Source organism: Nuphar pumila, chromosome 3 (genome assembly GCF_984573655.1).
Source record: "Nuphar pumila chromosome 3, dmNupPumi1.hap1.1, whole genome shotgun sequence".
Taxonomy (NCBI): Eukaryota; Viridiplantae; Streptophyta; class Magnoliopsida; order Nymphaeales; family Nymphaeaceae; genus Nuphar; species Nuphar pumila.
Genome location: NC_143251.1, coordinates 109,737,999 through 109,810,087, shown reverse-complemented (window position 1 = coordinate 109,810,087; position 72,089 = coordinate 109,737,999). Strand labels below are relative to the sequence as shown.

At 38.6% G+C, this 72,089-nt stretch overlaps 3 protein-coding genes across 3 annotated transcripts; all 3 read right to left on the bottom strand.

Annotated features, from left to right (window-relative positions):
• Positions 1-30,557: 30,557 nt before the first annotated feature.
• LOC149843267 (molybdopterin synthase catalytic subunit-like) lies at positions 30,558-31,498 on the bottom strand. The gene has a single exon (XM_090001760.1). The coding sequence runs from the start codon at positions 31,249-31,251 to the stop codon at positions 30,679-30,681; it is 573 nt and encodes a 190-aa protein (XP_089857886.1). The 5' UTR covers positions 31,252-31,498; the 3' UTR covers positions 30,558-30,678.
• Positions 31,499-34,797: 3,299 nt separating this feature from the next.
• Positions 34,798-45,943, bottom strand: LOC149843266 (GDT1-like protein 4). Its single transcript, XM_089999688.1, has 9 exons — positions 45,647-45,943; positions 45,456-45,524; positions 43,470-43,595; positions 43,279-43,377; positions 43,005-43,077; positions 40,044-40,129; positions 36,048-36,131; positions 35,811-35,870; positions 34,798-35,205 (listed from the first exon to the last, which is right to left on the bottom strand). Exons 1-9 carry the CDS (start codon positions 45,752-45,754, stop codon positions 35,017-35,019), a joined length of 894 nt encoding a protein of 297 aa, XP_089855814.1. The 5' UTR covers positions 45,755-45,943; the 3' UTR covers positions 34,798-35,016.
• A 3,991-nt stretch (positions 45,944-49,934) lies between these two features.
• LOC149843265 (zinc finger CCCH domain-containing protein ZFN-like) lies at positions 49,935-57,055 on the bottom strand. The gene is made up of 7 exons (XM_089999687.1): positions 56,503-57,055; positions 56,269-56,426; positions 55,574-55,636; positions 54,380-54,499; positions 53,954-54,250; positions 52,584-52,871; positions 49,935-51,335 (listed from the first exon to the last, which is right to left on the bottom strand). Exons 1-7 carry the CDS (start codon positions 56,600-56,602, stop codon positions 51,039-51,041), a joined length of 1,323 nt encoding a protein of 440 aa, XP_089855813.1. The 5' UTR covers positions 56,603-57,055; the 3' UTR covers positions 49,935-51,038.
• Between the last annotated feature and the right edge of the window lie 15,034 nt (positions 57,056-72,089).

The window sequence follows — 72,089 nt, the reverse complement described above, 5'->3', positions numbered from 1 at the left end:
ATCATCCCGACAAAAGAATAGAAAAGGAAAGACAAATGAATTCTTCTAATGCATTCCCTTAATGAAAACAGTGCCCTTCCGAGATCTTCGGCCATTAAAGCCCAATCCGGCCCTTTTAGGGCAGTGCTGAGGAATCACTGGTTCAAGACGACCATCTTCATTTTTGCCTAGGCCTTGAAAAGGCTGGTAGCCGTGCTTTACTAGTAAATCAAATCCCTTTTTAGCCTTCATAAATTGGGAGAATAGAGGATGACCCTTAAGTGCGCTATAATCAATTCGTCCTCCAATCTTGAAGAACTGTGGGCCTCCCCATCGGGTCGCAGCCACTGTATGCTCGGGTTGCTCTGCCGTCTGTATTATTTCTGAATCCTCTTCGAAGCTGACCTCTTCAATACCCCTAATGCTAGGGATATCAGTAGTGAAAGAGGGCCTGGGAACCATGGGCTGTGCTAGCCTCTGCTCCGGATCTTCGCCTAAGACTGTCGTGATTATACCACATTTTGACCACTTGATGCACTGATGCAGAGTAGACGGTACTGCGTTTGTGTTGTGGATCCATGATCTCCCGAGAAGCAGATTATAAGTGGGCGGTACATTGACCACGTGAAAGAGAATTGAATGGACCGAGTAGTCAATAAAGATCTCCAGGAAGATTTTTCCTTTCGCTGTTTGGCCATGATTGTCGAACCCATAAATGGTGATTGGATCTGGAATGTATTCTTCTTCTTTAATGCCCAAAGCTTTGGCGGTCATTTCCGGACATATATTGAGGCTGCTGCCTCCATCGATCAGCACATGAGGAACTGTCATCCCTCTGGTTCGAACCACAACATACAAGGCATTGTTGTGAAATACATGAGGTTTAGGGAGATCCTCATCGGAGAAAGTAACTGGAGCATTAGTCATGGCCTGATTGACTATGTGGGCCATGTCTTCCGGAGTTATGCTTGGTTTCACCTTGATTTTCTGCAACAAATTATTTAATACTTGCTGATGTTTAGCGGAAGCTTGGGTTAAGTCCAAAATTGAGACATTGGATAATGCTGTAATAGGCTTTAGAGTGGATGTCTCACTTTTCTTTGGGACGGATTTAATGAGATGCTTAGGGAGCCATGTCATACTTCTGGCTTCCTCGGGAGATACCCTAGCGGGCTTGTCAGATACTTTCATTTTGCCGAAAGTTGAAATAAGGTCCATCTTATGGGCCTTGGACTGAGCCTGTTGCAATACCAGGACCCGATGCTGAGCTTGCATATCATTTTCAGAGCATGGCCTGATATGCTCCTGTGGTTGAAGCGACTGTTCGGTGATGACTACTGTAGAATGACGAGGAAATGACTCTTTTAGAATATCTATATTTTCATCTTCCGCACCTTCTACCAGAAGATTTTTATCAATAAGGTCCTGAACAATGTTCTTCAGAACAAAGCAATTCTCAGTGTTGTGCCCCACTGTTCGATGGAATTTGCAGAATTGGTCTTTGAATTTTCCCATAGGAGCGGAAGGATCGACCAGCCTGGGCAATTTGACCATCTCCTTGGTCAACAGGTACTCGAGCACAGTCTCGAGTGATTGATCTAATGGAGTGAACTTCCTCTCATAGCTCCATCCTTTGTGCTTCACTTTCTCTCGGGGTTTTGGTCCCTGCTCTAGCTGAAGCGGCTTGCTGAATTGCGGGATCGACTTTCCTTTCTGGTTATTCTTGTTTGAACCTCCTGCCCCATAACAGAAGTCTCTATTCTGCCCCTTGCGATGATTCTGTTTATTACTGACATAATTAGTGAAATGAGTCTTCTTTTTCGACTCATTCTGACTGCTGTTCTTGGTGAAAGTGAAACCTTAGTAGAAACCATTCTCCATACTCAATTCGAGCCATTCGGCTCGCTCTGTTAACTCTATAAATGATCTGGATGGCGTAGTAGAGATGAGGCCTTTTAGAGGCTGCGAGAAATTGCTTAGAATCAAGGACAAAGCATGCCCTTCTGATATGGGGTCTCTCATCTTGTTGCAAGCTGACCTCCAGCGATGGATAAAATCTCGGGCCTTTTCATTTTCTCTCTGTTTCAGGCCACAGAGGTGGCTGAGGGTCGGGAGCGCCTCAACATTGAACAGAAAGCACTCAATGAACATATTCACCACCTTATCAAATTCTTTCAGCTCTATGGGGTTGATGTGCTCCGAGTACCATTTAGCTGCCGTTCCCTCCAGACTGCGAGGGAAGCAAAGGAAGAGTGCCCGATTGTCATGCTTGAATCGTGAATATTCAGCGAAAAACATGGCGAGGTGAGCCTTAGGGTCGCCAGAACCATCAAACTTGATGAATTTTCTGGGGAGATTATCCAGATTTTTTGGGGAATTTTCTGGGGAGATTAAAAGAATTTTATTGAAGAAAAGGACATGATTTTATTAATAATAGACTCGACAAAGGGGAGGGGGACAAACAATTTTCCACCACTCCTGATAATCAGAGGACACTCGAGGACCAGGAAAAATAGTGAGAGTGACAAAAGAATCCCAGCCATGTCTGGCAGAATGATATGCTCCGGACCACTAATCTGATGCGAGGTCGAACTCTGGCAAGACCCCCGATAATGGACAAATCTCTACGCGTTTCTGCCTCTGAGAGAACTGCCTGACACACCGCTCTGGATAGTAGTATGCGCAGAAGAATGGACCAAGTAGCCTGAACCGCTTGCCATAAGCGTAAGTGTATCTGGGAGGTGATTCCTGACGATCGAAGTAGTCCCATACGACTTCTTCCTCTTGAAGGTTGTCGATCAAGAACCGGTATCGCGCAACTGGAAGAAGCTTCTCACCATTGTATCTGAATGAACTGGCTCGGACTGGCACATGCCGGAGGAACCAAGATTGCAACGCGTAGGTGCACCCTTCGACTAGAATCGATTCTTCGAGTGCGAAACGAGTCAACCCTCAGTATAGAAAAGCGAGTGCGGCCATGGCTATGGAGAGGCGGCTGGTCTGTCGACTTCCCCATTTCCTTAGAAGCTGAACTATTCTGATATCCATGTAATTTCGTCCATCGGGAAAGAAAGCTAATCCCACCGTGCACAGAACCATCGCGTGCTGAATTCTCTCTCGAGCTGTCCTGGACAACGAGCTGACTTCCACAAATATCCCATACTGTCTGTAGATTTCGAGCAGGTCCACATATTCGTTTCCATCCTCCTCTATCAATGGCCAAGACTTGTGTCCTGTCATGCGAGCTAAGGCATCCTTAGGGTCCAGACCCTTAACATTAATCAGAAACTGTTTCTCCAATGGATCTTCAGGCTGACCGGCTGACTCGGGCAATCCCATAATCTCTGAAAATTCATCCATCAGTATTGTCATCTCGCCCCACGGGAACCAGAAGGTAGAAGTGCTCGGATTTCACCGTTCTGTTAGTGCATGGATCAAATTGCCGTTGACTGTCTGCTTTCCCACTGTGGACGCCAGTTCTAACCCACAATCGTCCAAGTGGTCCGGAAACATACGAGAGAAATTCTTGAACCATAAATAGTACCACCGGGGAAAGAAGGATCCGGTGCTGAGGACTCGATGTTCTGGAAGACTTTGTCGCACCTCGTAGGAGATGTGACCCTCGGGGAAGACTGAATCAAGCTGACTGGATGCCATCAGAATCGACTGGAAAACATGGAAAATTGGAATAAGACTTGGGAAAATACAGGAAATTTGAGAAAAATGCAGGCAGGATAAAAATAAAGTAGGAAATTCGAGATCCAGAAGAAAGGAAAGATGAGAAATCACCTGGAGTTTTGAAGGAAATTAAGGGAAATTTGGAAAATCGTCCAGGGTTTGATGAAATATGAAGAAATAAATGGAAAATAAAGTATTTGGAAAATCGTCCAAGGTTTAAAACATGGACAGTACATGGACATAGATTGGGGAATTTTGAGAAAATCGTCCAGTATTTTAGAAAATTGGGAAAATATGGAAAATAAAAACGAAATAACACATTCAATCACATTCTGCATAAACAAGTATGCACATACAACATTCCCTAAAAGCCGACTCTAGATGCACAAATTTTGAAATAGTTGTAGGACCTTAATCCTAACTCTAAGGTTCAAATCAACTGTATCCAATCCAGTTATACCTATATACTCAAGCCAAGGCTCGATGTACGTGGCATAAAATCAATTTCTCCGGTTCTAGGTTCAAGTTTTCTAACATCCTTGAGCACCTGCCGATATACGTTGGACTATGGCCCTTGGTACGTGACAGGGGGGTTTTCACCCAAATAAGTGGCCCAGTTGTGAGGCTCTATCCCGAACTATGGTTCTGGAAGAGAGCCCAGCAACTTGAAGACTGGGACAATATAGGTGGGGTGATTTTTGAAATATATGAGCACATGCAATCAAACAGAAGGCTCTAAGTCCTAAAGAGATAGAATTTTGAAATATTTGAAGAAGCAAACATTATTTTAATACAATTTCTAAATTGAGGAGTGTTGTATTAGACCTAAGTCTATGTGAGCACGAATAATTCTCCTCAATATGGTCCTACCAAACCATACCTAGTCTATATGCATTCCATGTCAGCTGGGTTCAAGTCTAGGCTCCTAGGTTCACATGATATCATAAAGCAAAGCTGACATTCCATGGAAATCGATTTTGACAACTTGAACTAAGTAGAACATTAAATTGATCAGGCGAAGACAGGTCCCATCACGGTCGCCAAACCTGTTATCATCGCAAAATTTTTAACAATTGCGAGTCAAACTGACCTTTGAAATAGTTTTTGAAAATAACTCGCCTCAGTTTTAAAATGCGGGATTATTCCGAAGAATGGGACTCGCCTGTCGGTACGAGGTTCAACCGTTCCTGGCGCCTTTACCAGGGGTAATCGAACCAAGGATCAATCTACTGCTCTACTCTATTCAACTTGTCTAAATCATATTCTAATTTCTAAATGCACAAAGAATCAGGCATGTGCTATGAATTTTCTGAAAATGCACATTTTGAAAACATGATGTTTGCTTTGAATAACTGAAACACTTAGAATAGATATCACATGGAAAATCGTGAATTGGGATTTGAAATGTACTTCTGAGAAAAGTAAAAATCGGTTTTTGAAGAAATCTTGAGATTTTGTGAAAATTGATTTTGAGAAATATGAAATAACTTTGAAAAACTTGATTTCTTTGAATTAAAACTTTGAAATTGAAAATATAACTTAGAAAAATATTTTGTTGACATTAAATTAACCCGAAAATTGCATCAAACCCTAAAAATATGCTATTTTGACCTAGTTCACCAACCAGTTTCAGAGTTAGACCCGAATCAGGGGTCAATCTTTTATGAAAATCTATAAAATTTTATAGAGACAAACTAGGAAGAAAAACAGAGATTTACCAATTTACAGATCGGAAAAAGCATCTTCGGTTAGGGAGAAACCCTTCCGGCAATATGAACTAAAATCTAACAAATCTAATAGGGGCTAAAACAGATACTTTCAATTGATAATTTAGGGATAAATAGAAATACTGATCTAAAATATCTGATATTTTAGAAGTAAACAGGAGACAGAAAAATAACAATACTCACTTTTTACAGATCATGAATTGGATCTGTGTTTTGGGATTTATGAATAACACAAGTCTGATTAGGGTTTTGGTAAACCCTAACGAGTTTTAAATTGAAAATCAAAGTCTCTTACATAGGAAAAATACTAAACAGTAATAAAAAATTCTGAAAATTTTACAGTAGACAGATCTAATCAATGTGAATCCATGTCACTTTACAGATCTAAAATCGGATATAAGATAAGAAAAATATCACCACAGCAAGTTACACTCTTGATTTTAACAACGATTTTAAAGTTTTAAAAACTCGATTTGATGTCTAATTTTTCTGACAAGGTTTACGAAGTCCAAAATCTCTGATTTTTTTACAGTAGATCAATCACATATGCATGCATTACATATAAAAAAATCAGAAATAAATAACACATATTTCAATTCAAAACAGCATGCTCTTTTCTGTTCTAAACTAAAAACACACAGAAATCTAAGAAACTTGAGAAAATATGCATTAACTAATGAAAAACAATAAAATAAACCATAAATCAGTAAAATAAAAATTATTTCTATGCTGGAAAATGTGTAATAAACATTAATAAGCAAATAAAAAAATAAAATACAGGGAATCAATGGCTGGAATTTGATATCACCTTTAAAACATAGATTTAACCCATTAAAAGGGTAAATCATATATTTTATTGGTTAATAATGTAAAGAATCATATTAAAATTAATTCTAATGGATTAAAATCCCTGTAAATCACCCAAAACAGGGTTAGATCACCTTCTTGGATCGTTCTTGCTGATTCTTGATGGTTCTTGAGGTGAAACCATGGTTGAATCCATGAAATAGGAGGTATTAATGACTAAATTCATGTTTAAATTAACAAAAGTATTAAATAAACTAAAGAATTTAAAAGAAATAAATACCTTGGAGTTGCAGCAATGGAGGAAGGGCTGGACAGAAGAGAGAAGCTTTAAGAATCCCAAGTAGAGCAAGTTGGAAAAATCGACCCCCTATGGCCTTCTATTTATAAAAAAAATTTAGGTTAAAAATCAAATGTTTTAAAAAAAATTGGACTCTTCTAAGGGGGGGCGATTTTTGGGTGGAAAGACCTAACTACCCCTAGCCTAAATTGTCTAAACTAGTGCCTAATTAACCCCTAGACTTTCCTAAAAAATCCCCAAATGTAATGCCACTTGGCATTTTCTACATTTGACTTTTTAAAACACCTTTAAAAACCTTTAAAAACACTAGTTTTAAAAACTAACTTTCAAAATGGTTTTGACTCTCCTAAACCTCTAACACTAACCAAGACATCAACTAACCCTAGTCTAGCCCTGACAGACTTGAATATGGCACCACCCCGAGTGGGCCCTACTTGAGTTTTTTTTCAAAAAGCGATTTTAAAACTTGAAATTGAAGGAGTTTTCAAAAGGATTTTTCAAAAGCAATCTTAAAATTAGAATTTTTGAAATGGCATAAGGTTCTAACTGAGCTAGAATTCCTCTGGATATGGTGCCAACTGAGTGGGCCCACATCGAGTTTTGGAAATTTTGAAATAAACACTGAAAATGGCTTTGAAAAGGGGTTAAAATCGATATTTGAACTTCAAGATTTCTGAAAATAGGGTCTCAAGCGAACTGGAACTCCAAGTTATAGTCCTGAACTCTTAAGGCTCTGAAATTTTACATTTTAGAATTCAAATGAAAGAATTTTCGAAAGATTTTATCAAGAAATGATGAAATAAGTCAGAAAACACAGTCAGGGTTAGACTCCTAACTCGATCGAACTCTAAAATAGAGTCCTGAACTAACTGGACTCTGTAAAATGACCTAAATTTCGAAAACAAACGGAAAAGATTGAAAATGAAAGTAAACAGACTTCAAAACAGACTCCTGACCGGACTGAAACTTTCAAAAACTTGAGAAATTTGATGAATAAAGGAATTCAGAAGCGACACCATCTCAATGGGCCTCATCTGTGAATTGAAATCGATTGAAATTTGAAGTTAAAATGAATCCAGATTGTTTTCTGAGAAAATATTTCGAAATATAAAGTCCTGGGGTTGGAAAATGACAGAATGTTGAATAAAAACCCAGATTTTAAATTTGTTTTTGAAAGAAAAGTTTTAAAACTCAAATCTGGATTGAATGTTTTGAAAACTGGAGTGCTGGATCCCAAGAATGAGATGCAATGACATGCAATGCTATGCAATGCAATGAGATGGTATGCCGAATGCATGCAATGATATGCAATGACACATGAAATGTAAGCACTGGATAAGAGTGAAAATTTGGGGTGTTTACAGCTTGGAACCTTATCCTGAATGGTTTTGGGGAGACGAAATCTTCGAAAATGATATGATTGAGTAGAGAATGAGGAAATCGTGATGGGACTTTGAGTGAATATCCCGAAATGGTGGGAAATGAGAATTTTGACCAGGTCTCTTGGATGAGACGAGATACGCTTTTTTGGAATGATTCAGGTTTAGCCCTTAACCTGGATGGGACGAAGATATATCATAAATGAACTGAATGAGGAAAGGATTATGCGAAGACCGTTGATGGGACATTTTTTTTTGGAAAATGAAGCTCAAGTGGGATCCTGCCCTGGATGGATAAGCAAAGCATGGATTCCTCAATGGGAAGAGTCATGATGGGACTGGGAAGGAAATATCTCGTTAGAACGAGGAATCTCGTTGGAACGAGTCTCAGGTTTAACCCAAACTTGCAAGGAAGATACCTCGCGAAGCGAGGTTCCGGGTTAACTCTTAACCTGGATAGGAAATCTACCATACGGGTTTCTCAAATGGAGAAACCATAATGGGACCTTTGGAATTTGGACGAACAAATCCGAAAGGGGTTTTTCGAGAGGAGGAAAATATAGGGTTCCCTAAAGTTTTGAAAAGGGAAAGAAATTGGGCGTCTCATTGCTGAGACTGAAATAGCTTTTGAAGTAAATGACCTCTCGCAGATGGTTCAGGTTTGACCCTTATCCTGAGTGGGGGAAATCTACCATACTGGTTTCTCAAAAATGGAGAAAGCATGATGGGACCTTCGGAATTTGGACGAACAAATCCGAAAGGGGTTTTTTGCGAAAGGAGGAAATATAGGGTTCCCTAAAGCTTTGAAAAGGGGAAGAAATTGGGTATCTCATTTGCTGAGACTGAAATAACTTTTTGAAGTAAATGACCTCTCGCAGATGGTTCAGGTTTGACCCTTATCCTGAGTGGGGGAAATCTACCATACAAGTTTCTCAAAAATGGAGAAAGCACGATGGGACCTTCGGAATTTGGACGAACAAATCCGAGAGGGGTTTTTGCGAAAGGAGGAAATATAGGGTTCCCTAAAGCTTTGAAAAGGGGAAGAAATTGGGCATCTCATTTGCTGAGACTGAAATAGCTTTTTGAAGTAAATGACCTCTCGCAGATGGTTCAGGTTTGACCCTTATCCTGAGTGGGGGAAATCTACCATACAAGTTTTTCAAAAATGGAGAAAGCACGATGGGACCTTCGGAATTTGGACGAACAAATCCGAGAGGGGTTTTGCGAAAGGAGGAAATATAGGGTCCCTAAAGCTTTGAAAAGGGGAAGAAATTGGGCGTCTCATTGCTGAAACTAAAATAGCTTTTTGAAGTAAATGACCTCTCGCAGATGGTTCAGGTTTGACCCTTATCCTGAGTGGGGGAAATCTACCATACAAGTTTCTCAAAAATGGAGAAAGCATGATGGGACCTTCGGAATTTGGACGAACAAATCCGAGAGGGGGTTTTGCAAAAGGAGGAAATATAGGGTTCCTAAAGCTTTGAAAAGGGGAAGAAATTGGGCGTCTCATTGCTGAAACTGAAATAACTTTTTGAAGTAAATGGCATCTCGCAGATGGTTCAGGTTTGACCCTTATTCTGAGTGGGGGAAATCTACCATACAAGTTTCTCAAAAATGGAGAAAGCATGATGGGACCTTCGGAATTTGGACGAACAGATCCGAGAGGGGGTTTTGCGAAAGGAGGAAATATAGGGTCCCTAAAGCTTTAAAAAGGAGAAGAAATTGGGCGTCTCATTGCTGAAACTAAAATAGCTTTTGAAATTAAATAATCTTTCGCAAATGGTTCAGGTTTGACCCTTATCGTGAGTGGGTCCGTCCATACGGAATTTTAAAATGAAAAAAAAACCGTGATGGGACAGGAAGAGATACTTCTTTCAGAGGCAACTCTTCTGGGAAATATAAACAACGCTAGGTTGCATCAAAATGGATATTGAATGTTTATCTTATTCTTGGAATAGCTAGAAAATTTTGCCAATAAGATAAAATCGTAGTAGATTCAAATGCTTAGAAATGTGCATGTATGTGCAAAGATATTCCCTCTTTTACTTAGAGTATTTCCTCCAATGAGGTTAACTCCTCAGTTCTAAGAGTCAAATTCAAAATTTTAGCACTGATGATTTTCTTCAATGAAGCTATCAATTTCCCTGATATGAGAAGTAGAAGAAATATTCTTAATTTCATAAAATCAAGTAATGAAAGGATATTGATAAAAGAATTTCGCATGAGAAAAGATGACTTCTGGCAACTTTGGCAGTTTGATATCTGGGTGTTTTCCCACGATGATCTTTTTGCACTCTTTTTGAGTCATTGAACTTTCTCAGGTTTTTTACATCATCCTTCATTTGGATGTGTTTTGACTTTTCCTTCTTTTTCAGGGAAGGGTACGTCACAAACTCCTTCATCTCGGAGATGTTCCGATCCTCCTTTTATCTCAGAGGTTCTATTGATGATATTGGCTCAAAAAAGTCTTTAAATGATAGCAGAAATCAAATATCTTTTAGGGTTTGTCGGTAGGTTCACCACACTCGCCTTCATCTCGACGGTGATCTGAACTTTCCCTGGAAGGATCCGTCACAAACTCCGTCATCTTGGAGATGTTTCCAATCTTCTTTGGCCCCGGGGGTGTACTCGCTTAATTCGCCTTCATCTTGACGACAATTGAGAGATCCCTTTTGCGGATATTTGATTGCAACTTTTAAGCGAATGAGAGGATATAGGTTGAGTGGATTCTTTTTTATAGCTCAAGATATTTCCACTGCCTGATTGCCAGAAAATCATTTTAAAATACGCGCCATAGCCAAGATCAATATCAATTCACTTCTGGCTTTTCAACATCATTGAAGATTTCTTTCATTGATCATATCGAGGACATTTCTTACATCCTTTTGGTTGATCAACAGTAAAAGATTTGAATTTTACCTCTTTTCGCAAAAAGTTTCACCCTTTTGGAAAGAAATATTAGAGGTAATCTGAGAAAATCCTTTTGTGTAGCAAGAGTATTTGGAATCAACAAAATGCTTTTAGCAAATTGGCAAAGTTTTCACGAATTCTTTGTGAAATAATCACTCGATATAGATTTTGATGAGATCTTGAGTTGCAATCTTCGATTTTGGAAATACATGACCAACAAAAAGCTGGAACCTTTGAAATACATGACCAGCAGAAGCTGGAACGTTTGAAATGCATGACCAATAAATGTTGGAATCTTTTGAAATACCTGACCAGTAGAAAAAGCTGGAATGTTCGAAATACTTGACCAGCAAGAAGCTGGAACGTTTGAAATACATGCCCAACGAGTGTTGGATCTTTTGAAATACCTGACCATCAGAAGCTGGGACGTTTGAAATACCTGACCAGCGAGAAGCTGGAACGTTTGAAATACATGACCAACGAGTGTTGGATCCTTTGGAAATACCTGACCAACAAAAGCTGGAACGTTTGAAATATCCGACCAGCGAGAGGCTGGAACGTTTTGAATACATGCCCAACGAGTGTTGGATCTTTTGAAATACCTGACGAGCAAAAGCTGGGACGTTTGAAATACCTGACCAGCGAGAAGCTGGAACGTTTGAAATATATGACCAACAAGTTGTTGGATCTTTTGGAGATACCTGACCAGCAAAAAGCTGGAACGTTTGAAGTACCTGACCAGCAAGAAGCTAGAACGTTTGAAATACCTGACCAGTAAAACTGGGACGTTTGAAATACATCAGCTTTTGGGAGATTTTAAATCAGAACTTGAATTTTGTAGAAGAAAGGATTTTGATCAAAAGATTAAATGTAGAAAGTTATTGGCGCAAGGATCGGATCCTCCAAATGAGCTCAATATATGATTGAAGATTTTGGGAAATACCCTAGTGCGAGGACTGGGTTGTAAAGATGAGCTAAATTTGGAAAGTAAAATATGAGGAATTCTGAATTCAATGGACCATCACATCCTAACTGTGTGGCGGTCTGTTTTCAGGATTTATCTCCTTATCCTGAACTAGGAAGGAAGAAAAGAAATATCTTGTTAGCAGGAGGCATCAGGTTTATCCCTTAACCTGAAGGGGAAGAAGAAATGATGAATTTCTAATGCGAGGATTGGATTTAAAAGGAAGTCCTGGTCGAAACTCAAAACTTCGACTGAAAACAATAGAAGAAAAACCCGAGCTGGAACTCGAATTTTCAAAGGAATGAAGGATTTCCAATGCAAGGATTAGATTCAAAAGGAAGTCCTGGTCGGAACTCAGAACTTTGACTGAAAATAATAGAAGAAAAACCCGAGCTGGAACTCGGATTTCCATAGAGATGGTGGATTTCAAATGCGAGGATTGGATTCAAAAGGAAGTCCTGGTCGGAACTCAGAACTTCGACTGAAAATAATATAAGAAAAACCCGAGCTGGAACTCGGATTTTCAAAGAAATGAAGGATTTCCAATGCGAGGATTGGATTCAAAAGGAAGTCCTGGTCGGAACTCAGAACTTCGACTGAAAATAATATAAGAAAAACCTGAGCTGGAACTCGGATTTTCAAAGGAATGAAGGATTTCCAATGCGAGGATTGGATTCAAAAGGAAGTCCTGGTCGGAACTCAGAACTTCGACTGAAAATAATAGAAGAAAAACCCGAGCTGGAACTCGGATTTCCAAGGAGATGATGGATTTCCAATGCGAGGATTGGATTCAAAAGGAAGTCCTGGTTGGAACTCAGAACTTCGACTGAAAATAATAGAAGAAAAACCCGAGCTGGAACTCGGATTTTCAAAGGAATGAAGGATTTCCAATGCGATGATTGGATTCAAAAGGAAGTCCTGGTCGGAACTCAGAACTTCGACTGAAAATAATAGAAGAAAAACCCGACCTGAAACTCGGATTTTCAAAGGAATGAAGGATTTCCAATACGAGGATTGGATTCAAAAGGAAGTCATGGTCGGAACTTAGAACTTCAACTGAAAATAATAGAAAAACCCGAGCTGAAACTCGGATTTTTAAAGGAATAAAGGATTTCCAATGCGAGGATTGGATTCAAAAGGAAGTCCTGGTCGGAACTCAGAACTTCGAATGAAAGAATAAAGGGAGAAGCCCGAGTGAAAACTCGGGTTTTTGACAAGAGATTGAGTTTTGGAAATTTGCCAGTGCGAGGACCGAACCTGGGATTGAGAATGACCATTTAGAGGACTGGTTTTATTTGCATGTGATCTGATTGTCCCCTTATCTCGACTGGGGAGAAAATAAAATTTAAAAAGAATTAATGAGAAGAGATAGAAATTGATGAAAGATTTGACAAAAGAGAAGAATCAAGGAAATTTTATGGAAAAGAATCTTTGTAAAAGAATTCTCACAGGTATCATTGTTGCTCTTATGAGGGGTTTCAGGATTATCCCTTATCCTGAATGGGAAAGGAATAAATTTTGGCCAAAAATTAATAAAAGGCTCGATAAAGAAAAGACAAAATTTGATAAAGAAATAAAATTGGTAAAAATTAGATAAAGAAAAAGATTTAGCAGAGATTAATGAAGCTTTAAAAGAGAAATACATTCGGGACTATCCCTTATCCCGAAGAAAGAAGGACCTCGTAAGATGAGGTTTCAGGTTTATCCCTTAACCTGAAGGGGGGAGAAAGAAATAAAAGAAGGAAAAAGAAATACCTCATGGGAAAGAGGCATCAGGTTTATCCCTTAACCTGAAGGGGTATAGATTTGAAAATAAGAATCAAGAAGAATTAATAAAATGGATGAATAGTAATAAAAATGAATAAAAATTGATAAAACTGATAAAGATGGATAAACAAAAGGTTGATAAAAGTTGAGAAAAAGAGTTTGATCCTGCCTGCATGTGGGATCTTTAAAATGAGAAAAGAAGACGAGAAAATCATTTTTGGGAGAGAAAGACTAACCGCGAGAGCTAATCTTTAAAAGGGATCATTCATGAGGGTTAATTTTTTTGAAGCAATGATTTGAAAAACTAATTTTTAGAAAATATGATCAACACGAGGGTTGATATTTGAATGTAATGATTTGAAATCAATTTTTAGAAAATATGATCAACACAAGGGTTGATTTTTGAATGTATTATTCGAAATCAATCTTTTTAGAAAATATGATCAACACAAGGGTTGATCTTTGAATGTAATGAAATCAATTTTTGAAAAATGAGATCAACACAAGGGATTGATCTTTGAATGAAATGAAATCAAATTTTTGGAAAATGGGATCAACACAAGGGATTGATCTTTGAATGAAATCAAATTTTTGGAAAATGAGATCAACACAAGGGATTGATCTTTGAATGTAATGATTTGAAAACCAAATTTTTAGAAAATATAATCAACGCAAGGGTTGATCTATGAAATGTAATGGCTTGAAAGACCAATTTTGGAAGATATGATCAAACACAAGGGTTGATTTTTAAAATGCAATAATTCGAAATCAATATGATCAACACAGGGGTCAATCTTTGAAATGCAATGATTCAAAATCAATATGATCAACACAAGGGTTGATCTTTGAAATGCAATGATTTGAAATCAATTTTTAGGAAAATATGATCAATACAAGAGTTGATGTTTGAATGTAATGAAATCAAATTTTGGAAAATGAGATCAACCCAAGGGTTGATCTTTGAATGTAATGGTTTGAAACCAATTTTTAGAAAATATGATCAACACAAGGGTTGATCTTTGAATGTAATGATTCAAAGTCAATTTTTGAAAATATGATCAACACAAGGGTTGATCTTTGAATGAGGTTGTAATAAAATATATGAACTAAAATTTTCATGATTTTTTTTTTGAAAGACCCTCATAGGTAATATCATTTCTCTCATGAATGATGTCAGAATTGTCCCGATTTTTTGAAAAAGAAATTTTAATGCCTCAATATAGAAAAAGGAAGAAAGTATTGAATATCAAAGATATAAAGAAAATCGACATTTCATTGATAAGCAAAAGTTGATGACAGAACTGAATATTTACAAGTATTTTAACTAGAAAGAAGTCACAAAGACTGGGCTGACTTGCCCCTACAAAGCGACTGACAGAAAGGGATGAAAGCGAAAAATTCTTGACATTCTCAATTCTCTGGTTGGTCTGAAAAAGGTCCGGCTGAAACTGCAGGCTGCTCTCCTCCTTCCTCTGGTACCAGAAGCTCTTTATTAATGTAATCTTGCACAATGTTTTTGAGGACGAAGCAGCGCTCCGTGTCATGCCCCCTTGCTCGATGAAACTTGCAAAAGTGATTCTTCCATTTTCCTTTAGTGACAGAGGGATCATCCTGTTTTGGGAGTTTGATCATTTCTTTCTCGAGCAGGTATTGGAGAACTTCTTCGATCGACTGACCTAGAGGGGTAAGCTGACGATCATAACCCCAACCTTCATGCTTTGCTTTCTTCGGCTTGTTTGGCTTCTGCTGAGCACTGACCCTTGCCTGGTAGCTGGACTGAGCTTGCATGTTCAGGAGATCCGGATGCTTTTCTCCTTCATTTTGGACAAAGAGATTTTTATCGAGGCAATCCTGGACGATATTCTTGAAGAGGAAGCAATGTTCAGTGTCATGCCCTGTTACTTGATGGTATCCGCAGAACTGATCTATATATTTTCCCATGACTGTGGAAGGGTTGGCGGCTTTTGGGAGCCTGAGTAATCCGTTAGACATCATGTATTCGAGGATTTGGTCGAGCGGCTCATCCAAAGGAGTGAAATCTCGATCCCTGCTCCAATCCTTGCGTTTTGGTTCTTCTTGCTTCTTGCCTTTTTGCTGAGGACTGTATTGAAGAGGTCTATCATGGTTTTCACAATATTTCCCAATCTGGCTTTTATGTTCTCCCAAGTAGCTGCCCTGGTTGCCTTGATGGCTGCCCCTATTGGCTTTGGAATTTCCTACACTGATATTGCTGCGCTTATTCATGGGAAAAGTGATAGGTGCCTTTTCTTATGTGGGAGCTTTTCCGCAACTAGCTTCAGCTTGCTCAGATAATATCTCCACCATCATCTTTTTGAATAATTGATATATCGCGGGATCGATCTCACTTTTGTTGTCCTGAACCCCTCTTTTGACAAACTTTTGAGAATCTATTCCTTACTCTTTCCGCTTATAACTGGGATGTTAGAGCAGTGTAATCTCCTGAGCTTTGCTTGACTCAACTGATAGCGCTGATGCTCTCTGTAGAGCATAAACGAGCTTTTTTAGAAAAGATCTAGGAAGAAATTTTAATAAATGAGGAAATCATAATTTTGAATATGGAAACATCCCATTACGAAGGATTGGGTTGTCACCAAAATTTGCGACAACCGCATTGTTTTTCTAAAATAGATAGACAAATAAGATATGAACAAAGATTAATTTTGAAAAGGACATCTCCTGACAAAAGATGTTTTATTGTAAATGAAGGTAGGGAATGGAATATATAAAAAAAAGAAAATTTTTGAAGAATTACAGGCAGAATAAAAAAGAATTAGAAGAAATTTAAGAGAAGAAAAAGGAAAATACACCTGGGTTTTAAAACAAGGAGGAAATCTTGAATAATATATACCCAGGGTTTTGGAAAATATAGGGAATATAAAATATCATACAATCATAAATATACAAACAAGGATGTACAAACAGCAATCCCTAGAGGCTGACTCTAAATGCAATATTTGAAATGGCTTGTAGGACCTTAATCCTAACTCTAGGGTTCAAATCATCTGATTCCAATCAAGATATGCCGATATACCCAAGCCGAAGCTCGAAGTACGTGGCATAGAAATATTTCTCCGGTTCTAAGGTAATGGCTTCCCAACATCCTTGAGCACCTACCGATATACCTCGGACTATGGCCCTTAGATACGTGGTAGGGGGGCGCGAACCCAAATAAGTGGTCCAGTTGTGAGGCTCTCTCCCGAACTATGGTTCAGTGAGACAGCCCAGCAACGTGAAGATCGGGACAATATAGGTAAGGAGGTTTTCAAAAATATGTGCAACATGCAAGAAATCAGAAGACTCTAATGCAAGTTCTAAAGAGATAGATTAAAATGAAGAGAAGCATACACTTGCATACATTGTTTTGCATTCAATCCCTAGAATTGAGGAGAGTTGTATTTCAGACCTAAGTCTAATGTGAACATGGAATAATCTCCTCAATATGGTCCTACCAAACCATACTTAAGTCCTATACGCAATGATGTCAGCTTAGGACAAAATCTAGGCTCCTAAGGTTTGCATGGAAATGAAGCTGACATATGTAGAATAAAGACTTAGATAATATTAAAGCAAAGAAGAAAATGCATTAAATTCGACCGAACGAAGACGAGTCCCATCTCGGTCGCCAAACCTGTGATCATCGCAAAATTTTTCCTCTCGTAATATTCTCTTTCTTTCTCTTCCTTTCCTACCTCTATGTCCTCCTTTTGAAGGGAGAAAATAGAAGAGAAAAGAAAAGAAGAGAAGAGAAACTCTTTTGCGGGTCTCACTTGACCTTGATTTTGAAAATATTTTGAAATAACTCGCCTCCGTTTTTGAAATATTTGTGGGAAAACTGGGAGACGGGATCCGCTCGTCGGTACGAGGTTCGACCGTTCCTGGCGCCTTTACCAGGGGTAATCGAACCAAGGGTCGAATTCATGCCTTTTGTTTTGCTAAGAAATCATCTAAGTATTTATCCTAAGTCTAAATGCACAAAGAATCATGCTTGTGCAATGCAAAGATGTATGCTCTTTTTGAAAAAATGTTTTTTGAAGAATTCCCGAGTGTTTATGAGATTAATCTGATAAAGTGAAGAAATGATTTCTAACTTAGAACTTAAGATTTAAAGTTCTAAGTTTTTAGAATAATCAAGAGCTTTGGGAAAATGAATTTGGATCTTGAGAGAAATGATCTTGAAATTGAGATAAAGAGAGAAGAAAGGACATTTCAAAGTCATAAATGGACTTTGAATTTGAAAATTTGAATTTGGATGAATATTTGGAATGGAATTGAATTTTAACTTTGAAGTTTTTGAAATTGGAAGGAAATGTGGGAAATCTAAAGGAATTGAGAAATGAAATTGATTTAAAAGTTTGAATTTCAAGATGAAATCCGAATCCAAGATCTGGATTCTGAATATAATTCAAAGTTGAAGTTTGAATTTAGGATGGGAACTTAATTTGAAATCTAGAATGAAAAAATGGAATTGGTTTTAAGGATTGAAATTAAAGTGGAATTTGGATTTGGAATTTTGAATGGAACTGGATTCAAGATTTGGAATCCAAGATGGTATTTGGATCTGAAATCTGAGATCCGAGATAGGGTTGGACTCTGGATCCTAAGATGGAATTGGATCTGAAATTTGAGATCCAAAATAGAATTGGATTCTAGATCCTAAAATGGATTTGGATCTGAGGTCTAAGATCCAAGGTGATATTGGATTCTGGATCCTATAAGGAAATTGGATCTGTAGTCTAAGATCCAAAGTGAAATTGGAGTCTGGATCCTAAGGAGAAATTGGATCTGAAAGTCTAAGATCCAAAGTGAGTGTTGAATCATGGTTCCTAAAATGGATTTGGAGTTAAATTCAGAAGATGAATAAAAAATCTCAAAGTTAAATTGAACTTTGATTTTGATTGGAGTTTTGAAAAATGAATTTGGAATTTTAAAGTCAATTTTGAACTTTGAAATTTGATTTGAATTTGAATAAGAATGACTTTGAAATCTAAAAGTTAAATTGAACTTTGAGATTGAAAATGAAATTGAATTTGAAAATGAAAGGATGAATTGGATTTTATAAGAATTGAAGATAGATTGAGGAGGATATTTACATCACTTGAAGTTTTGAAAAAGGAATTTTAAAAATATGATGCAGTTCTATCCTAAATGATGAATGAATTTAAAGAATTTGAAATTGGATTTTTGAAAAGCTATCTTATTCTTTAAATTAATTAAAAATGAGGTTGAAGATATAATATATCCCTGACTATGGTCATTGGATATATTATATAATAACCACATTTAAACTCAAGTGAAGAATAAAATACATTTTTTTGTGCTTTTATAGAATTTAAAATGAAATTAACTCTCAATATACCCTGACTATGGCCATTGGTATATATATTGAGTTAATTTTAGGTTAAATTCCGATAAAAGAAGAAAATATTTAAGGAAATATGATGAATTTTGAAAATGGATCCAGTGTGGATCCAGTGTTATTTTGTAAAAGATAAAAATGCTAAGTTTTGTCCACACCCTGACTATGGCCATTGATGTGGATCATCAACTTAGTATCAATTACCTTTTACGAAATGGTGCACATGTCATTCGTGTTTCACCATTGTGAGAATAAAGGAAAAATGTATGAGAACAAGCAATTTATGATGTGTATACATGCTCGCACATTCTAATCTAATACCAAAATATAGAAATTTCATTGATGTTTAGCTATTACAAACTTGAAATTAATTTAAGATTATAAGAAAATAGCAATTTCTATATATTTCCTGCAAAACACTTAATTAGTCCAAAAGCACATGAAGAACAATTTACATGACAGCATATTAGACTTAAGAGATTACTCCTGAAGCTATTAGGTATATACATCTTTACATTATTGAAAATGCAAGGTAAATGATGCAATCTATGTTAGAGTGATAGGTTCAAGTTAATTTACATATGGGAACCGATATAATGCCTTAAGGTAACTAAAATAGACATTGAAATCCGTAAAAGATGTCCTAAACTATATGATATGGGCCAAATATCATGTATATAGGTATTGAAGGTGTTGTAGTGAGGTGAGGAGCAGCATTGTAGGCTGCTGTGTAAGTGGGTAAGCTAAACCGCAGGGGTAGCTATGAGGGTAGGCTGGCAGTTGCAGCCAAGTGATGGTTAGTGTAATGGGAAATGCTAATGATGGAGATGATGTTATGAAGGTGCTGATATGACTGTAATGAAAGTGCTGTTGGGGGATTGTAGCAATGTGCTACGAAAAAGGTAGTGTAAAGTGCTTGTAGATACTTGTGTAACAGCGGCTGGAGCACTATTGTTGTGAAATTAGTGGATACAGTGACTAAAGGCTGACTATGGACAATCATATTGCTATGGTTGCGGTTATGTTACTGCGGAACATGCTTACCTAAAATGATGTCCATATATTATCAAGGTAATGTCACCACCTATGACCCACAGGTGCTGCTGAGGAAGGTGGAACAATAAGTAATGTGCAGAGAATAAGGTGTATGGTGTATGAGGAGATGTATTGCATGACAACTGGAGATTCTAAGTGCTGAAAGGGGTGTAATGAAATAGAAGGATGGCGCGGCTGCACCATCAGCAGGTGGTATTGGGGGTGCTAGAGCAAGAAAGAGATAAAATCGACTGGGTATGAGCTGGAAATGGTGAAGTGCAGGGAGTTATTGTACAACGAAAGTGTAAATGCAACGATTATGGTTGTGAGGGGTGGACATATTAACCTAAATTTCACTATGCAACCAACACCCAAAGAGGACTGTGACAACAATGTACGGTGTTGTGTATGACATACAGAGATAACAGTGGATGCACCGCTGTGATAAATAGTATTATTTGCAAAAAAAAAAAAATGCTTGTACATGGAATAACAACAATACATTATGGCAGGGAAGTAAATAGAGCATAGCACAAACAAACCTGGAGCCGAGTGTGATTTTGAAGCCTATTTACCTCATCCCCATAGCAGTTATCACCCAGTTGTATACTAGATTCCACAAATTTGACGTAGCTCGACTAGCATCAATTTGAATCAGATCATGAGGTGATTCTTCAGATATATTCAGAATCCCCTTTCAATAGCATAATCAACCTTAAAGGCAATAGCACCAAATTTCACAGTAAGGTTCATGTTTAGGAAGTTCGGAAATCCATACCAGTAATGTCCATGGAGAAGAGAATAAAAAAAATTGTTGTCAGTCTGGATGCTTAGCAGATAAATAAAACAATGGCCAGTCATGGTAGTATTATCATGACCATTCATTGTATACAATGGTCACTGGACTCCTTCACACTTTTGAAGATAAACTCTTCCGCTTGAAAACATTAGAATAGCAGCAATTGCTTATCGCACAACACCGAGTAATCTCATCCTATGAGATTTAAGTCACCTGCGAAATCGACCATGTAACCAAACTATGCCATGACACATGCTTGTAGTGGTTCAACCAAGGGAATTCAATAAAACCACAGAATCTGAAACAATTTCTTGACCAGTACATGATTTATTCAGGGGATTTCATATAAGAATGTAAATGACCATCATGCACATAATACCAGAGATCAGTACATTTTGCAACAAGGGGTGGAATAGATAATCTTTAACAACCTTCTGTTCCCTTAAACACTCTTTCTAGAGAAATTGGGAAAGTCTGTAGGTGGCAATTTCTAGGTTTTTGATCACCCAGAACCTCTAGATGATTTGTTGTATTCCCCACATGGGATTTCTCAATCCAAGTTTATTGTGAATCCAAGTGGATCCAGCAGGGTCATGCTCGTGAGCCCTTGGAGTATGAGGTTTTAACAGGTTCGACATAGTGGATATCTGACAAAGGAAATGATCCTAACACTGTGTTCAGCCTACTGTAGATGCAGTATTGGATTAAATATAAGGCTGTAAATTTGATGCTAAATCGATCCATTGAACGAGATGCGTCACAGGATTTAGAGAGGAAGGAAAAATAACAAGGATAGCATTGCACCTGAAGTAGGAAATTGATCCTGTAAATAAAAAAAAAACGAATGTTAAAATGAATTACCCATCAAATGAAAATATTTTACAGAACTTGAAAGAAAGAAAAGTATAACACGACGATGATAGCATTGCATCCAAAGCAGTGAATTAATCAATCTTGCTGCCGCCACTTAATCCATGCTAAGACCACTGTATTGGACTCTACTCGCTGGGTGCTTCTGATTGCAGGATCTTGCTCCACAGGTGGGCCTTGGTGAACGAGAATTGCTTTTGCAACAGTTTGGTTTACTTGTTGGGGTACTGATGCTAAATTACTAGATGATTTCCATTGCCTTTAGACAACTAAACATCGATACACAGTGGATCAAATGAGATTTTCTAGTGAAGCAGATCTGGGGAAGCAGACGTGGTTGGAAAGATCAGATGCTGGTATGTTGCCCTGAATTGCTAATGCTCACTATGTAGTGATGCTTTAGCATATCAGGTGCAATGAACTAAGATAACATTTTTTTTTTGAAACATTGATACAACTCGCATATAAACGCATCTATGCCTAACTGATCCGATGAGGAGTGATACATCAATTCGATATTGCAATACAAATCATACACAAATGCACAGGATAAAGATGCCTATGATCAGCTGAGATGCTAAAAGAAACAAAGCAAACTGTTAATGAAAATATGAATGAACAAGATACAGGATAATCAATGAATGCCACAAGATCATACGAGGTGCAATGTGAAAATGCTGTGAAATATAAATTTCTATGAGGAACAGTTAAAATTATGTTAACTTGAAATGCTTACGAATGTCAACTACGAAACTAAAGTATTCATTGTTGTAGAAATTAAGTATACCGCCATCAGACTATATCAGACATTATGAAGTTCAAATGAAGGTAGAGGAGCTTCTCACGTTTTGTTTGGCTAATACTGCATTAACAAATCATTATTTTCACCAGCAACCCTTGCAGACGCCGGGGAGTATGAAACCATGGACCCTCCAGATCTCCAAAGGGGAAGATATAAATCTAGATAACACCACCATTCATTGAGTCTTGAAGATTAAACTCAACAGACCTTGACTGATGACAACTACATATCTGCCCCCATGGTCATACATCCTTTTCTTTTCAGCGAAATGCAAATATACCTTCGCTTGATACTAACAACAGGAGGGTTCACCGAGATGACCATAGGCCCTCAGAGCTTTCTGTCACAGAGTGACGCTCCTCCACGCCTGATCTTATTCAAAGGGATGTCAAATGGCCATTTGGACGATATGCCAGCTCGATGAATATAACACCAGAGTAAGTAAATATAAAAGAAAATGATGAAACAAATTAAATCAAAGTCCTGAAGATACAAAAAAAATAAAAAAAAATGAACCCACAGACAGGACAGGATGTTGAATAAAGGGGTAAGATGTAGATGATGGAACCAAATGCGTGATATATAATCCGATGGATGCAAAACAAGAATAACCAGGTAAATGTACAACGCACTAGGTCGACTACTGAATCAAAAGCATAACAGGCAAATAAATATGAATGATGATGAACAGAACAGCCTTACGTGATGAAGCATGCATGCAATTTGAATGAGCATAATATTCTGAACAAAGAAATGGAATACAATCGAAAAAAAGAAAGGAAGAAGAAAAAAAAGGGGGGGGGGGGGAAGAAAGAATGTGTTGGAGCGTGATTGCTCCTTCACTGTTGCACAAGGGAAGGACTGGTGTCGTAATAAACAACCCAGCTCTTCTCAATGGTGCGTTAACGAGGCCGAAATTAAAAATTTAAAAGGAAGGTAGCTAATAGGAAAGTTAAAGGAGATGAGAGAGGCAGAGGATTCACCGGAGTGATGCAGGGATGACCGAGCTTTCTACCGACCAGAATGAGCGAACGAAACTCTTCTTTGGCAGCTTAGGAGAGGGCCGAAAGAAAGGGGAGTGGCCGGATCGATTTTCCTGTTCGCAAGACTTCTGAAGGAAGGAGGATGGCTTTTCTCCCTTTATATTGGATTTTCCGCGACTTCACTATGGGATTCGTCGATTTTCTTCCGTCATTTAGGGGAAAATCTGTGGAATCAGAAGGAGATGAAGGCGGTAGATCGAAGAGGAGAAGGGAAGGAAGGGGGTTGAAGATGGATCGAGAAGTTGAAGAAGGTGCCGGGGTGAAGAGCGATGGAAGAGAGGGTCTTCGGACTCCCTTCTTAAGGAGGAAGAAGAAGCTTCACGAGGGGGCTTGTTAGAGATGGGCGGCCGGAGGTGAATCCGTTGGTGATGTAGGAGTGGAGAGGGGAGTTCGGGCCATGGAGGAGAGAGAGAGAGAAGGGCGATGAAGAAGGGTGCGGCCATCCTCTTCTCCGAGGTCTCCTCAAGAAAAACCCTAAGAAGGGTTATTTTGTAAAAAATTTTGTTTTTCCAAAAAGAGGCTCTGTGTAAAAAGATTTTTCATAAAACGGTTTTAAATTGATTTTTTTAGCAAAATTGATTTAGAAATCTTGGATTCATTTGTTTCTCTCGTAAATTTTCCAATTTTTTTGGTTTTTTGTGTTATTTTTCAAATTTTTTGTATTTTTAGAATAAGAATCCTAAAGTTTGACGAGAAATCAAAGGTTAAAACTGATTTTTTTGCTATTTTTGTAAAATATTTACAAAAGGGAGTTTTCCTGAGAATTTAAAAGCTATTTTGAGAAAATTTCTTCAGAGATGGGTTTGGATCCGGTTTTTGAGGAAATACGGATTTAAAACACTGGATTCGGATCCGGAATTAATTTTGAATATATCAATATGAAATTTAATTCAGAAAATCTGAAGAATGACTGAAATTTGGCTTTGAAATCGCTTTGATTTTCTCAAAAGACGGGGTCAGGGGCAAAATGGTCATTTTGAAAACCTTTGAAAAATTTGGGGTGTTCACAAGAACCCACTGTACTTGAAGGGTACAATGATGTAAAGTGGAATTATGATTTGAATAAATCATTATCCACAAGTGGTTGAATATTTACCCTTAGATCCGGAGCAATTGCTTGGTGATCCAAGAATCAAACTATGATAACTCATTCTACCATGAAAACATAGTTGATAGCACTAGCATCAGCTAGTATGAAAGTTGAGTGGTTAAATAATCTCTTAATGAAGATATCATTAGGAGATAAGTCAGTACCCCCGATAACTATGTGTTGTGATAGTCAAGCACCTATATACAAAGCAAAAAAGTAATATTTATAGTGGAAAATTTAGACATATCAGTATAAAGCATAATTATGCAAATAATTTACTCAAGGTGTAATATCAATTGAATATGTGAAATCTTATCAAAACTTAATGGATCTGTTGACAAAGAAACTTTATCAAGATATCAAATTTAAGACATCAAAGGAAATAAGATTAAAGTTTATAAAAGCAATCATCATTGATGAAAGCCCAACCACATTATAAGGGTCCAACCATGTCGAGTGGTTCAATGAGAATAAAAAGTCTCTGAGTGATTGGATTAAGCACTTAATAATTTTCTCATTCATGATGTCAAGTGCTCGAAATCTATATAAGGAAGTTGAGTTTGAATTGAATTCTTAATAAGATCTATAGGCCTTATGGTTATAGTGTTTCAAACATATTTACAACCTTGATGGACTTACCTATGTGAGTATGGAGGTTGGGGTTGCCTTCTATGGGACTTGGATTTTTTTTCTAGAGCACTCATGAAACTGGAATACAACACGTGACCCTTTATGTATGACTTCTATATATTAGTAGACACACTATGACCACCTGAAGTGAAAGTGTGTATTACGATGTCTGAAAGATCAATTAAAATTCTCAATTCAAAGCTAATGTTACCGACTAACTATGACTAAGTAACACTAACATGGGAGTTCAAACCCAAAATGTACCTTCACCTATGCATTGAATCTTCGCAAACAACCTCTCGAGTCATCTTCTTATAGTTTTGGATACATGGGGGATTGTTGGTTTTTTTACTTGAAACTACCTAAGTATATCATATATCTTTTCAATTTTTTCTAAGTAGGTAGGTGTAGGGTTTCCTACAAAATTTTAGTCTTATATTGAAAGTTGTTGAAACTTTTTTTGTCCTTGTATAGGAGGGTGGTGTCTTAGAGGGCATGAACATTAGATTTTGAGCTTGAACAAACCATGGATCTTGGATCACAAACAATATATATTTATATTTGGATTTAGGTTTGGGTTTGAGTTTGGGTTTGGGTTTGGGTTGTGGTTTGGGTTTGCAGTTTATAGATTTGGACCCATACCCAAACCCGACTAGGCTCAACTCGGTTTGGTCTGGTTTGGCTAGGCTTTGACCTTTTGACACTTGAACAGTTTTGATTCCAAGTTCATATATGTATGTTGACCTAGCTATAATACTGTGCATTTATCCTACCAAACTGATTTGCATGGCCTTTAAGACCCAAACGTTCCTAGATCTTTTGCCCTTATCCCTAGAGCCGTTGAATTTTGACTATGTCAACGTCAACCTTAGACCTTTCAGGGTCATTTCTATCCAGTTTTCGCATCCTCCTTAGGCTAGTTGTTTTGGGCATTCATGGCTAGCTGTTTGGCCAGCCATGGCCCATAATGGCTAGACATTTTGGCTTATGACCCTTTAATGAGGCCCGAGGGCTTGGGGCCTATATAAACCCAACTTCCCTGCTCTCCTCTCTCTCTCAAGTTGAAATTTTTTCTCTTTCTCTTTCTCTTTCTCTAATTTTGGTGCTTCTTTCTCTTGGGTTAGACCAAAATTCATATAGAGATTCAGATCCAGTTTAGCCCAGATCCAGTCCCAATTCAGATCTAGATCCAGTTGTTATTCATATTCATATCTAGTTGCAGTTCGGATCCATATTTGGTTCCAAATTCATTCTTAAGATCTAGATTCATCATATTTTGGATTTCTATAAGGATATAGATTTGGTTATAGTTTGGATCGCTATCTAGGATTCAGATCCATTATAATTTGGATTCTTATATAAAATCCATATCCGGTTGCTGATCAGACCCATATCCAGTTATAGTTTGGATTCTGACTCATTTACTGTTAAAATCCATATACAAACCCAAGATCCATACCTGATTCAACCCCAGTCAAGAGGCTATTTAAGGTGGTCCATGTCGAGGTTGTTGGGCTCACTCAATGTAGGGCATTGTCGGATTATTCGCAAGAAGGTAAAAGCTAAGTTGCATTCTCAGAGCATAGTTGCACGAATACCCATTGCACCGAGGACTTATCTTAAGTGGAGCAACTATCTCTTGAACAATGCGTTTACGCGTGCCTCCAAGCTCACTGGTACAATCTCAGTTGCCTAACCCACTAAGTAAGGTAAAAATTTCAACATCTCTATCTGAACATCAAGAGTCCCATTGGGACATTTTCCATGAGAGGGCAACACATCACCCCATCTTGATCTTCCATCTTTTCTTGACCTTTTGTGGACTCCTTGTGAGAGAAATTCTTTACGTGGGAGTGCTTCTATATGGATCTTGTTACCGGATATAGATCTGGGTCCTGGATCATGATCTAACAATGGGTACAGGTCAGACTAGTTTCGGATTTGACTTGATTCAAACCCAACCCAGTACCTGTTGCATGAGATCATTTTCATCCATTTTACACGTAAAAGGTTGTTTAATTTCATCATTTCTTGGATAGTGTTGGATAAGTATGAGTATGAGCAGACCTATTTGTAACCGAGCTTATGATTTTGGGATATGATTGCTTCAATTACTGGATCCATGTCAGCGCACTGCACCCTCTATGCAGAATCCTTTCCCATTGCAGCACAAGCTGCATCTATTGAATCCTAGAAATAGGTTGAATCTACGGCACCACTATAAAAAAAAAAAACCCACCTTTACTGATGCAAAAACCATGTCAGTAAAGATAGAGAAAGCGCCAGTAAAGGTTTTTGCTGGCACAAGTGCCATAGTAGGTCCTGTTGGTATAGCTTTTACTGATGCAAAATGGTTGTGCCTGTAAACATAGTCTCTATTGGCGCGAAATGGTTGCACCAGTGCACTGGACTGAGACTCTAGGCTTAACTCCCAACTCTGCCATTATCACAACCATCCAGTTAATTTGAGCCCATTCTGAGCCGACTTCGGTTGCATGGATCCAATAAGTCAAACTCGGTTTAGTTTATAAGCCTATTAAATAAGTTGGCCAAGCCTCAACACATGGTGCTCTTGCAATGAACCAATATTAGAGCCCTTTTGGTTGCTTTGAACTGACCAAATTGTCTAATACCATGAATAGGATAACGAGTTTGACATAAGTTGGCCAACACCAATTTGAAGTAGCTAAGCCTTGAAAGACTGCCAATTTTGTCAGGTGCTTACAAATGCTTAGATGAGTTATTCATGCAGCAGTTGATCCATGTAAACCCTTTAGTATTTTGTGGGTTCATCAGGCTCGTCAATTTGAAGCCTGACCTGACTCAACCCAAGGTAGGTCAAGGTCTCATATGAGTAGCTAAACCCCACCAGCTTAACCCACTTGAGATGGCTCAATGTCCAAGATCCAATTTCACTGAAGCAATTCAAGCCAGACCCTCCAAATCATCAGACCCAACATTGGACTCTCACCTAACTCTCTAGAAAGAAAGGACACCCAACTCCTTTTCAGTTAGCCATCTAACTGAAATATGACTTAAATCTTAAATAGGAAGAAGAGGTGGCGGTTTTCTGTTTTTTGTGTGTTGAAACCATGCATGACAAATTGAAGGCACCAACTTGCTTGCCTTTTTACGAGTCTGGATCAGATGCAATCACATTGCACAAATTCCATCTGCCGCAACACCTGATCTCCCTCCATCTGCTGTCGTATGCTTGTGAGAGTAGGGGCCAACGGCAGGTGAAGGGTGATCAGTGTAGGGGCACATTACATTTTATGCAATGTGATTGCACCTGATCCCAATTCCCTTTTTACACTGCTCTTGTCATGGGCGCATCAACACCAACCACCAAGCCTGAGACTACATCATTTCCTTTTTTTTATTCCTATTTTCTGCTCTTAATTGATTTTCTGTTAATTAATATATTTCTTTTTTTTATGAATGCCATTTATACGTTGGCCATGTATATTTGATAATTTCTCATGAGATTCACTGTCTGCAAACGAATGAATTATGAATTTCACTGGCACAGCTAACCAAACATCAGAGAATGAGTAGTGAGAGATTGACTCTCATTTGCCTTTGCAAATCACAAGCATCTTGTGATTCTAATTCATATTATTCTGTCTGTCTTCTGGTCGCACCGAGTTGCAGTGTGCAAATTATTGCATGCCACAACTAAGGACATAGACAGGTGGCCGAATGGCCATTGCAATATATATATATATATATATATATAGAAAGAGAGAGAAACTGTGGATGCTTATGTCGGACAAGCACACACCGTTGATTGTGCACGCTGATTTTGTGCATAACATGCCTTTAGCGGCATTCTTTGCCGCCGCTAAAGGCTCCTTTTAGGCTTTTTTTGTGCCGCTCACATGCGCGATCAACGGTGTAACTGCGTCCGATAACAGTCGGACAAAATGGGCATCCGAGGTTATGACCTTTCCTTGGTTACCATCCATCTTCTGATAAAAAACACCCATTCCTTCACATTTTCTAGGTATTTTTGTGAATCAAGCCTTACAAATATGATATATATCTCAAAAACATGTTTTAGATCATCCAATCCTCTTGTGTCTGCAGCTTTATCGTGGATGGAGCTCGTAAGGCAGGGGTGGTCATGTCTTCATCCAGGGTTTCACCTTGCAGAGAGGGCAGGCCGGTTAAGCCACCCAGTCCTCAATGGGGTTTCATCATCAAATTATTATATAAAAAAAAGGAAAAAACCATCTGTTTTTTCCTACTACAGAGAGAGAAACTACCATGCCTACTGTGGTTCAATTAAAACCAAACTGTGCTACCCTTGAGTTTATTGAAACCAGTGTAGTAAGTATCGGGTGTGTATCGTATTCATATCGGGTGTACCATATGATATATCTTTTTATCATATACACTTTTGACACACTTTAAAAAGGTCAAAAGTTATTTGTTCATTTTTGGGATTTAAATACCTTTTGAGGGTCGACTTTTCATTTGTCTAAAGGCCATTAGAAGTGCATGTTCATCGTTTTTTCACTCCAAAAAATGAGTTAAGGTAAAAAAAATTGCATTTTTATCATTTTTTTATTAAAAAAAATGAGTTAAAGTAAACTATCTTTATTATGAGTAAAATTACAAAGTTATTTTTCAAGATAAAAATCGGGCTCCACACTCCTTCAACAAAATGTCATAATATAATCCAGCGTAACAATGGTGCACTCAAGTAATAAGTGAAAATCGATTGAAAATTAAGTCTTATTATTTGGAATAATATTTTTGTTTATAAAAATATAAAAAAATTGCAAGATATTTAATATTTTGCATTGTTCCATGCAATATTATCTATGATGCTATATTAATTGATGTTTGATGATATCTTATTCAGCTCATAGAGATATAAATGCTTTATATGTAATTTTATGAATGTATTTTGTACAATTCATCATTGTTTTATGTGATATATTTTAAAAAATTTAGTAAATTGTTTTATTTTTTTATTCTTTTAAAATTTTAAAAATTCTTTATTAAAAATTTATGATATGAGTTACACTTTGGACCGGATCAATAATAGCAGACAACGATGCAATACTTATAACCTTGATTTAGAGCACTTGTTGGTTAACATTCTTTTTTATCTTTTTGTGGACCATATGATTTACATGGTTCATTTAGTTAGAAACATGTTTTAGATGGTCCAATCATGTTGTATGCACTGATTCAGCTATAGGGTACCGTACTCTAAAAATGTAGCTAACATTTACCAGGGCGTAACGTGGAACCTAAAACGAAGTGCACGCTGTTTTGCGCAAAAAAAAGACATTTAGCAGCCGCGTTCGATGTCGTACCAATTTGTATGAATCTTCAAAAAAATATCGTGATATTTTCCCTCGCCGGCGACCAGATATTTAACGCCTCGATTTTTGGAAACAAACGCTTTTGGAAATTTCAACATCATGTAAGAGCATTTAAGTTATTCAACGTAACTACGAACAAATTTATCGCGTTTTTTTCGCTGCCTTGTTCCGAGGGAAAATTGTTTCAATTCCCATCGTCGGCGATCTTTTCCTTAGAGTGACAACAACACCCCCGACTCTTCTCGGTAATCCCCGAAACGCCCTTTCCCTCTAATTCCCCGGCCCTCTCCCGGAAGAGGAAGAATTCCGAGTTCTCCTTCCACACCTCTCCGTTGACGAACACCTCCTTCTTCCAGATCGGGACCGATGCCTTGATCTCGTCGATGATGAATCGGACGGCCGAGAGTGCAGCGTCGCGGTGGACGGAGGAGACGGCGACGAAGACGCTCTCCTCGCCGACGGCGACGGCGCCGAGCCGGTGGGCGATCGAGACGGATCGGACGGGCCAGAGCGAGCGGGCGGACCGGGCGATGGCCCCAATGCGCTTGACGGCCATCGGGCCGTAGGCCTCGTAGACGAGGCGGAGCACGTCCTTTCCGGCGAACGTCGACCGGGTGGTTCCGGCGAAGGTGGCGACTGCTCCGCAGCTGGAGTCCCGCACGAACCTCATGTGCTTCGCGACGTCGATCGGGACGCCGTCGTCAAGGATCTCGATTAGGGTTAGGGTTTCTTCTGCCCCTTCTTCTCCGTTAGCCATTTCCCTTCCTCTACCCTTTCCCCTTTCTGCTTGGTTTATAAATATACATGGCGTTGATTAAACGCTTAAAAAGAGAGACGGTAATTTCGTTATATATTTTTTTATATTTAACCGGAGAAACCAAGCTCTCCGATCTTACCCTTTGCCCCAACCATCTTTTTCGAAATTCCTAATACAGTCTTAACTTTTTCTGAAAACTGTCACATAAAGACCTGCTGTAACCGATGACCAAACTAGCATGACTAACCGGCGTTAAATATTTTAAAATCTCCAAAATACCCTTTTATGCTTTTCCTTCTCCATCCCCACCTCTCTTCCCTCCTTCCCTTGATCCTCATGCAATCTACAATGATGTGATTTTATATCATAATTGTATTGGTATTCAATACACATTAATGTATTTTATATCAAGCTTATCAGTATCAGATACTTGTATGAAACTTGTTTCTAAAACCATAAATGGCAGTATCACAAACCCGTACCCGTTTCTGGCAACAATGCATTATATTAGGGGTGTCAACAAGCCTGGTTTACCCAGACCCGGTCCGAACCAAACCCTATAGGGTCCGGGTATGGTGATAAATAAGAAGACCCGATTAAGACTCAGGTCCGGACCCAATACATGGACCCGGGTATAGTTTGTGAAAATTTATACCAGACCAGGACCTGACCTGAATTTTGATTAAGACCCGTAATTTTTTCAATATAAAAATGATAATAAATATGGTTTTACCAGGTATAGTTTTTCTTATAGTGGACCAAATTAGACCTTGGTCCAGACCCAATACCATACCCAAAAATCTGGTCCAAGTCTGGTTCCACCTGGGTCCGAACCAAACCCGACCGTTGGCACCCTACATTATATGCTATAGCATGCCTGCAATCTTGTTTTTAAATCATGAAGTATACAATTCTGGTTGAATTTGGGTTCACCCATGTGCTGATGAAAAATTGGCAAGAGCAACTGCCAAACCAAAAAACTCTTGCCTAGTCTAGAAAAAAATGAATCCGTCTCACCAATGATTTATTTTTGATGGATCATATTCAGACCCAACTAGCTCTCATTATAAAATTTCAGATCCAGTTCGAAAATGAGACCCGGTGATACTGGGTAACACTGAAACAAGGTAAATCTATTGATTTTCAAGTGAAAAAAAAGGTCGGGTTTAAACCGATTTTAACTCAACTCAATTATAACCTGGTCCTAATCTAAGTTATCCCAAAGCTGTGCATAACCTACACATTATGAAAATGTGTAATCTGGCTCTAGATCTGATTTTGAATTGTGATTCTAGTTTTAAATCAGGACCAACTCAGATCTCACAATAAAGTTTCAAATTGGTTAGCAAATGAGACCTTGTATCATTGGATCTACTGAAAATGAGCTAAACCTATTGGATTTCAAGTAAAAAACTTAGACCCAATTCTGACACAAAATCGACTTCAATCCTATCTGGTTCTAACTTGGAACCAAACAAGCCTCAAATTTATTAATGATCAAACCCAAATACATAGATACGCTATCTAGTATAAAAATATGGGTCAGATCCTATTATTGATTCAAATTTTAAATATTGGTTCCAGTTTAGCCGTGGATCCAACTCGTCTCACAAATTTTTTTTTAATCTCGTTAGAAAAGGACACTCTGTGATACAGGATGCACTAAAACTGGTTAAACCCATAGATTTTTATGTGCAAAACGGGTAGGGTAATCTGATTTTTATCCAAACTAACCATAATGCTTATTTGGTTCCAACCCAGACCCAAATAAACTTAGATATATTTATCTCGGATCTGACCCAAATTCAGATATATGTTATCCAAAACAGAAAATGTAGGTCAGGCCCATTTTGGACCTGGGTCTGAAATGGATCCACTCTGGTCGTTGGTGAGCTGATAAAGTGAGAGTAGGGCTGACCCATCCATATAATTAATGATTGGGTTAGAGTTTTGCCAGGTCACAAAAATGAAATCCCAAACCCCGGTCGAGTTTGGGTCATGATTTTTTCTGACCCGAGAATTTTACATGTATTTTTAATAAAAACATTTTATGAAATTATTAGCATGTTTCTGTTCATTCAAAGCTAGCACACTCTTTAGCTTCGTAAGATTTTGTTGCTCTGTGTCACGCTATTTATTTTGGGTGCTGAAAGGGGAACACATATTATGAGAGAAGTTTTTATGCAGCGGTACTGCATTCTTAGCATGCAGCTTCGCTGCCTGACCATCCATCTCAACATTTCTGGTGACGGATACAAAACCATATCGAGAAATGCCAAAATGGATGGCCGTCAAGCAGGTCACTGTACGTGCATCATGCAATGACGCTGCATATATAATGTGTAAGAAAATACATGAAATAACTGGCACCTAAGGTGCCCAAAAGGGGTTTGGCGCCATCCTAGGGCCACTAGGCAGGCAATATAGGTTCAAATCTCACGAGCATCACACATTGCGCAAGCGATATAGGTTCAAATCTCATGAGCATCACACATTGCGCAAGCCAAAGCATGAAGACTCCGTGGGGGTGAAGGGGGTAAGCCATGAAATTTTACGCTGCCAAGCTAGTGATCATAAGTACAACAAGCAGAACCAGCACAGCTAGATTTCTGATCCTGGGGGCAGTTTCTCTGTGTAAATATAAAAAAACAACAACAAAAAACCAACTAATATCTCACCATACGGGACATGGATGAAGAAACATACGAGGGAAGAACGGTCAAGCACACACACATACCAACCGGACAGAAATGAGGATCAGGTGAAATGTAATGGCACGCTTTTAGTGTGCTGCTGCACCTGATCACCCTCCACCGTCCATTATTGCTGGGGCCCCACAGCTGACAGGCTGTATCCCAATAATAGAGGGTGGAGGGTCATCAGGTGCAGCGGCACACTAAAAGTGTGCAATCACATTGCACCTGATCCTCCATCCCGGACAGAGGGGGTAGTGAAATTAATCTTAACAGGCTCTTCCCACCACCATGAAAAATCGCAGGCTGGTTTCTCCCATACAAAACAAGCAATTTCTCCTCTTATTTAAATTTCTTTTCTCAGTCCCTAAATTAAAACCACAAGAAATGCCTGCTTTGTTGTCAACTCATCCCATTCCAGTTACCTAATTCCTTCATGTTTTCACTTAATGGCTTCAACTTTTATTTAGGTTTTAAACAGAAATGTTCACTTTTTTTAAGAGCCTAATTACATATATAACAATAAACCCCCTTATTTCTACATCTTACCTTTTCCCCAAAACTAGAACTTCAAAAGGCCATGATATTTGATTATTAATGGGATCAAGACACATCTTAAGAGATCACCCCAACGAGGCATCCTGGGGTCATGACTCATGGACCGACCATATACCCTGTTCAATTATTGAGAGCACCACACATTTCCAAAACTTGTCTAACTTCAAATAAAAAAAGTACATCACTTGATAAAATTATCAAAATCCTGAACAAAGATAAGCATATACACAACAAACTCATTGCTTCCCTTCTCAATGCAAGTTAACAAAAAAGAAAAAAATAGCAGCATCTGATATAATTTCTGCAAATCAATCATTAAAAATGGCCTCACAAAGTCAAATCGCCACCAATGGTTTAAAACAGAAAAAGATGGCAATGCTATGTGGATTGTATGACTATTAGTTCCTTCCCATGGTCTTTTGGATAACCATGTGCATGCTCTCATATTTTGAAGAGCAAAGAAATGGGAGGCCCGCTATAGAGATGGGTGTGGAAAAGAACTAAGCAATTATAATCACAATGGTGGATAAAAGAATGAAGACAAGGAGAAGCCCAGGAACAGCAGACCTCCAATGGTTGCAACAGTGCCCTGAGAGATCTTAGATGCTAACATGCTTCCCCCAACGACTGCAATTGATGTGCAGATTGTGTGGCCCAATGTTGCTCCCACAGCAACTCCCAGTGCATTCTTGTGGGTTGCCAGCTGAAGGTTAAAAAAATTAGAAGCAAATTTGTGCAAGGAACATTAATAACACGGCCAGATAGGCAGAAATGTGGTACAGCAAACAATGAGACGTTGACATCCACCACTTTTTCTACATGCACAAATATGTGTATGCATGTGCGAGGTGTCCACCAATCTAATGGCAATCACTTGAATCTTGAACATATTAAAAACATTACAGAAACAACATCCAGCAAGAGAACAAATACAAATTCAGCAAGCAAGACGCATCTTTTCACAGTGAAAAATAAACACCTTGTTTTGAAAGATGAAAAACACACAACCTAATAGATTCTCTCAGGTGAAGAAACACTAGACTCTTTTTCTTAGTATTCCATGGGAAATGAAACAACAATTAAAGCATAAGATAAAATAACCGTTGAAGTGCTAACAAGAGCAGCAATCTCACACCTCTTGACAGACAAGTTCCAGCAAACTAGATAGCAACAGTCAGAAAAAGTACCATCTCCAGGATGGTATCGGTAGATAGCAATGAATAATGAAAGAGCAAATATAGGATAGGAAACTAAACAACTTTAGTTGTAAAGAATAAATCAGAAGCAAGTGATAGATAACCATCTTACCGCAATTGTTGCTATCTGACTACGGTCTCCCCATTCCGCCAAAAAGGTCAATATAAATGACTGCACATACATCACCAAATAAGATGAGAAAAGAAAGCAAAGAGAGAGCTGCAAAAACTAAAATTCTGTCAAGATCCATGAATTTTCTCATATAAGTAACTGGATTTATGCATGACATGATGAATCCTGACAACATAAGCAATATATCTAAGTAGAACAGAAACAGGTTTGCAATACCTCCAAAAAAATTGGTGTACAAAATCGAGAAAAGAAGCGGCGGAAAGCTGTTTTCCCTTGCCCAGATTCCAATTTTTCCTCCACCTGCATAATATTTTGTGAAGAGAAATCAAGAATAGTACCCTAGAAATACACATGAAAGCCAGTTAAAAATCCTATACAAACGATGGCAAACTTAATAAAAGAAACTTCCTAGCTGTAGATCTGAAACGAGTCAAATGACCTATTATGCAGCATTTTAGATAAACATGGCGTCTTAGACTTTTGGTCACAAAAAATCATATACCCGCATAACTTTTAGTCAAAAGACACCCATACAACACTGAGAAATTCAGATACCCAAAAAAATTGAATATATACGATAACCTATGTAACATGGACTTGCCTAAGAGGCCGCCGCACCCACATCAACGCGGTGTGACACAGATTCAGGTGTAGGTGTGGGTGTGGCGGGACACCGGTCTCGCCGCACCAGGTGTAGCCAACTGCACGGTCAACCACACCCGATCTTAGTTTTGTCCAACAATGGACTCAGTCAACTCTGACCAAGTCCATTTTTGTCCAATTTTTTTTGGTAAAAAAAACATAAAAGGCGAGGGAAACAATTTACCCCCACCACCCCTGCAACTGGCGTTGCTCCTCTCCTTACGACACCCCTCCCCCAATGTTTCTCCCCTTACGTTCACTGAAATCCACTTCCGAGTCTCTCTCTCTCTCTCTCTCTCTCTCTCTCTCTCTCTCTCTCTCTCTCTCTCTCTCTCTCTCTCTCTCTCTCTCTCCTGTGTTGCTCAGCTGTGTTCGGTTGAACCCACCCAGGCCTGGGATGGGTTTTAGGGGACTGAACCTAGACCTGGGATGGGTTTTGAGTGAACCAACCCAGGCCTGGGTTCGATTAATGAATTGATGATGAATTGATAATTATTTTTATTTCATTTTGTTAATTGTTAAATGTAAAATATAATTGCATCATATACATAGGGCCACTAGAATATGTTAACTGGAAATGTGTACTGGAGTGTGAACTAGGCATTTCCGATGCTTTTTTGCAAATCCAACCCTGCAGATGCATTCAGCATGGTCCATTTGCTAGGAATCGTTTGTTGGATTATGTATTTTCGATGAAAAATGTGATTTTTGGATGCCTGAATATTTACAAAAAATATGAGCCGTTGACTTTCAAGTCTTAAAACATCCTTATGGTGAAATTTAAGAAGAAAAAAAAAGCATGAAAATCTCGGTTCATACTCTGGTTCACATATTTCCAGTTAACATATTCTAGTGGCCCTATACACACACACACACACACTGCCTGCACCCAAATTTTTTTTAAGTGATACATCGCCACATCCGCACCTGCAGTGACAGAGAAGATAACAGGTAAACTTTGCTGTGTATCTACGACACCTAGTACCTAGTAGTCCAAAAGAAAGATTACACATCAGCCCATACTACTGGTGTTATTTTTTTGTGTTGGAGCAGCTAGAAAAACAAGCTTTATAAATATCTCCATAGATGATTAAGTGGCCAATGGTATGTGCTCATAGGACATCATCACTCAATAGTCAACAGGCACCTAAGACACAAGTTTTATAAAGGTCTATGCCTATTGTGTTTGACAACAGATCCCAAACATAAATGGAGATTACACACAGATGACACTTACCAAGAACTATACAATGTCATCCTATGCATATGTTGTACAATATTAGTGTCCACAGGCCTACCTGGCTGATGTCAGACAACAGGAAACATTGATGCCAATACAACACTTGTAAATTAATACGGTATAGTCACCAAACATCCTCCGTCACAAGGACATGGAAAAAAGAACACGAGACACCATTCTTGAATAATTTTCCATTAAGAACGGTAAATACATGAGAACATGACACAAGATTCTGGAGTATCCCCATGACAACAAATATCGTGATGTTTTGGATTCATTGTATTTTAAAGCCCCTTTTTAAGATGAAATCCCCAGAGCATTACAAATTTGCAATAAATCAAGAGAACTCTACAAATAAAAATATTGTGTTTGAATGACACGATATCCTAGCAATATCCCCATGACACTTTATTAAATTTAATTTTTGCAAACTTTTATTTTGATTTTAAATACTATTTTTAAAATCCCTGAGATTTTCCACAGATTTTCCAAGAAAAACTGAAAAACAATTTATTTTTAAATTTTCCCAAAAAGTGCTTGTTGATAACATCATGAGACCAAAACTAGTGACCATCATATACCTAATCCAACAAGTACATTGAATATTAGGAGATCATATTTGGTAATCATTTGTTCAAGGTTAAGCCAATATGAAGGGAACAAAAGTAGGGGATGGCACTCGACCAGGGGGAAACGGGCCCGCCCCGCCCCGTTTGGACCAGGGATGGAAGACATGAAACGGGGATGGAGGGGGGGGTGGAGATTAAAATCAAAACCCGTGTGGGGATGGACTTCCGCTTTCTCCGGCCCCGCCTAATCCCCCATCCCTGTTAGTAAAATGACTAAACTACCTTTAATAATTTAATAAAATTCCATATAACTCCCTTATATATATTCCTAATTTCTAACCCTAAAGCTAAAATGACCCTCTCCTTCTTTCAGTCGCCGCTTTTCTAGTAAGCTCTCCTTCCTCTCCTTCTTTTGGTCAGCGTGGTCGACCCTTAGACAGTTCAACCTCTTTATTTAAGGATGGCAGTGGACCGAGGGGAAACGGAGCCCCGCCCCGCCTTGCCCCGTTTGGAATAGGGATGGAGGACATAAAACGGTGATGGAAGCGAGGATGGAGGTTAAAATCAAAACCCGTGCAGGGATGGAGAGCAGGATTTTGAGACGGCGGAGGTGGAGACCTTGTCCCCTGCCCCCGCCCCGGTCAACTGCCATTCCTAAACAAAACCCAACACTAACATGGCTTTGAGACAATAAACAAATAATTTATCACCATGTATTTATTTCCCTTGGTGGAGGGGCAATAGGTTAACCTGTTTTATTTCTCTTTGAAAGATTATACCAAGAGTGTGTTATGTTACGAATTTAGAATCAACAAGATTACGTGCATCACTCTGTAGTGCTGCTCCCTGGTCCACAGACATGCATAAGCTTCTCTGCTCTTTGTGATTGATGATGTTGCTTGCTATTTTTTGGGGACCTTTTTCTGCCAATCTCTATATTTCTGTCTCTACATGATTGATTCGATAAACACCATTTCTTTCATGGTTCTAATATCTAAATTATGATTCATATGGATATACATGGCGAGTATGGCAAAAGGGTTTGTATAATGAAGACATGTCCAGCCAAGCAGATTCATGCTTATGCCAGATGATGCTTTAGTAACATTGCTTCAATAAATAAATAAAGGACGCTTGTCCATCTCAAGACCAGCCACTTTTCCTCTCCTCACAACTACCACTATGATTTATCTCATTATGTCATGCTGAAATCACTAAGACAGCCACCAGAAAACTTTGCTTCAACAATTTCAAGCAAATTACAATTGCTTATTTGATGTTCTAGAAATCATGTTTAGGAGAACAGAAATAACCATAATTCTCATTGTATTTAAAGTGCTTAATCACATTTCTTTGTTTTGTCTATAATCTATATAGTGTTTGTCATTCAACTCTACCCAAGGTTTAAGGGTGTATTCATTCACCAATCACCTCTGCATATGCTTAAAATTTGTAATTAGTTATACTATTTTACTTACATAGATGTGTTGAAATATAAGTATGTGTCTGTATGTCCATATGCTGTTTGCATACTGCCATCTTCAGAAAATCAAATTAAGCCACTATGCCCTCACATAACTTTTGTCAGAAAATAAACAATTCAACGTACTGTTTCCCTAGGACAACTGACACAAAAATTGAAACTATGGAACTCTATTTCCTGCTTTGTTGTACTTACAAAAGATAATTGCCAATATTTATCATATAAGCAAAGATTTCAAAAATACAGGAAAGGAAGTTCAGATGGAAAAGAAAGCACACCTCTTCCATCTCTTTCTTCTGTGATGTCTTTGAATCTGATCTCCAAGCAATGTAGAGCAGGCGCAAACCAAAGAATGCATAAAGAACTACAAAAGGGAGTACAAGAAAGTTGGTGTCTCAAGCAACATCAAGCCATTCTCCCACATAAAGGATCTAATCCAAATGCAATAAATAAGTTCCAGTCAACTGAAATAAAGTTTGACAGGAGAATTGATGAACCATAAAAAATATAAGCAACAAAGAAGTCTGCAAATGAAGATCACAATAGAGTAAATAAACATATCAAACTCAAAATGTATGTCACAAACTTACAGAACATTTTGGATGCCCAATTTTAACAGCAGAAAAGAGAACTTAACAGTTACCTAATTAAGGACACACACACACACACACACACACACACACACACACACACACACACACACCCCTCTTGAAATACTACATTTATATGCTTCTCAAATGAGAAAGAATACAACATGAGACAATGACAGTGAACAGAGGAAACTACTAACCTCTGATCCTGTTAAAAATTAGTAATTCATCTAAGATACATAGTTCATGCAGAAAACAATCAAATTGCTGCTAACCAATAAAAACCCGCAAATGCACAAGTATTTGAATCAGGAAATTCACATATACCCACCTATATCATGTGTATATTACAAATACTTGCTTATATTATAAACAATTCAATATGTCTGCCTATAGTTTACTCATCAAATACATATGGAAAAACAATAATTTTGATGTGAAATGCCATGTTTACCTTTTATAAAACAAATTACCATCTCACACTTGTTATTTAACCAAAAAGAAAAGACAAGAAGATGGCAGACAAGAAAAGAGTGGAAAATGAGGTTTCTTTTACCACCAAATACAGCACAGTAGATAGACATGGCGACTTTGATAGCAAGTTGCTGATATGATGTCCAGTGTGTTCTTCCTTTATCTGGATTTCAGATTCTTCCACTTGATTTTGCTTCGGGTCAGCATTATGAGGACAGTGGGATGGGTGAAGTTACAAAAGGATCATGATAATTTTAAGAGGGTGATGGTAATAAGGAAAGTGATCCCTTTCAGGCTGCTGGAATCCTATTACCTAGGTGTCGCCTTTCCTACGTGTAGCTAGAGCCCTCCAGACAACACAACACTGGACGAATATGTTCAAGCTACTGTAGGATGAGTTGGAATTCACATTGCTTAGTGAAGAACTGAAGATAATCTGGTCAAGTTAGTCATATGTGAATGTTAGGCAAATAAAGCCTGCAAAATGTGCAAATATTCATGATTTTTTATGTCTATTGCCACATCTAGGCAAGGACAGCGTAGGAGACAAGGTGTTGCTTGCCCTCTTTCTCCAATTAGGAAACAAATATTACAAGACATTATTTCAGCATCTATTTCTATAACTTTAACATGCAAAAACTATATAACCCACCCATTATTGTTTCACTGATCATGTCTAACTTTAAAGTTTGTTCAACCAAAAGTGCTTCAAGTGATTTTACCAGAATTCTGTGGCATCCTTTTGGTGGATTTGGTTCATCTTCTAATATAAAACTTCATAAATATCAAACATGGTGAAGAATGCATGATACTTTTATCCCTCGGGAAGAATCGATTCTCACCAGCAATTATTATTTTCACTGTTTCCTCCATATTCTTATGCCGCATTGCAACTGAAAAGTCATAATCGCCCCAACTTACTCTTCTGAAGGATTTGCTTTCTTAACCCATCATTACTTTTCTCTGCTCGTGCCTGACCCATTGGATTATATAGTTAGCTCAGTAGAATAAAATGACATTCTTGCTCAAACTTGGGAACTCAAGTACTCAACTACTTATGCTACATTGTCCTGACTTTGAGAATATTATGGCACAATGTTGAGGAAATCTAAGAAAGCAAATTATCAATGGCAGTAGGATCGATATTGCTTCAATAGGTTACAAGAAACAACGAAGTTGATTGCCTGCTCAGATCCTTCCAATTCTGAAGCCAGAGTTTACTTGCTAAGATCTGATCTTTCTTGTATTCCTTGTAATAAAAAAAATGAGGACCAATTAAAATTGCTAATGCTAATTCAGGACCACATCCACTACTAGATCAACATGCGCTGGACAACTACTCCAATCTGGCCATCAATTTGAGAAGTGGATGGATATGAATTGCGAAAGTTGTGTTGCATTGAAACATCATAAAAAAAAATTGAGCTTCAGAACAGGTCAAATGTTAGGGCAGACTGTGGCTGATGTGGATCCTGCTCAGGCCCTTGGTGCAGTGGGTTCAGATCTAGATCCAGGTCAGAGCATGAATGGGTCTGAAAATTAGTTCTCCAATTGCAGTTTGTTTGGGACACCTATATCAGATACACCTGATCTAAGGTTCAAGCAGACAATGAGGATCTAGATATAGCCCAACCTCATTGGGAAAAAGCATCACTTTCAGACTTATGCTAGCTTGTCTGTCTGCCTTAATTTTAGCACACAGCATGGGTGTTTGGACCCAATACCATGCCATAGCTCAACTACTACATATCTTGAGCGTCATATAGAGAAAGGATTACGGTAGGTTATGATATAGAGAGAAGGTGACCTTGACGAAAAGAAATTTCATGTTATGATGAAAAAAGAAGGTGACTTGCTAAAGAAGGAAGCCCCATTTGGGTGGATGGGCAGGACAGGAAGTCAGGTTTGACAAGGGAAAGGTTAATAAACAATATAGTGAGAACGAGAGGGCAACATAATAACATTAATTTCTTAACTCAAGTTGAGTCAAACAGAATTTCTCAGAAATATAATTTAGGTGCTTTTATTAACGCTTTCATTTGCAAATTGGTGTTCTTCCTTGGTACCATTACCTATTACACCAAGTCATAACGCTAAAATGAAGAAACTAATTCAGAAGGGCCAAATGCAAAGAACTATATTTTTAGCAAAAAATTGAAAAGGTAAATGACACACCTGTAGCTGCACTATTGGTGTGCTTCCTTGATATCAAGTTGGGAACAATTCTACCAAGCCCAGTTGAAAGAACCTATAATGCAAGTGAAGTTTTGCTATGAGTACCTCAAATATCAAGGAATATAAAGAGAACATGTTGACAGAAAAGGACACATGTCTCAGAATTGATGCAAAATCAAGAATAATGATGCCAAACCATGTTTCAGATGATCACTACAGAAGAAAATAAAAGGTTGTTGATAATAAACTACACCAATAATGTAGAATAGCTTACTGTCATCACAAGTAGCGCAGTTAGTGCACCAGATAGAACAATTGACTTTGGATGGCGCATAGCCATAAGAGCTGCTATTATAAATGTTTCATCTCCAATCTGTAGGTAGCGTGAAAAAGAGCCGCAAATATCAACTGAAGAATGTATCTGTAATTATGATGGACTTTGAATATGGAATTTGAGAATCAAACCTCACTGACAATGATCATTGACAAACTAGCAAAAAAAGCATCCAGTATTCCGAGGCCAGTAGCTTTAATGTTGGAACCCTCATCATCTGTTCCTGCATTGTCCTTTCGTGAAGTATGCAGAACAATCTGTCCAAAGAGAAATGTTAGAAATATTTCCACAAACAAGAGGGGGAAAGGAGGCATGAAAACTAAAAAGGAAACACATAAAAACTCATGGTATTCCATATAGAAAGATATTTGAAGAAGTTGAAAAGATTCAAAAATGTTATCTAGGTGTACCATCATTCCCTATGAAGCATACACATAGTTGCAGGCAGTCATTTTTGGTGCAGAATACATACATTTAAAAATGGAAAACTTATTGAGGCCCAGAAATGCCATTTTCTACTTGGAAAAATTATGCTACTTTTCATTGCTTGTATTTTATTCTTGCTGTAAAATAAGTCAGCCTTTTTCATTCAGATAGTACACCATTGAGACAAACATCAATATTACCAATAAAATTAAAACACCAAGAGGCATAATACATGAAGTGAAGAGCCCCACAATCAAAATGCCACCTCAAAGCCACACATAAATCTAAACCTTCATGGAGAAATAATTGATCCCTACAAAACTTTACAAAGCAACAGCGAAAAGAATATTCTTTAGCATTTCTTTAATAAAACTGATTGTAATTCATCATTCATATTATTAATTAAATAAAATCAAAGTAGATCGCTTATACAATTCTCTTCTCAATAAACCACATGCCAATTATCATCCTATTGACTCCAAAAAAATCTCAATTACTTCGTTGGAAGCTGAGTTCACCAGGACAACAAATTAAATTCTCACGGAATTGGTATCCAAATATATGGCAAATCATCAAATTGCTGGGGGATTTTGCAGAGGAGAAATGTAAAACAAAATAAAAGAAAATTTTACAGAATCTTTATACATATAACTCGGTAGAATATCTCAACCTTGTCAAGAATAATATTTTGTGCCCACCACAGGTTGCTCCCCTTCGAAAAAAGAAACAAAAGTGGTTTATAGGGAAATGAAGAGAAACTGGGATGATATACGGGCTCTCTGGGTTTTTCAGTTTGAGTTCTGGGTGCAAAATACTATAAAGACTACATCAGCTTGACAGGACTGCTGATCTTAGTAAAGGCCTCAATGAAGCAAAGCAGTGTAAAACGCCTTCCCCTTCAAATGGTTAGCTCCTGCTTCTATGCAGAGTCCAAACTGGCTTTGATGGTTGGATCTACAAGCAATAGCAACATAATGAAGGTGCTTCATGCTTGCTTAGCAACTTTCAAAGCACCTTCTACAGCCTTGATTCTTCAATGATTCCTCATATTGAGAAAAAAAAATTAATAATCATTATTCAGCAGAACATCAAGAGACTGTGGTGTAAATCCAACTCTGAGATTGTCATTAGCTTCTGAACCAGTACCACATGATGTCCATCAAGAATATAAAATATTGACATCTGATGGTTGATGGAGATGAAAGAAAAATCATTATTCGGGAGAAACCAACAAAAAAGGAGCTGGTACAGGTTTGTTATAACACAATGTTCATCCTTGTAATAGCCTTGGACAAGTATGCCCCCAATTCACCACAGACCAATAGCCACCATAGGCAGAGCTCATCGTCAATGTTATTCCTCTTACATGAGTGTGATAAAAGGATAAATTTCCTTCTAAAAGCAGGCATGATTCTATACCACTTAATCACAAGACTACCACCATCTCCACACCCAAAGAAACTCCACGCTACTTTAAAAGAAAAATAAAGAATTGTGAGATTGGTACTCAAGAAAACCAAATAAACATCTACGACAACAAATCCTGAGCCACCATACAAAGTAAATTACAAGAATTGCGTGATTGGTGCTCAAGAAAAAACAAGTAAAATTCGAAATTTTGCAGATTGGTATTCAAGAAATCGAAACGACGAAAAACAACTCCCAAAGCAGAAGCTCAGATCTTCACACACCTTCGACCGCCGATCGAGCACCTTGACGGGGTCATTAGTCATGTCCTCCTCAGCATCTTCCCTTGATTCCTACAAACCAAAACACCCCCACGAAAGAAAATGTGAAATTGAACAAAATCCCCAAAAAATCACAACTTACACAAAAAATCCAAAGAATCACTGAAACCCAAAAAACCAAAGGAAGGGATTACCTCCGCAGAGACGCGAGAGACAAACACCAACGCAGACACAAGAAGAAGAAGAAGAAGCAGAGATAAGGGAGAGGAACGCCTATTTCTTAGGTTCCTTGATGCAGCCATGATCGGGATTTCTACCTCCAATTCCAAAACCAAATTTTCAGGAAAGAACGGGATTTTTACGAGGAATTAATCCAAGAAGAAAGAAAATCCGGATCAGGTGCCATTTTCTAACATAAGATACCACAAAATTTCAGGAAAAACGAAGAAGATTTATGACAATTGCATGAGATCTTGCGGGAGTTGAAGATTCTGATCGACGAAAAAGGGGAGAAATAAATCTGGGGAAAAAGAACCCGAGGGATGGCAGAAAGGGAAATAACGAGATAATTAGGGGTGAAAAAATTAAGGACCCCACATGGCTACTTTTTGCGCCCAAAGCGAGAAAAAGGACAGGTTACGTGTCGATCAACTATATTGTATTCATTCTTTATCTTTTAGGACTTTGACTTCAACAAAATTACCACAACACCATCAGATCCCCGCGTTTCGCTTGCGCGGATGCGCGTGGTTGACCGACCCTAGTGCGGCAGGCCGTATGCACGTTAGGTTCCAAATGGGTCCGGATCAGGATCCGATTTTCAGGTGTTTTTAATGAGGTCCAGATCCAAATGCATCTGGACCCCTGTTTGTGTTCTGATGTAGATCCATCTGGCATGAACTAGGTTTGACTGGTTTGGAGCTTTGGGTCATATCCTCTCCCTTTTCAGGGTTGGGTTTGACTCGGAATGGACATGTACCAAACCTGATAGGGTCCGGGCTTGGTGATAAAGGAGGAGGTCCAATTAAGAATGCAGGTCAGACCCAAGGTTCGATTAATATATGGATATGTATGGTTTACTTTTTGCAAATTAGACACTATCCTATTCACATTTAACAAATTGATCCTCCTATAAGGGTAGAAGTAGATTTTTTGCAAGGGTTAATGAAAAGGCAGGAACTATTTTACATATTGGCTATCAGGCAGGGACCAATTTGCAAAAAACTGAAACATTTATTATTTTACTGGGTATGAACAGGTCTGGGTTATGTAATCCTTACATGGCTAGGGTATGGCTTTCCCATGATAGATCCGGTCGGACCTGGTACCAGGCCCAGCACATCAAAGTTGGATTTAGATCTGGATCTGTATCTGGATATGAATCTGAATCCATCTTAGTCCAGTAAAAGTCTGACCCATTAACCCTAGGTATAGATGTAAGGAGGGGCTACATGGGCCAGGTTAGAATCTGAGTATTAGGTTCTTTTAACAGGGTCCAGGTCAAAACTGGAACCTTGTGGAGTCCAACCAGGATATGGCCATGCATGACACATGTTTGACTGAATTAGGCAAGGTTTTAATACCCGGTGACTCGTCACTCAGCTCGTCCTTGAGTAACTCGGCCGGGTCATGTTAACTTTATATTTTATATAAAATATATGTATATTTTTATAATATATTATATATAATATACATTATATGAATTTTTTAATATATATATATAATCATATTTTTATATATAATATACATAATATTTATATTATATTTCATATAATATATGTAGTTATATATATAATATATTATATATGTCCATGACTCGACCGAGTTTTGCTAAAGCCGAGTTAAAGCTGATTTTTGACTCGGTGATTAGGCTATCCTGGCCGAGTCAACAATCACTGGGTCAACCCAGTGAATTTTTAAACTATGGAATTAGGTGAACCATGACTTTGATTCTTTCTTTGGAAGCATAAGCAAACATATTCACAGCTAAGCCCAAGTAGCGTGCTTTGTTGGATCTTACCGAACTTTGGCCTGACAAGCTGAAATGGACCCACTGGATGGGTCCACATCAGTGGCGGAGCCAGGGGTGGGCATGGGTGGGCGGTCGCCCACCCCAGAATTAAAAACCAAGTCGAAATATGATACGACTCGGGTCTTCTTCATTCCGCACGATTTGGTGGTTGCATTCTTTCCTTGCGAATGCTTGTCGAAGAAGATCAGAGCAGGGTGGTGCAGGAGTGGAGATCAAGCCTCCCTGCGATACAGAGTACCCTATGGCACCCAGACGCATGAGACGGTGGACATGGGATGGAGCCAGCCGAGGGAGTTGCTCTGCCTCATGCTGTGGCGAGGACCGTCCCCTCCGAGAGGGAGCTGAGGAGGCACCTCAGTTGGAAGACCTTTGGCTTGCTGCTGGATCACCACCGAGAAGGAGGTGGCTCAACTACCGAAACAGGCTTTCGATCTCGATCTATGATCTTCACCACCATGGAGGCTTCGAGCCATTGCGTCACTGATAGAGGTCGATCATCACCACCCGAAGTCTGCCCACCCAACGAAAAACTTCTGGCTCCGCCACTGGTCCACATATAGTCTTGTTTGTTCGAACTCGGGTCAGGATTCAATTTGTTGACATCCTTATATGGTTAACGTGTAATAGGATCGGATTTGGATTATATGATCAAACTCTCTCGAAGGTACTTTTCTGTTGGATCAACACAGATCAAGATCAAGCCCAATTTATTGCACTTTTTGCATGCAACCCCCTTGTTTCAAATCTCGCTGTTGTGTTTATTCCTTTATCAATGTAAGTATGTGAGAATCCGGATGAGATATCCATTCAATTTCTATAATCAGGTTTTAGTAAGTCGACTATCTGACCAGAACCCCTTGGAAGATCTCGCCTGCTCGCCTTGTTTAACTATCAAGTTGGGTAATATGACATAAGAAGGTAATTGCGTGAAACTAAATAACAAGTAATTTGTAAACCACAAATATATAAATGTCTAGCCTCGGAGTTTTACGCTGCCAGCGACCGCAGGTATGGCAGGCTGAGCCAGTGCGACCAGGTCTTTGTGCTGGGTGCAGTTTCTTCAGGTTATAAATCCAAAAAAAAAAAAATCACGTATGAAGCTAGGAGTGTCAATAGGTCAGACATCTGCCAGAAATGGGTGGGTCAAGACCCGGATCAGATTAGGAGGTGTTGTATGAGTTCTGGACCCAGGTTGGACCAGATCTTTTACAGGAAAAAACACACCAGGTCTCACAAGGGTTGTGTAAACCAGACCTGATCCATACCCGCAAAATAATATTTTTCTTATGTGTTTTATAGTGAAAAGTTGCAGACCTTAATTAGAACTCGGATCTTTGGTATGAAATTTCATAAACCATACCTGGGTCCATATGCTAACTGCATTTCATGGGTCCAACCCGGATAGTTAATTGGACCCCTTCCTTTGTAACATCCTAACAAATCCAGTACAGATCACTGACCTTAGATCAGTACGTTAGGCCTGCTGAAAATTTTGTTGAGGTTAGATCCTTCTCCCTAGGGTGGTGAAGTGGAAAGAATTCACACCCCAAGGAGGCACTTACTGCAAACCAAACTAACCTAAAGGCTTATAAAGAAAGAAGAAGATTTGAGATTTACCTGTTTCCAGTGCGAGCCAGTTCATACTTCCTATTATCATCCTGGGGAAAGGGACTTTTTTCTTTTCTTTTCTTTTTTTCCACAGAGAAAGCTGGGGTTAGGCAGACCCCTACCAGTTATACAATCGTACCATTTGGGGTTCGAACTTGTGACGTTCCAACACAAACTGCTCCTGCCAAACAAGAGGAGCCCCCGTTGGTGGGGGGAAAGACTTTCCTAATAAGGATATTTCTGCTGTATTCTGAATTCAAGTGTAGTTTTTTATTTGTCCACTTTTTTCATATTTAACCTGGGGAAACCCCACACCCGGTCTGGATAAGGCTAGTACCCTCACCCTCAGGGCCTGTACAGGGCTTCAGCTTATGCAGGGGATACCGCCAGGGGGAGTCAAGCCTGATTACTCCCAGCTTCGAACTTGTGACGTCCTGTCAACTTGAAGACATTCACAAGTCGCCTCTGCCAGATGAGCGGAGGCCCCGCCGTTGATTTTAGAAGCCTTAAAATGCCTGATCAAGTATGGCAAATGAACAATCCAATAATCATTTCCTACAAAACCATGTAGATCACATCTGTACAGTCAGGTTTCCCCAAAAAAAAAATCTGTCATACCAACCAACTCGTTGTAGGTGTGCGTACTGTGTGTGTACCTACGTTGAAAGATGGCACCTTGAGCCCAAAGATATGTTGAACAGACCAGTGCACAATGTACTACATGCAAACACATTGTATCTCATGAATTAAAGTTATAGAATGCCAAAAGCCTTCATCATATACCCAAATTACCACCGATAATGCAACGATTGAGGAAGCATGACATGACATAAACACAGTTCTTTAACTGCAACAACTGAACTTTGGTCGTATAGCTCACACAACCAGACATGATCCGTCATTTAACAATGTTTTGGACTAAGCACTAAGCTGTTTGTATCACTACTCTCACACACAAACACAAGCACACTTGTGCGTGCAAAAGAACCACAGCTAAATAAAATGGTCTTAAAAATGCCGGAATAAGAACAATCTTTTTTAACATTATTTGTAATGGCAGCAAAATCAAACAGTTCTTGAGAGAGTCCTCGTGATACCCGGTACACTGAATTTCCACATATAAATCATAGATCAATGATTCAATGGTATAACTGCACTAGAGTCCTTCCATCGGTCTTGTGACCGATTCTCATTTTTCTTCACTTTTGTGAGGCCAGCGAAGAAAGTTTTTTCACAGTATCTTCGCATACACCATCAAACTAATTCTTCCGATACTTTGAGCAGGTCCATTTCCATGTTCTGAACAAATTATTGTATTCTCACTTGAGAAGCCAAGATTGAAAGATTGACTCAATAGAGAACTTATGGAATTGAGAAAATAAACTGGTTCTTCCAGTCTGATAGGAACAACATGAAAATAGAATTTGACAATGGAGCAGCTATCTACAGGAAAAATAAATTATAGGACACAGGAGTAATGGAGAACAAGTTCCCATCACCATCCAATAATATATATATATAGAGAGAGAGAGAGGAGGGATGGCAGGAGGACAAGCAGTTGCAGGTCAACTTTCAGGAGAAAGCCAAACAGATACTGGATAACAGACTCACATTTAGCATGGAAATGGTAGACCGACCTTGAGAGAGATGGTAGTGGAAGTTGAGAGACAGAATGAGAATGAGGAATTCCCAAAAGCATCTCAAATCCATGAAAAAGTTCTCCCCATAAGATTGACAGAGGAACCCAGAGCAGATGAATGAAGTACCATGAGAAAGTCTACAGGGTGCAGTAGTGAACTTTCTGAAGTTTGGCCAAGAAAAAATGAATCTCTCATTGAAAAGATCGATGATACATACATGTCACCATTTTAATGCCCTTGAACCTCAGTTCTTGGAAGAATTTTCTCATCAGATGATCAAGGAAATGTAGGGAAAGGCTAGATGCTTCAAGCATTGACAGTGTGTGGCCCCTCAATGTCAATGCTCTCATCACCAGAAGGTGTCTGCCTTGTGTCCAACATTGGAAGCCGCCTAGATTTTCCAGAGCCGGCTTCTGCAGAAACTTCTGATGTCAAAGGTAGCACAGTCGTTCCTGCTGATGTTCCTAATAACCGACGAACAACTGGAACATCAGAAGATGCCGGCAGGCTGAAAGCAACGGCACTCACGGGATGGTCAAATTTGCACGTGGGGCCGAATTTACAGATACCATAATTAGAATAGAACGAACACAAGGGTTCTCCCTGGGGAAAAAAAGGAAAAAAACAATTATTAATGGATATAATTGCATTATAACCGAGCATAAAATCCAAAATAACAAAACAATAACATACAACATCATGCATAGGACCCAAGTCCAAACAACAAACACAGACAAAACATCCAATGTGGAGAAACCTAAAGGGAGCTGTCTGGAGATCCCTAAAAATGCTTCAAAGATATTCTTTTGGTAATTGCAATTTGGATGCTGATGTAGCTCACTAGAGAAACTAAAACGCAAAATGCATAAATGGACCAGATTACACTTACAAAAAAAAAACAAATGAAATGCATTGCAATACACAGGTCAACAATTCTACATTTTCACAAAATGGTACAAGATGCACTCCTCAGTCCCACCCCCTTCTATTAGGTGCATCTGGCACTTAAATAGTGATTTAGAAATCATTCAGGCACTGGCAAGACCAAAAGCAGCAGTGTTGGAAATTGGAATTGTCCATATTGTATAATGTCATCCAAATCAGTTTCCACCTCCCTGGTGCTGAAAATATGTCCCAAAGATGAAAGATAAAGGGACAGTAAATCGATCCTTGAGACAACTATATATAAGAAAACTAGCTTTTGCTGAAAATGTAAGAGCAAAAGAAATTCAACACTGATTCAGAACACCAATTCAAGCATGCTGATTGAGGAAATATATGAACAGCGCATGAGAAGAAAAGGACTACACATCCCTACATGACACCTATGTCACACGGACACTCCATTTGGCCCTCCGTACCCATGTTGACACACGTGTCGACACGTCGACACCTGGGCATGACATTTTACCCTCCGTACATACAAGTTTGTATTCAATTTATAATTTATAATTTATATTTTCAGTTTATAACTTTATATTTTCAGTATATAATATATTTTTAGATTATATTCAGTTTATTTTGAATTTATGTGATATTTAATATATAAATATAGCCAGTGTCCCCGTATCCACATTTTTTGGAATTGCCGTGTTGTACCCTCCGCAACTGCACCTGTACCCAGGTGACATAGTATGACACAATTCGTGAGTCAAATAACATTTTTCAGAAAATCTATTCTTCAGTGATAACATAACCTCATTCAGAACATTAAGAAACAGCAGAAATTGAAAGACAGCAGAACTACACAGAAAATGACAAAATGCATTGTGTTCATGTGGCGAATCCAGTGAAACATCCAAACATAAGATTTTGGTGCAACTGCATATTTGAAAAATAGATACAACTTACTGGGCGCAGTGGAAGTCCCATCGGATTCAAGACACAGTTGGGAGCAGGTATCAACCTCTCCCTGGGATGATGAAAACGACATACAGCACCAAATTTACAATCACCAGTCTTCATGTAAAATTGACATTCAGGTTGGTCAGGCCTTTCAGGAAATATATTATCCCTCTGCAATGCAAAGAGCTGACCTCCTGTACCCGTCGCATCATTCTGGCAAGAGGTTCCATAATATTGACCAGTTCCTAAAGCTTGTTGTTGACCATCTGAAGATGACATTGAACCTAACTGCCCCTAGAAGATTAAACATGTGCGTTGAGGAAGAGTTCTAAAAATGATATCAGATTCAAATGGAAACTAGCTGAAAGGGAGCTCATAAAGTTAGTGTCCACATAAAGAACAACAAATACAAAATGATTCCCATCATCCAAATTCAATCTCGACTGATTTTTCCTGGTGACAAAGAATAGACTCAGGTTCAGCATGTGGTTTCCCTTAAAATGTAAAAAAGTTAGCATCACACCTCAAGCTTCAAACATCATCCTTTGTGGAAACAATCTTATGAATAAAATGAACTAAGCTAGAAATAACTAGAACAAATGCAGTAAAATGTGTTTGGTCAAAAATGCAGCAAAAAAGAAACAAAAGCGCCTCACATTAACCTGATCCACTCTGTTGCAATACTGGGATCCATGCAGAATCCTAACCCGGTTATACACAAAGGGAAATGAAGAAATGACAGAAATAAGCTAAGAAATAAACATGTATTCAAGAAAAATCAGCCTGACAAATTTTCTTAAAAATAAAAATGCACTTATACATTTCAAAGAGAGAAAAACACATAGTTAAACTTCAAAATGCTTTTTTCTTTCTTCTTTTACAGTAAACTCCAAATTGTTTATCAAATGGAAAATACATAGCCAGCAATTGGAATTACCAAATAACTAGAATTGGCTTATCTATCGAGGTTCATTCTTCTAGGGAGGAAAGCCTCTCAGAACAAGCAAGTTGATTTTCTTATTTTCAAGTCAAGGAGAAAAAACCTTTTAAAGAAATCTAACAAAGAAAATGATGTTTAAAATGATATCAGCCATAGGCTGCCAGCTTCAGACCAGATTCATTCATTCCAGAGAGATGTGCCACCCAAGGGTGGACTAGACCAGTTTCAAAAGAAAGAAGAATGCCATGGTCCATTCACTCTACTCATAAGAGCTTGAATGGAACGTACGATAGTGGATAGAACTGCAACCTGGAGTGTAGCAACCCAAGATGGTTGCAACTCAGGCATCCCTCAAGCCACATCCCACAGTATCACCATGAACTAAATAAAACAAAGCAACGACAGTTAGATAAAAATAGAAAAGAGTAGAACTTACAGTGTACGTGTTCCAGCCTGTAACTGGAACTACTCCTTGAGGAAGAATCAGCTGTGCATAACTAGAAGGACCCTGCCAACGAGGGCTTGGAACAAAAGATGCCCTTGACAATGGCCAATTTGGCAGTCCTCCTGGATAAGACTGCTGACCAGGAGTTGTTGGAGAATGTATGGGAGGATAAATAGCTGATCTACGCAATGAGACCATTGTGCTGGTCGGTTGTGGATGGTGGAATTTACAAGTGTTGCCATACTTACATTGTCCAGTTCTCAGGTAATAAGCACACTCCTTCTCATTCTGCAATAAGGGGAGGAAGAAAAAGACATTGTAAGTCTTACAAGGTTCCAAAAAACTATAGACAGGACTTGCATCAACTATCTCTAAAGAAATGTTAAAACAACAGTGACTGTGAACAAGATGACATACCGGGCGGAGTGGGTAGCCCAAAATATTTAACAATACTCTTCCAGCAATCCCTGCTTTATCTCTAGGGTGATGGAACTTGCAAGTTGCTCCAAATTTGCATGTTCCCGTTTTCAGGTAATACTGTAAAACCATTAAAGAATTGTTGGTTCTTCAAAATTCAACTGAGGAAGACACGATTAATTTCCACAATGACAACTTAAAGAGAGAACATGTATCTATTGGGCAATCCAAAACCAAAAATACTAAAAGAGGTGTGCGCCTAGATTCACACGGGAAATTCATGACACATGCACATAGAAGAACAGAGAAATGCTGTTTGAATAGATTTGCATACGCATAAAAGGTGTGTGGAATCTGTGGACACCATGCCACTCACAATGCACGCCCATTACCAAATGAACATGAATATCGTCACATTAAAGCAGAACAGCATACTAACAGAAGCTTACACCTTTTCAATGTTCTAAAAAACCAGGACCAGAGTTTCGTGGGTTAACCACCTCATGACAAAGCATCACTTTTTCATATCAGTGATGAGAAGCTAAAGCCCAAGGACCATTAACCAAACGTGCACAAGCTGAAGCCGATACTACTTGGTTACCATTTAGAGCTCCAAGTGAGTTTGCTATCAGCCACATGGCCCGCACCTTATAATATTGCCTCCCTCATCAGATGGCTCATAACTATGCAGGTGCTTTCTCTATATTTACATCCGTTAATTGGATGTCCCACAAAATTCAAACACTAACCATGCACCGATAAAACACATGCAACTTCAAATGAGCTGATGCCTTCATTGGGCTCCAAGCCCTTCGTAGTCTGTGCTTTAATCAAACCAGTGTGTCTAGTGTAACCAAAACAAATGAAAGCATACTGCCTCCATAAATGCACTAAAAGCATAAGAGACTTTGAAGTAATGAACCACCCACGCCTGTGGGATGATTGCGGTTGACATATCCTCTTCAAACATCAAGATAAACGTTTCCATATCTTTACAGATTACAACAAGGACTAAAGTAAACATTGCATCAACATGTCTTCAGTACAAAGGATGGCAATTGGTAATAACAACAATTCAAAGAGGATGAACCCAGAAACCCACACAGGCAATTACATACACCAACGCGATATCGGAACCTCTCAGTCCGGAACCATGTGATTCAACCACAAGGGATCGGAAGCAATCTAGGATACCTGGCATTCGGGCTGCCCAATTCTTTCAGGGTACCCTCCCTTCATTCTCGCATCAGTAACAGCCTGCCAAACAGCACAATGCTAAGTATTTTAAAAACAAAACAAACATCTCAACCAGCATTTGAATCCAACCAGTGAACAAACTAGTTAATGGCTACTAATGCACAGTTCATTAACAACCAATCTCTCACATCAACAACCCGGGACAACACCACATTGGCATGTTCTCACCCCAAATCGAACCCCTTTTGCTTCATTGCTTTGCAGACAATCCCTTCATCACGCAAGCCAAATCAACTCATCAGGGTCCTGATTTGGGGGGCACAGTTCGCCGGGTTGGAACAGGACACAACTAATCGTAATCACGGGCTACCGAGTTGAGTAAAGATGCACAATGACCAAGAATCAACCTACGCTTACCGGAGCCCGCTTGCGCCCATCAACCCGTTGGGTACAGATTCACAAGGGCAAGCAATTCAAAGAGCAACAAAATTTTCCACCCCTCAATAGCAATCAGCAATAATCGCAACAAAAATTCGTTCTTTTGAATAAAAAACGCATCAAAATCGCATTTTGCAATCCCAACAATCCCCGATCCCTCATGTGAATGAACCAATTCGCAATTCCCAAAACCCAATCGCTAGACGGAAAAAAAATTCCAAAACTAAACCGAGAACGAAATTCGGGGAGATTACCAGCTTCCGATTGGGAGGATGATTGAACCGGCAGCTCATCCCGAACCTGCAGAGCCCCGTCCGGATGTAGTACGCGCAATCCTGCTCGCCGGGCCGCTCCGGGTACGGCCCCGCCTCCGCGATCTCGTTCGATCTCAGCTTCATCTGCCACATTGCATCTGGGAAACAAACACACGATCAAAAAGACAAAACCCTAACCGAGCACACATCCGGGGTACCACGCTCCGGAATCACCTTCGATGCCGCTGCCGGCCCTCGTCCGCGCGAACTGCGAGCCCTCCGTCGCCGTCGCGAACCCGGGCCTGGACATCTGAATCGCCCCACTGTACTCCATGGCCGACGCCCCCCCTACGCACCCCTCACCGACGCGCAATTCTCCATCGGAAAACGCTGGAACAGCTCCCTCTCTCTCTCTCTCAATGTGTCGGATGCCAGCCCGCGAGGCTGTCGGATCAGATCGAGGGCGGTGGTGGTGGGTGTTTAGGGTCGGCCTCGCTGGGCGGAGGAGAAGAGAAGGGAAGGGACAGAAACAACAAGCTAAGCATCGCGTTCGTCTTCCCCACAACTCAACGCCAACCAACCGTTTTTTGTTCTGCACGGCCCACAGCGTTTTTGTCACCTTTTGGGGTCTTCCCTTCTCCCCTCAACCCCGCAGAAACCGCCCTCACCTTTTTTTTTTTCCTCTAGAGAGCGTGTTGGGAGGGGAGGGATTTGAAGCGGATCTCTTCCTCCTTTTTGGGGTTTCCCTGGTTTTAGAGACGATGCATTGAAAGCGCCGAAACCACGCATGTAGCGGTATGGTCTTCAACCCCCCCACATACATACATACATACGCACTCTCTCTCTCTAAGTGTACTATTCCAGTCTTTCTCTCTCTAGAGGATGGTGATCAACCGACGGTCCAGGGACCGCCGCGTGGAAGATACGATACTGGGTGTCAGACTCGCTTCGCTTTTTTGGCATTCTTTTTTAATTATTTTTCCTTTCTTTAATCTTTGCTTTTTCCCCACTTCCTTGGCTGTTGGGGCTTTCTCCCTCGTGACTCTTTTCACACGGCTCGGCTTCGTTTCACATGTTTTCTCTCTCTAGTAAATACGGTAGAAAACGAGGGAAATTCGTACGAATTGCGAATAAAAAACAGAATTTTATCGTGCTTTTGCAGACGAGGGAAAATTTTTGTACGGAGATTTGTCATATTTTTTGGGCGATTTCACCATTCGTGCGGATGGAAAACTTGTCGGCACCTAAAGAGGTGGGGAAATGGTGGTGAAAATTTTTCATAGCACTGTGTCCCACGCTTTTTCATAGTTCAATGTGGTGTGAATATTTGAATCCTTTTGAGAAAATTTTTACCACAAACAAGCATCGCCATAGCACGACTAGAGGAGGTGGCTAATGAGCCGGTTTGACCCGTTAATCGGACTGGAACCGGCATGTTGGAACCTGGATTGGCACGGCCCAAGATATAGTAACGGTTCAGTTCCAACCCTATGAACCGTGTAGTGGGCTATGCCGGTTTCACCTCTCCCGACCCAAAATCCCGTTACGATCAGGACCCGTTTAACCCTTGAATCGGATCAAACTAACTCGCAAACCCGCCTCAACCCGTCCGTCCAGTGAACCGTATCCATATTTATTTTTAATTTTTAGTTGTAATATTTATAGTTTGAGTTTTTTTCTTTCTAATTTTAATTTGTAATCTACTTGTAATTTTTTTTTCATAGTGAAATTTCAAACTTTGGTCCAATGGTTTTTTTAAACTCGAGGTTTTCCACGTAAAACCATGGTGTCTATTTTTATTGTTTTTATTTTTTCTAAATTTTGCCGGTTTGGCCGATTCAACCTGTAAACCGGCCTGCCTAAGTCCGGCCCAACCGTGCTGGTTCCACTGGGCCGGTGCAGTTTGGTCTTCTCACAAACAGTATGGTTCAATGAACCAGTCTGCCTAAGTCTGACCCAATCATGCTGGTTTCATTGGGGCGGTGCGGTTTGGCCTTCTCACAAATGGTCCGATTCAATGAACCGGCCTGTCTCAACTGGCCTGGTTTATGAACCGTCCAGTTAATGGGCCTGAACCGGCCGGCCGCGGCGTGTCAGAACGTGCCAATTCAGGCCGGTCTGCGCCACCTCTAAGCACATGACCAATATCATGCTGGAAAGAGTTGGTTTAGTTGAATGTGAGTAGGATCTCTAATCCATGAATAAAGGTGTTTTAGTTGCAAATAAGTGTCTTGGTCGACCTTAGATTTGCATCGAGGAAAGTTGTTTTGTTTGTAGACCAAGTATCTCATGACACCTTGAATATAAGATCTGAGTCAACCAAACCCACCTTGAGTCTCCCGTTTGGCATATCGACTTGGGTTACCATGCCCATACCCATTGTCAAGGAGTCAAAAGGAACCCAATAAAAAATAGGGCTGGGGCTGGTAAATAAACAAACAGCTTATGACTTGACTTGGTTCTCTCGTCACGAATTTGTATATTATTGTCTCATATAGCTTGCGAGCCGAGCCACAAGCTGCTCATTTAGCTTAAACAAGTCGAGGGCATTCAGCTCATCTCAGGTGAGCTCGTATCCAGTGTTGTGAGAGGCGTACGCCTCAATACCTGAAGCGTACGCCTCATAGGCGAAGCGCACACTCAAGGTATTGAGGCGTTGCATTGAGGCGTTTCAGGCTTGAAACGCACGCTTCACTCATGTGAAGCGCACGCCTCAAGTCGAAATGCGCTTCGCTTCTAAAGCATACGCATCTGTGTAGTCCCTACAAACCACCCCTTTCCTGCCAAAATCCGCCGCCGGGGACATTGATGAGCAGGTTGGCACCGCGAAGCCGATGGCGAAGAGGGCAAGGATCCCGACGACGACAAGGATCGCGATAAGAACCGTCGGGGAAACCTCCCTTGCACTTGCACCGCCGGAGTGTTCAGGTTAGGGAAGGGTCGGACGAGCAGAGTTGGGGGTTCTGGAGGAAGCTCTGGTCGAACGCCGCGGTGTCGAAGGCGCTAGGGATCTTTCCGGTGAGGGCATTGCTGGAGAAGTTGAGGAAGGTCGGCTTCAGTCTGCCAAGCTCCGGCGGTATCTCGCCAGAGAGGTTGTTCTCCGAGAGGTCCAGACTGTTTAGGGACGACAGGGAGGCGAGCGACGTGGGGATACCGCCGTTGAGTTCGTTGTGGCTCAGATCCAAGATAGATAGCCCCTGCAACGAGCCGATCTCTGAGGGTATCTGGCCGGAGAATCGATTGCGGTCCTTCTGGGAGCCGGTGAGGCAGAACTGGGCGAGGGAGCGGACGGTGCCGAAGACCTCAAGAGAGAGAGAGAGAGAGAGAGAGAGAGAGAGAGATGAGGATGCCCTAGAGGTCCGGGACTCGGGGAGTGAAAATGGATCGGGTTCGATTGGACCCGATTGATCATGAAGCATACGCTCCAATACCTCGAGGCTTACGCCTCGCTTCGTAACATGCTCAATGCCTCGCTTCGCCTCAGCGCATTTAACAACCTTGCTCGTATCCATAAAAAGATGCAATATATATTATATTACCAAGGGGGGGCTCTGCTTGTTTGGTAGGAGCAGCTAGTACACGTCACCCTGTGTTGGGACGTTGCACGTTCAAATCACAAAGACATAGTTGTATAACTGGTAGGGGTCAGCCAAACCTCAGCTTGCCTTTCAATATATATATATATATATATATATATATATATATATATATATATATATATATATATATATATATATATATATATATATATATATATATATATATATAGCATAAAGCATGTTCCATTCAAAGATGGCCCAACTTGAGCTAAGCTCGGTTAAACACAAGCACGAGCCTAGCCACGAGCTTGGTCTACAGCTAAACGAGCTGAGACTGAATATGCCCTGACCATGCGTAACGCAGACAGGTCGCTCGGCTACCTTCTGAATTGCATCGAGCTTGGAGCACACAAGTCTGCTAGCTTGGATAGGGCCAGCTCACGAAGGATGCATGAATGCGTGCCTCAGGCAGCAATTACTCTATCTGTCACGTTGGCTATCGCTATTCCTTTCACTCCAAGTGGTAACGGCAAGAACGCGTTCAGTTCAGTGACTCCCGTGCACGTCACAGTTGCAAATATCGTGAGATATTTTGGTGACAATTAAAATCGGTGTTATCAAAATTGAATCAAATTGGCCGCTATTCGAATCGGATCAGCTCCTTTGGGCCCTTTACCGAATCGGCAGATTCAACTATATTATTTATTCGGCAGATTCAACTATATATATATATTAATTATTAAATGACACAATGATAAATGAAACATTTTATCAGATTTTCTGTGTTTTTTCAAAATTCTGATCCATGTAATCTATATGCTTGCTTTTATAGGAACTGGTTCTTGGAGGATTTGATTATCATGCATGGATAGGTTTTTATATGATTTAAAAAATCAATGGCTTATAATTTTTTGAGGCTTCAAATACCATTTTTCCATCCAAAATGCATGATTAAGTGTCGATCTCTAGTAAATCAATCATGTTGAACAAAATCTGTATGCTTAGAATTTTTAAAAAACACCGAAAATCTGATAAAATATTTCATTTAGCACCATGTCATATTTAACACCGATCTTGTATTAGACATATATGCAAAGAGATGAGAGAAAGGGATGGTCCTACCCTTTTCTCGATAGGTCCAATTAGGACCTTTTAAAAATCATACTTTCAGGTATTTTTTGCTTGATTTGAACAGTTAAATATGTTTATCATCACTTATTTACTAACTTATTTACTAAGAAACAAATTTTCTTTCATATTGATTTGATGTAAAAATGTAAATATTTTATCATCAAATTTTGGTATAATATCAACCATTGTTTTTTTACCTCTTTAAAAAACTGATATAAGGATAAAATATCTTAATCAAATGCATGTTATCTATTGAATAAACAGTGATAAACACATCTAGCGGTTCAGATTAAGCAAAAAAATACTTAAAAATATGATATTTAGGTCCTAATGGGACCTAACAAAAAAAAAGCAAACTATCCTCTGTAACGCCTCAAGATTTTAACCCAAAATATATAAAATTTTATTTATTTTTTAAAATAATCAGCAAAAACACTTTTAACTTTTGGTTCAAAACCTTAGGCGGGTTACAAATCGACCAATCACAACTACTGAATTGAAAGTAGATATCATTTCTCAAAAAGTTTTTATTCCATAATCAAAGTAGTTACAAAATATTTTTACAAAACATTCATAATATGTATCCCCCAAATCCAGTGTCAAGAGAGAAAAATGATTGCCTCTTTGACGTCGCCATTGCATCCTACCACCGCTTCGATTGAACTATTCAATACATGTGGTTTTGTAGGGAGTCAAAACAACCCCTAGTAGAAATACGATGACAAGTATATATGTATAGAAATAGGCATATATGAACAAAATTCAGAATCATCTTACTTTTGTATGAACATCTAATTTATGCATGACTTACCAAAACAAGCCAAACATTATTGAGTAACTTACAATTCTTCTTTTTGTATTATTCTTCCTTAGATAATGCATGTCATGCTTCACTATATGCACAATACTATTTTGTTTATCTTTTATAACTTTTTTATGGTACAATACAACTATATGGATTGGAGGCTCGGCTCATGAAGTACATTCAATTGATTTTATGTTTTATTACCCTGGTCTTGCATATCCACTCTGTTCTCTAGATGAGGGACAATCCAGTTGAGTGAGAGATTCCAACACCCGCAACATGATATATCATAATTTACTTTCATCTGAAGTTCAATCTCACTACCACCCCGCAACATAAGTGGTAGCTATCCTCTATCTTCTTGGCTGGGAAAGCAACCTTTCATGCTTAACAAAACCTTATAGAACCAGAACCAATTGTATTACCTATTCTCTCATTGTAGGCCAAAGTGAAAGTGTAATGTCACATATTTTTACACTTAGTTAAATTTGAGATTTTCCAAAATTTGGTTAAGTCTGGGAGAAAAATCGTTTAAACCTCGATTTTAGATTGATGTTTTTGAGTTTGGGTTTGACTCAGGTCTCATCAACTAGGTCTAAACGAGTCAATCGAAACATGAGAAAAAGTTTTATTTTAGATATTTAAATTTAAGTAAAATTCGAGCTATTTTCAGGTAAAATTCAGAATTTGATATTCGTGTAATATGTCGTTAGATGCGTCTCAGAATTCTGAGCGCAACACTATTTTATTTTTCTAAATTCGGGCTACGGTTGGCCCGAAAATCATAATTTTTCAAAAAAAGAGCAGTTTGTCGAAATAGATCCGGAGTTGGATCAGACTGGATCCAAGGCCTAGGATCTGAATCTTTATGGATTTGATTTCTATTTAGGTCCTACTCTAATTTGGATTTAATCCAGATCTTGGTCCATTTTCGTTTTGGGTATGAGTTTGGATCTTGGATTTGGATCAAGCCCAACGATTTCCCAGCTTTAAATTCAATACAAAACCTTTAATTCGAGACTTATTTATGTTAAGAAATCTCCCCTATTAGTTTGGTATTTTTTGGGAATTTTCAAAAAATTATTTGTAATTTAATATTAAATAAATAAATAGTTAATTAATTTAATTCAATTCTGAAATTCTATTTTTGATAGTTGATTAGGACTCTTTATAGAGCCATGTTTAGGCTTAGTGGTTTTAAGAAAGACTTCTAAAAACATTAAACTTGGAAAAGTGAACATTTGGAAGAGTTTCAAAAAAAAAAAGGAAACAAAGGGAGAGAAAGAGAGAGTTTCATCTTTTGAAAACTCTCTTAGAGAAGGCTGGAGAAAAAGGGAGGGGTGACCTCCCCTATGGGGGCCTATAAAAAGACTTCAAAAAGAGAGAGAAAAGAGAAAAGGAAGGGAAAAAAGGAGGAGAGAGAAAGTGAGAAAAAGAGAGGTAAAAGGGGGAAGAAGAGGAGGATATTTAATCTTTTTCAGCTATCCATCCACATTTTTTCAACATCTACTATTATTTTTCTTCATTTTATATACAAGGTACGAGTCTTTCTCTTGTCTCTGATGAGAAAAAGAGCCTAGATAAGCTTTAGGCAATATTTTTATGGGAAACCACAGATTCTATCTTGATCTTTCATGGTTTAATCCATGGGAATCGATGTAGGAAGGTTAGATTATGTGAGATTTATATTCTTACGATTTTTTTGCATGTTTTTATGTTTTTCCCAATATATATATATATATATATATATATATATATATATATATATATATATATGTGTGTGTGTGTGTGTGTGTGTGTGTGTGTGTGTGTGTTTTTGCCTTGTATGGACACTTTGGACAGGTCTAGACAGTTTTGTTTCATGCTTTTGGCGGGCAAATCTGAATAGATCGTGGTGATGGGCAGATCTGGTCAGATTTGAGGTCCTGTCCATGCTGTCTGTTCTGTCCATCCTGGATACATCTGTCTCCTGGATAAGTATTTATGTATGGACAGGTGGACATGGGACTTTTATTTTTGAAACTGAACCAGATCCATCTAAATAAATTATGTGCATATTCAGTTCATATAGAAAATTTGGATTTTTGGTGTTTTTGGTTTGGGATAGGATGGACAGTTGTCCAGTCCCAACCTGGACAGTTGGTTGTGTTGTCCAGTCCTAGACAGTTGTCCAGAATTGTGCTAGATCGTTGTTCAAGTAAAAAAATATTAATAACATATGCATCTATATATATATATATATATGTGTGTGTGTGTGTGTGTGTGTATAATTAATGTGAGGGTTCCAGTAAGTTTAGTCGGTTGGACTGAGTCCTGCCAGAAAAAAAAAGAGATATATAATACTTTCTTTGATGTTGTGGGGCAGTTGGCCCAATCCAACTGAGTCGACTAGGCTAGGACTGACCCAACCGACTGTTGCACTTCAGGAAAAAAAGGGTTTTCAGCAGACATTTAATATATATATATATATATATATATATATATATATATATATATATATATATATATAGTTATACACTGCCGATCCCAAGCCTGGATAAAGGAGGAGGGTTGCGGTAGGCCAGTGACAGCCAACATAAAAACTTAGTCATACCCTATGAATATGAACCAATATGAGAATTTCGTTGGGGCGTTCCCTACTGAGCGACGCGCTGTACTCTATAGGTCCAGAGGCAGTGATAAATGGGCAAGGGTTGCTAGGTCGTCGCCCAAAAGCGACGCGTCACACCGGTGCCCAGGTGTGGTGTCAAATAGGCAAGGGTTCCCTCACTTTGTTAGACGGGTGGGGGTAAAGAAGTTAGTCCAAGACCATAAAATTAGGTTAGCCACTTGGAACATAGGGTCTTTAACTGGTAAGTTGGTAGAGTTAGTAGATGTTATGTGTAGGAGAAAGATTGATATTTTATGTCTATAAGAGACCAAATGGGTAGGTAAGAAAGCAAAAGTGATAGAACCTTGGGGATATAAGATTTGGTATATAGGGATAAATAGGAATAGGAATGGAGTAGGGATTGTTATGAGTCGTGAATTTATAGATAATGTAGTTGAGGTCTGTAGGAAGGGTGATAGGATTTTACTTATTAAATTAGTATTAGGTACGAATATTATTAATATTATTAGTGTTTATGCACCTCAAGTAGGTTTAGATGATTCCATTAAGCGTCAATTTTGGGAAGATTTAGATGTAGTACAAAGAATATCTTATGGAGAAAAGCTTTTCATCAGCGGTGACCTTAATGGACATGTATGCATTAGTAGGGATGGATTTGAGAGTATCCATGGCGGCTATGGTATAGAAGAAAGAAACTAAAGTGGAGAAAGGATTTTAGATTTTGGTTTGTCGTATGATATGATCTTAGCAAACACTTGGTTTATGAAGAGGGAGTCTCACCTAGTAACATTTAAAAGTTGGGTTAATACGAGTCAGATAGATTTTTTCCTACTTAGAAAGAGAGATAGGGGTTGTTGCATCGATTGTAAGGTTATACCGGGAGAAAGTGTAGCTATACAATATCGACTCTTAATTTTAGATCTTAGAATTAGATAATGCCGCAAAAGAGATAGACATAGGATAGGTCCTAGAATTAAGTGGTGGGCACTGAAAGGAGCTAAACAAGGAATGTTTGTAGAGCAGGTAGTTAAGAAAGTTGATTGGTGTTTCGAGTATGATTTAGAATCAATGTAGAATAAGATAGCGGGTGACATAAGAAAGGTGGCTAAGGAGGTATTGGGTGAGTCTAAAGGCGGTGCACCGCTAGGTAAGAATACATCATGGTGGAACGAGGATGTCAAATTAGCTATTAAGGTTAAAAGAGAGTGTTATAGAAATCTAAGTAAGAGTCGTGATAATGAGAATTTGGAGAAGTATATGATAGCAAAGAAGGAAGCTAAAAAAGTAGTTCGAAGCGCAAGGGATAAGGTATATAAGGAGGTTTATGACAAGTTGGATACCAAAGAGGGCGAGAATAATATTTATAGGCTTGCAAAGATGAGAGATAGGAAATCGAGGGATCTGGGTATGGTTAGATGTATCAAAGATGAAACGCAAAGGGTTTTAGTCAAAGATGAGGAGATTAAGGAGAGATAGAAAGATTATTTTGTTAAGCTATTTAATGAAAGTCATGCTCAAAATCTTGGAGACTTCTTCATTCATTTTCATGAGATGAGTCATGACTTTATGAGCAAAATTCAAAAGAAAGAAATTGCAGAGGCTTTGAAGAAAATGAAATCAAGAAGGGCAGTTGGCCCAGATGGTATACCTATCAAGGCTTGGAAATGCTTGGGAGAGAAAAGTTTAGAATGGTTGACAAATCCTTTTAACAAGATTTGGCGGACAAATATGATGCCTAATGAGTAGAAGAAGAGTACTTTGGTGCCTCTATGATATACAAGATTGCACAAATTATCGTGGTATAAAACTCATGAGTCGTACTATGAAACTTTGAGAGATGGTGATTGAGTCTAGGTTGAGGAAGGTTGTCATGATATTGGAGAATCAATTTGGTTTTATGCTTGGAAGATCAACTATGGAAGCTATACATCTTCTTAGACATCTTATTGAGAGATATAGAGAGAGGAACAAAGATTTTCATATGGTTTTTATTGATTTGGAGAAGGCATACGATAAAGTACCTAGGGACGTTCTTTGGTGGACAATGATGAAGAAATGTGTTTCTCTCAAGTACATTATTATAATTAAAGATATGTATGAAGGAGTAGTAACCAATGTATGCACTTGTGGAGGGGTGACAACCAATTTTCCTATAACGGTTGGGTTACATCAAGGATCTGCTTTAAGCCCTTTCCTATTTGCTATAGTGATAGATGAGCTTACGAGATCAATTCAAGAAAATGTGTCATGGTGTATGTTATTTGTTGATGATATTGTTTTGATTGATGAGTCTAGAGCTGGGGTTAATGCTAAGTTAGAATTATGAACACAGACATTGGAAGCAAGAGGTTTTAAGTTGAGTAAGAGTAAGACAGAATATATGAAATGTCGGTTTAGTAAGCAACGAAGTAGTGATGGGAGTGTAGTGAGGCTTGGTGAGCAAGAAATACCGGTGGATGATTGTTTCAAATATTTGGGATCTATCATTCAAAAGTATGGAGAAATTGATGGAGATGTAACTTATAGGATAAAGGTTGGGTGGATGAAATGGAAAAGTGTAATTGGAGTGTCGTACGATCGTAGAATGCCATTGCGGTTGAAGGGAAAGTTTTATAGGACAATTATGAGGCCTACTTTACTATATGGTATGGAATGTTGGGCTGCCAAGAGACATCATATTAAAAAAATGAGTGTAGTTGAGATGTGTATGCTTAGATGGATGTGTGGAAATACAATAAAAGATAAGATTCGGAACGAGGAGATACACAAGAAGGTAGGTGTTGCACCCATTGAAAATAAGATGAGATAGAATCATTTACGGTGGTTTCGACATATTCGGCGAAGGCCAAATGATGCTCCAGTTAGAAGGATGGAGAAATGGAAAAATATATTAGTTAAAAGAGGTCGGGGTAGGCCTAGGAAGACTTGGATGGAGATGATAGGAAAGGATATGAATGCTTTGAACCTCACCGAGGACATAGCATTGGATAAAAATGATTAGAGGAGAAGGATTCATGTGGAAGACCCAGAATGATTTTCTTTTTTGGTTCATATCGCTGACCCCAATTGTTTTGGGATGAAGACGTAGTTGTTGTTGTATATTTATTTATTTATGTTGGGCCTTAGCCGACCCATAGTCGGTTGGGCTTGTAAATGTTGTTGACCAGGAGTCATGCAACATCAAGCAAATAAGACACAAAAATGATCACAGACACATCTGTAAGCTTGGTACCACAAAGGAGTTCTGTAAAACAAGGACAAGGGAGCACAACCATGCATTTTATTTATATGAATGCACATTCAAATTTCTTAATCTAGACAATAAAGCATAAAAAATAGTGCAAGTGCAAATTAACAATTTTAAATCACTATAGTTACACAATCAATAAGAAATCCAAGTTGAAAATTAAATCCAATATCCAAACCCATACCCAAAACGAAAATGGACCAAGATCTGGATTAAATCCAGATTAGAGTAGGACTTAAATAAAACCCAAATCCATAAAGATTCAGATTCTAGGCCTTGGATCCAGTCTGATCCAACTCCGGATCTATTTCGACAAACTGCTTTTTTTTGAAAATTTATGATTTTCGGGCCAACTATAGCCCAAATTTAGAAAAGTAAAATAGCGTTGTGCTCAGAATTCTCAGACGCATCCAACGACATATTACACAAATATCAAATTCTAAAGTTCACCCAAAAATAACTTGAATTTCGCTTGAATTTAAATGTCCAAAACAAAACTTTTTCTCACGTTTTGATTGACTCATTTAGACCTAGTTGGTGAGACCTAGGTCAAACTCAGACTCAAAAACATCAATCTAAAATCGAGGTTCAAACTATTTTTCTCCCAGACTTAGCCAAATTTTCGAAAATCTCAAATTTAACTATGTATGAAAATATGTGACATTACACAAGAGATCTTATACTCGTCTTTTATACCAAACCATGATCAAACCAAACTTTATTTATTCAAATGTAAAGAGTCTGAGACATAAGTAAATGAAAGTAAATAAAGCAAAAGAAAGACAAAAGAAAAGAGCCATGCCGCCCAAAGAATCTGTCATGTAGTCGTATAGTCCCCTCGTGACTCTTCATAAAAGCAAGTCCTTCCCACTAGGCATCTGAGGCTACAAAAAACACCAAAAGTAGGGTGTCAGAATCTAAAGAATCTTGCATACAGGTCCCTTTAATGAATCAAATAAGTAAAAAGAACATAAATAAGATTCATATAATATTTTAGAGTGACATAAATATAACACATTCATAATTCAACTAATCATTCATGCAATAGGGAACATTTATTAAACATAAGAAAACATTTAATAAATAACAGTGATCACAATTTAAGCATTAAAGAAATTTAACATGCATTAATGAACAACATTATGCATTCTTCAATATATCACAATTAAGGGAACAAATAAATATGCATGATCTAATGCATAACAGGAATATGCATGATTTCAATGCATATGTATGAGCACATTATTAACTTTAGTCAACTTTTCTTTTTCATATGCATGTTCCTATTAAATATACATAATTTAAGTTTTTCTTTTTAATTACCGTTGCCCGCGGATACACCAAAATGGTAAAATCCTTGAGGTTAAGTTAGGTTTTCAGGGTAACTTAGCACACAAGTTGTATTTTTTTACTGGGTTCCAAACTTAGCCTTCAACCAATATAAGGAAACAACACCATCCATCAGAACATTAGAAAACATCTAATGTCAAGGATACCAGGAACATCAACATCCACAAGTGTCACTTTTCTTGGTATACCAAAATAACAGTTGTGTCTAGACACCACCACCAGGTAAAGTGACAGACTCTCCCTAAAACTGTGGCCAAGAGAAGAACCTCAATATCGGGTTCAGGGGCAACAACAATGCACACATAGTTTTTGTATTCTCACGGTCCCCAAACCGCTAAACCCAAGATTCCCACACTAAGGAAGGGACATCAAGGGAACGCTAATTACACTGTTTTCTTTTTCTTATCCTATTATTAAAATCAATTTCATAAATTTGTAAATCAACATGCAAACATAAGCTCACAAATCAGCATGCGCAACTCTTCACGGTCTACCACCCATGGCAATAATAGAATAGTGCAATTAAAACCACAATATCAAATATGATTTTTGCAATACATAAACAAGTAAAGCAAGGAGCACACCGGCTCAAGGCATCCCACAGCCCATGATGATCCACTTTGATCACCCATGCATTCATATGCAAAAATCATTAGGAACATGTCAATGCATTCATTACATATCACATGCTTTTCGATGCACAATCATGCATGCCAATTCAGAGATGTGCATGAAACAATAATATTCAAATGCATGCGCATGAGTTCACAACTTTATATAAATTTCATGCTTTCACTCAATACACATATTCATATCCAATGCATGATTTCATTTAATACATGTATTCATGTCAATTGCATGCTTTCATTCTTGAATCCTTTCAATTAAAGCATGTGAACACTCATGCAATTGTTTACATGCAACAACATATCAATTTCGTGTATGCTCATGCATAAGAGAACAACCATGTATTAACACTTTAATTTTAGCATAGAGTATCTAGTTTATGCAAGTGAGCATTTATGCGATTACTTATATGCAAAACATATCAATTACATGAATACACGTGCACATAAGAGCTATTGTGCATTCACACTTCAGGTAAGCATGGTATACAAGTGTACAAGTGTGCAATATTTTTATTCTTCTACATGCATACAATCATGTCTAATGCATATAACCAACATCGAAATTAACATGCAAACTTAACATGCCATTTTCAGTTTAAATGAAACATACCATAAGAGCCTCAACAACATTCACAAGTACCCATCTTTACATGCCAACAAATTATAATCTTAGAATGTTGGTTGAAGGATGGTGAATCAAAGGAAAAAGATGGATTTAGATTCAGAGATGTTGGATGGATTTATTCTACCTGATGGAGTATTTGGTTAGAAATGAACTCAATATTCTTTAATGAAAAATCTAGTATTTAATGGTGCTTCACAAGAGAACAGTGTCAGACATCCTTCTTTGTATCAATGCAAAGTGGCCTTGTGTTGCTTTATGTGGTTGATGTTTGGAGTATTTCTTTCGTTCGCTGTGTCTTTTTCACGGCTTGTTCGCTTAACATGTGTGTCTTATGTCACAACACCAGACACACCATGACATTTCATGGACATAGTCCAACTTGTATCTGATGGAGACACGATCCACATCATGTCCTTAACTTTATCTATTTCTTTTTATACTCTTGAATGCTTATTTTATATTTTTCTTGTGTTATATTGGATTTTAATAAGGCCTAACATATATACATACACATATATATATCTATATCTATATCTATATATTAAATGTCTGCTGAAAACCCTTTTTTTTTCTGAAGTGCAACAGTTGGCTGCACCCAGCCAACCCAGCTGGCTGGGTCAGTCCTAGCCCAGCCGACTCAGTCGGCTTGGGCCAACTGCCCCACGACATCAAAGAAAGTGTTATATATCTCTTTTTTTTTCTGGCAGGACTCAATCCAGTCGATTAAGTCAACTTGGACAATGTTGTCCTAGTTCAGTCCAGCCGACTGAACTTACCGGAATCCTCATATTATATATATATATATATATATATATATATATATATATAGATCTCCGTATGTTATTAATATTTTGTTACTTGAACAACAGCCCAACATAATTCTGGACAGCTGTTTGGGACTGGACAACACAACCAACTGTCCAGGTTGGGACTGGACATGCTGTCCATTCTGTCCTGAACCAAAAACCACCAAAAATTCAAATTTTCTATATGAACTGAATATGCACATAATTTATTTAGATAGATCTGGTTCAGTTTTAAAAACAAAAGTCCCGTGTCCACCTATCCATACATAAATACTTGTCCAGGAGATAGATCTATCTAAGACAGACATAACAGACAACATGGATAGAGGCTCAAATCTGACCAGATCTGCCCATCACCATGATCTGTCCAGTTTTGCCCGCCAAAAGTATGAAATAAAACTGTCCAGACCTGTCCAAAGTATCCATATAAGGCAAACATATATATATATATATATATATATATATATATATATATATATATATATATATATATATATATATATATATTGGGAAAAACATAAAAACATGCAGAAAAATCTTAAGAATATAAATTTCACATAATTTAACCTTCCTACATCGATTCCCATGGATTAAACCATGAAAGATCAAGATAGAATCCATGGTTCCCATAAAAACATTGCCTAAAGCTTATCTAGGTATTTTTCTCATCCGAGACAAGAGAAAGACTCGTACCTTGTATATTAAATGAAGAAAAACAATAGTAGATGTTGAAAACCGTAGATGGATGGCTGAAAAAGATCAAATATCCCCCTCTTCTTCCTCCTTTTACCTCTCTTTTCCTCACTTTCTCTCTTCCCTTTCTTTTTTTCCTTCTCTTTCACTTTTCTCTCTCTTTTTGAAGTCTTTTTATAGGCCCCCATAGGGGAGGTCGCCCCTCCCTTTTTCTTCAACCTTCTTTAAGAGAGTTTCCAAAAGATGGAACTCTCTCTCTCTCCCTTTGTTTCCGATTTTTTTTTTAAACTCTTTCAAATATTGACTTTTCCAAGTTTTATGGTTTTAGAAGTCTTTCTTAAAACCACTAAGCCTAGACATGACTCTATAAAGAGTCCTAATCAAC

What these genes read in the sequence shown, in the direction of transcription:
- LOC149843267 (XM_090001760.1), bottom strand. Translation starts at nt 31,251, where the DNA reads ATGGCTAACGGAGAAGAAGGGGCAGAAGAAACCCTAACCCTAATCGAG.
- LOC149843266 (XM_089999688.1), bottom strand. Translation starts at nt 45,754, where the DNA reads ATGGCTGCATCAAGGAACCTAAGAAATAGGCGTTCCTCTCCCTTATCT. An exon ending in TCTCTCGCGTCTCTGCGGAG is followed by an intron (nt 45,525 to 45,646) that starts GTAATCCCTTCC and finishes TTTGGTTTGTAG; the next exon opens with GAATCAAGGGAAGATGCTGA. An exon ending in TGCTCGATCGGCGGTCGAAG is followed by an intron (nt 43,596 to 45,455) that starts GTGTGTGAAGAT and finishes CTCTTTGGACAG; the next exon opens with ATTGTTCTGCATACTTCACG.
- LOC149843265 (XM_089999687.1), bottom strand. Translation starts at nt 56,602, where the DNA reads ATGGAGTACAGTGGGGCGATTCAGATGTCCAGGCCCGGGTTCGCGACG. An exon ending in ATCCTCCCAATCGGAAGCTG is followed by an intron (nt 55,637 to 56,268) that starts GTAATCTCCCCG and finishes GCTGTTTGGCAG; the next exon opens with GCTGTTACTGATGCGAGAAT. An exon ending in CAGGCTGGAACACGTACACT is followed by an intron (nt 52,872 to 53,953) that starts GTAAGTTCTACT and finishes TTAATCTTCTAG; the next exon opens with GGGCAGTTAGGTTCAATGTC.